The sequence below is a fragment of the Arachis stenosperma genome, chromosome 7 (genome assembly GCF_014773155.1).
Source record: "Arachis stenosperma cultivar V10309 chromosome 7, arast.V10309.gnm1.PFL2, whole genome shotgun sequence".
In the NCBI taxonomy this organism is placed as follows: Eukaryota; Viridiplantae; Streptophyta; class Magnoliopsida; order Fabales; family Fabaceae; genus Arachis; species Arachis stenosperma.
In genome coordinates, this window is record NC_080383.1 from 88793798 (window position 1) to 88865886 (window position 72089).

Sequence of the window (72089 nt, forward strand, 5' to 3'; positions counted from 1 at the left end):
GATATTTTGGGGGGGGGGTTGGAGTATGATGAACAAGAAATGTAAATGTGCAAGAAAGTAAAGATCAAACAAAGAAATCAAATGCTAAAAGGCACTCATGGCAAGGATTAAGAGTCAATGTTTTCTATCTAGATCGTTAACCACAACACGGTAATTACAAAGGGTTAATTCCACTTAGTTATCCTCTAACATCGGAGGGTAAAGTCAAGTGGACATAATTGATCCTAAAACCAACTAGCAACCCTAAATTACCAATCACACTGGACATCAATGACATCAAGGCACCTAAGTCTTCAATCTCAAGCCAAGAGTGCTAAAATCTACTCTAAAACTAAACCAAGTATTTTATCAAACACTTGGGGTGCATAAACATAAAGCATGGTAAAATAACAAGAATAAATAAAATTACAAGATAACAATAACAACAATTAAAGAGAGCAACAATAATGATCATGAAAATATAAATTGCATTAAGGAGAATCAAATTAATAAAAGTTCATAAGCTAAAAGTGACATAAAAGGGAAATCAACAATTTAAACTAAGAGAATCAAGACAATTAAACAAGGAGAAGCAAATAAAACTATATCAAAACAAGAATTAAATGCTAAATCTAAGAGAGCTTAACCTAAATCTACCCAAATTCTACAGAGAAGAGAGAGCTTCTCTCTCTAGAATATAACCTAAATCATGTTGCTAAATTAAACCTAATTGCTCTCTCCTTGTTCCTCCTTGAGAATGGCATGAAATACTTCAGAAATGAGTTGGATTAGGGCTTGAGAGGGTCCAGAAGTTACCAGTCACGTTTTCTTTAACTGAGTCACGTGCCTCGTATCACGGGTACATGCAAGGTCATGCATATGCGCAACATGGCGATATCTCAGGTCACGCGCATGCGCAAGATCATGCATATGCACAATCGAACATATTTTCAAAACTTTATTTTTTCACAAATTCTCCACTTTTACATGCTTTTTCTTAATTTCTTCAATCCAATCTTTGCCTTCTAAGCCTAAAATAACTAAACAAACACATCAAGGCATCAAATAGAATTAAAGTGAATTAAATTTAGCAAATTAAAAACCTAAAAAGCATATTTTCACTCTTAAGCACAAATTATGAAGAATTTACAAAACCATACTATTTTAATGAATAAATATAGGAAAACTTGATAAAATCCACCAAATTCAATACAAGATAAACCATAAAATTGTGGTTTATCAATCTTTCCACACTTAAATATTAGCATGTCCTTATGCTAAACCCAAGAAAGATACAAGAAAGGGGTATTAACATTTATTCAAAGTAAACGACCTATATGCAATGCATGCAACTACTTGGTCAAAATAAATCAACTTCCAAGAATACATATATGAACATAAGGGCTAAAGCAATCACAATCAAATCAAATCGACAATTGAATTGAGTTATTGAAAAGAATTTACAACTTCCAAGATAAAGTATAATCACGGTGGAAACATAGAATTGAGCAATCGAACCCCTCATTGGATGTGTATCCACTCTAGTCGCTCAAGTTTATAGGGTTGATTCACTCAATTCTCCTTTAATCATGCTTTCTAAGATTTGCTTTTCTTCTAACAATCAACAGTTATTCAATGTTTGCATACAAATATCATAAGGACTTTCCACAAGGTTGTAATGGGGCTGGGGTGAAGGTAAGGATGCATATGATCAAGTGAGCTTGTAATTTGAATATTTGACTAACTTAAACTCTCACGTAACACACATAACAACCTATACAATTCAAATGCAAACCTAACTACCCATTATTCACTTTTTCACACACTTATGCATTCTTTTTAATTCGCATCCCATATGCATTATTCTTATTGCTTTACTTTAGGGTTAACATTTGTCCCCTTTTATTGCTTTCTTTTTCTCTCATTTTTTTCTTTTTTCCCTTCTTTTTATTTTTTTCTTTTTCTTTTTCTTTTTTTTTCTTTTTAAAATAAAATATATACAAGAGTATCAATGCATATGGTTTAAACAATTAATGCATGAGTATGTACCCAATTTTCAAGATCTTCAATAAAAATACAAAAATACACTTTACCTCCACCAAAATTCCCAAACTTTCCCACACTTAAATATACATACTCTCACTAGTCTAAGCTAATCAAATATCCAAATTAAGGACATTTAATGTTCTTTGCTTAAGGGTAGTGATGTGCTAAAATTAGAAATAAAAGGGGATTAAAATATGCTCAAAATTGGCTAACAATGGTAGATAAAAGGGTAAGGCCATTTGGGTAAGTGAGCTCAAATGAAATAAAGGCCTTAATTATATAAATACATTCTTACACAAAATAATAGACATAAATAATCAAACAAATTAAAGATTATATCATAGAAAGAGAATAATACACATAAGAATGAAAATAGTGGTTAATATGATGTAACCACACAATTAGGCTCAAAATTCACATGGTTGTGTGTTCTTAGCTCAGAAACCTTATTCCACAATATAGTTCAAGCAAGTTCAGTGAAAAATATTTTAACTCAAATCAATTTTGGAATGCCCTATAGATATATTCCTTGAAAAATTTTATTATTTTGACTAAGCTTATTATATATATGCAAACCAAGAAAATGCAACTAATAATTCTAAAAGACCTAGTAATAGAAGAAAAATAAATGAAATGTGAAAGTTTTTAGATTAGAATTTTTTACCCAAAAATCGGTCAATTCGTCGGACGACCTCCCCACACTTAAAAGTTTGCACCATCCTCGGTGTATTCAAAGATGAACAAGGGGGTAAGACGACTGCACGAATTGCCACCTTCAGCTGGTGGATCAATAGGCTACTGTATGTTCTTTCTTCTACTTTCCTTTCGCTTATGATAAATCATCCTAAAGATAGAAAACATGTTAGTAAGACGAGTAAATGCAAAATCAAGAAAGTATAGATTGTTAGAATGAGGTAAGAATCACTAAAATGAAGTGAGTTGATTAGATTGTGACATTAAGAAAAATAATGTGTGAGTTTTAAGTTGCATGCGGCTTAGAACACACACTCTAGCATTGAAAGCTATGTCACCATTACACACAAGAAGTATGCACTTCACTCATTCTAGTGTGCTTGAGATACCTTAAAGGAAACTTGTAGGTTAAGATAAATAAACAAGTAATAAAGAAGCATGAAAGAACTCAAGCAAAAATAAAGCAATTGTGAAATGGATGATGGATGGAAATTGGTTGATGTGTAAGAGGATTTAATGAACCAAAGAAAATATGGAAGTCACACATCAATCAATGACACACTTGAAATTTTTTTTTGTTCACATTACCTAATTGACATAAAGTGGGGCACATGGGTGCTATGAAACTTAGGAAAAGAGAGATATAAGGTAAAATCAATCACATAGCAAGCATGGTGCATATAGCTTGAGAATTTCAAAATGATGTCCCTAGGTGAGCTTACAATCCAATTTCACAATTCCATAATATCGATGTAAAAACTTGGTGATGTAAATAAAAGTCAACATAAGCAAGCATCACCTAACAACAAATGCTTCAAATAGAAGCAAATTGCCTAATGAGAAATAATAAAATCAAATCACATAGTGGCCAAAACATGCAATTCAAAAATTTAGAATACTTTAAAGGCAATTTCATAAATACTTGGTATGTACAAAATTAAGCATGATGAATTCAATACCAAGCAAAAAGTTATAACCTCAATAAAGAAAACCAACAATGAACATTCACAACAACGATGCTAAAATAGCATCATGTCAGTAATCAACAGCAATATCTCAGCACAATCAACAAATCAAATCAATAATCTAACACTTATCACCAAAATCTAACATATCCTAACTAATTATCCACTAAATTAAACTAACTAACAAATGGAGATGGTGATAGATGGTGAAAGGTAGTGATAGAAGATGGTTGAAGGAGAGAAAGTAGAGATGAGAAGAGAAAAGAAGAAAAGAAATGGAGAGAAGAGAAGAAAAAAAAGAATGTGAAACAGAGGAGTCACGTGTACACGCATACGCGTGAATTAGGAAAATAGGAGGTTGCGTGTACACGGAAGGGCACGTGTACGCGTGACTTGCTAGACACACAGTAGTGGCATGGTACGGGCACAATGAGCCAAACTCTCTATTTAGGTGTCACGTGTATGCGCTTTTTTTTTAAAGCAACCTATAGCTAAAAAGAGTTTTCTAACCTATATTTTGGCATTCTAAAAATAAAATCCAACCCAAAATAAGCAAAATAACTGAGAGTCAAACCTTAATTTCAATTCCTTATTCACCAACTTCTTCTACACATTCCTCATTACTCAAGTCAAGTGTTGGAGGTTGTGCACGGTCCTCCTTATCATCAATTTCACAACACAATGAGGAAGGTTCAATAATCCCAAATAGCACATTGGTTGGTGCGGAATCATCTTCAATGGTGGGGCTTACCGCTTGCTCACCTTCTTCCAATCTTTCATCATTCACAATATGCCTTGGAAGTTGTGCATTATCCTCCTCAACATCAATTTCAAGCTCAATGGAAGAAGGTTCTACAACTTTGGAATCTACCTCACACTCAACCACTTTTTCCTCTTTAATAATTTCGGCTTTCTCCGCTTGTTGCAAGACATACTCTATCTCATTGTTCTCAAGTTGAGATTTTAAAATCTCCTTCATTTTCCGGTCTTCGGTTGATTCTCCACATTCATCCGTGGAAATGCTTTGTTTATGGCATGAATCACATGAGTCTAAGTTGGCTTTAATTTTGGTAACATTAGCCATGATAGCTTCGTGCCTCTTTTGTGCTTCTTTTTGCTCCTTTTGAATTATGATTGCTTTAAGCCGATCCATCGATTCCATGAGATGATCCATTGGCTCTTGTTCTACTTGGCTAACATAATTAGGATCATGTTACTCTTGGATCGATGGATATGGATATTCTTCCATGGAGAGTTGTGGTGGAAAGGAGAATTCATTATGTGGTTGAAAGTTCTCATATATGGGAGGTGGTTCCTCTTGGTAAGAATATGGAAGTGGTGTATATAAAGGTGGTGGTTCTTGGGAGTATTGTTGTTGGAATTGTGGTGGTTCTAAGTATGGTTCATATGGCTTATATGGTTATTGGTATGGTGGATATGGGTTAGGATCATATGGAGTTGTTCGGTGGTATAACGCTTGTGAGTATGGTGGTTGAGGGCTATATTGAGGAGGGGGTTCATAGGCATATGGTGGTGGTGATTGATAACCACAAGGAGACTCACCATATCCATTAGATTGGTATGCATCATGGATTAAATTATGCTCATAGTATGTTGGAGGAGGTTGTTGCCATGAAGATTGTCCATATGCTTGAGGTTCCTCCCACCTTTGATTTCCCAATTCTTGATGCAAACCCTCATTGAAATTCCTATTTTCTATAACATAGTTAGAACCAAACTCATAGCCAAATGGATGAGAATTCATAATAACAAGAGAAAATCAAAACAAAAGCTAATAAGAAACAAAGAAAATAACTCCTACAACTAGCAAAAACTAGCAAAAAACTAAACATCAATATATTAACAATAACCAATAGCAAGCGCATATTATAACACCCTAACTTTTAGCACCTCATGATCGTGCTAAAAGCTCAGGCGTTACATACCTCTAAACCTTTTTATTCTATACTATTTTTATTTAATATTGAGCATTCGCGAACACGAACCGAAACTTTCACCAAGAAAATGGAGATTCGGTACTTTAAATCATTTAATCACAAAATTATATATCTGCGTAGCATTATATACATAGACTTACTCAAAGATCCTCAAATACAATTCCTACCCCTTTAAAAACAAAAATAGTAAATAACGAGGGAAAAATAAAATCTAACAACTCAACTTGTAAATAGAATCTTCTATGTTCTTGTAGTTCCGCACTAAGCCTTCGCACCTTAGCTGAAAGGGGTAGAAATAGGAGGTAAGAACTGTGGAATTCTTAGTATGATCGGGGTAGTTAGTTAAGTTCGTTTTATTATGTTCTTAATAAATAACAACAGTCAACAAAGTACAATCCAACTCAGCAATTACAGAACATAGAATCCAATCACAAGCACACACAATCATAGAAAACACAATCACAAACAAATATGCGCAAACAATGATGATGCATGTCTAGTCCTATCGCAGGCCATGAGCTCATGTGTCGGTTGCCTACCCGCTTTTGAGATTACCCGGGCACGAGTCCCAGATATGGCTTTTCAAATGCATACAGTGTTCATATAAGTCTTACGGCTAGGCTGCATACAGTGTGACTTTTAAATGTATTGTAATATGCTTACATCTGGAAAACAGTTCTCAATGTGTGGGTGTCCTCACTATACATTTGGCGCTAAGGCCCAAACAAGGTCGCATCTGCTCTCATATGACAGACAGTCTTTTAAAACATTTTCTTTATCTTTGTCCTCTGCTCTCCTGTGGTAGAGATCTGCTCTCCTGTGGCAGATATCCCTTTAGTTAATACATTCTTTTCCTTTCTGTGCTCTGCTCTCCTGTGGCAGAGATTTGTTGGGTTCTTTTAATCTTTGTTCTCTGCTCTCCTATGGCAGAGATTCTTTAATATTTTTCTTTCCTTTTCTTTTCTTTCTTCTTCTTTTCTTCCCTACCATTCCATAATATAATTTATCTTCGCATTATTCCCTTGTCTTTCCCTAAGTGTCTTATGAAAAAGAATTATAAAATACTTTAAATGAGTCTGCATTCTCTAAAACTTTTAAGATCACTATTTTCTCTTCTCTGACTTATAATAATATTAATAATATCTTTACTAGATAATATTTTTATTAAAATAATAATATAAATAATATAAATAAGATATTTTAAATTATAAATAAATAATATAAATCTTTTCTTAAACTTATTTTTAAACTTTTATTAATTACTTTCTAAATCACAAATATTTTAATATTCTATTTTTAACCTCAATATTTTATAAAATGATATTTGAAACCTTACTTATTTTTATATTTATAAAAATAACCCTGAGCTTTTATAAAATACCCATTTTACCCTCGTACTTTATTTGTTACCCATACGCGTGACAAAGCGTCACGTGCTGCAGATATCAGAACTCGCTGTGGGCAATTTTTGGGCTGGCTTTGGCCCAGTTCCAAACCCGAAAACACAAATTAGAGGCTGTAGAGTGGGGGAATCAAGGAGAACAATCATTATTCATATAATTTGAGGTTTAGATGTAGTTTTCTAGAGAGAGAGGCTCTCTTATCTTTCTAAGTTTTAGGGTTCATAGGTTTAGTCTTTCTCAATTTCAGATTTCTATTATGCTTCAATTTCGTTTTTCTTCTACTTTTATTTATTCTAGTACTTTAATTCATCTATTCCTTTTATTGATTTCTCTATTTTTCTAATTTAGTTTATAAATTCTCCATGTTAGATTCAATTTCCTTTTTAATGCAATTTGAGGTATTTCATGTTTATTGCTTCTCTCTCCATTTGTTATTATTGATTTCTTACAATTATTGGTCTTAGATTTTACATTTCCTTGTTAGTTTTCCATATTTTTATTTTGTGCCTTCCAAGTGTTTGATAAAATGCTTGGGAGGATTTTAATTTAGATTTTTATGTTCTTAACTTTGATTGATTATTTGAGACTCTTGAGTTATCAAAAGTCTTTTGTTGATTAGTAATTGAGACTTGCTAGTTGGCTTAGGCTTCACTAAATCTAGTCTTTGATTAGGACTTGTGAACCTAAGTTGATTTTGCTCACTTGACTTACTTTCATTGTTAGAGGTTAACTAAGTGAAAGCAAAAGACAATTACCATCACAATTGATAATGATAATTAGGATAGGACTTCTAATTTTCTTTCCTTGCTAAGAGCTTACTTAATTATTAGTTTATTCTTCTTGCAATTTATATTTTCTTGCTCCTTATTTCAAAAACCCAAAAAAATATACTTTGCCGTAACCAATTATAAGTACACTTTCCTGCAATTCCTTGAGAGACGACCCGAGGTTTAATACTTCGGTTAATTTTTATTGGGTTTGCTTAAGTGACAAACTATTTAAATTTGATTGAGGTTTAATTGTCGGTTTAGAATAGGTTGAAAGTGAACGCAGACGTGGCTTTCCACAAGGAAACAGGTACGGCAGCTTTAGCAGCGGTAGTTAGAGACTGGCAAGAAAAAGTCATCACTGGGACTACAGCAACATTCAAGACAACATCAGCATTAACAGCTGAAGCTCAGGCATACAGAGAGGCACTCATACTCATTAAGAATCTACAAATACCCAATTGCATAATTGAAACAGACTGCTTACTTCTGGTTCAGGCAATAAGTCAAAAATGCCTATAACGAAAGCAGATGCAATCTTCCGTGACATTCTCCAATTGCTGGACGAGGCTCCAGATGTAGGAGCTACTTGGACTCAAGGAATGGCAACAAACTAGCTCACCAACTGGCAGCGATGCAGTGGGGAATGATCTAGGGAGACAGTGGACAATGAATTCGCCTACTCAAGTTAGGAATACAATCAGAACAGAAGCAAGTTTCACATCAATTCAGCACATTCAAGGTATACAGAATCAAGGAATACAGATTCAAGTCAACATGGTTTCCGACTCAACAAGCCACTAAGAACTGCGAATGGAGGAGAGATTACCTGGGAGGGCAGAAACGGAAGCCCGAGACAAGCCATCAGCGGAAGACAAAGAGCAAAATCGACCCACAGCAAAGCACCAACCATCCATCGACAGCCATAACGAAGCCATTGACATAGGAGACAAGGACCGAGGAGGAGACGCAGCCGATCGGGCAGTGTCACAGATTGCGTTAGGCCAAGGATGGGGTAGCGATCGTCAAAACAAGAATTCGCCAGAGGATTCACGGCAGATCCGATTGAAGCCCAACGAATGTGAAGCGGCGCACGGAATGGTGTATGGCGGGAGGAAAGGGGATGCAGGTCAGAAAGGGGCATCCGTGGAAGGCACGGCAATGGCCAAATTCAGAAGGAAATCCTCAGGATTAGGGATGGCAATGGCATTGGAAAAGGAGGAGCTTGGAATCAGGAACATGCACCATAGCTGAGGATGAAGAGCACAGCGTTGGAGAACACTGCGTGAAGGAGGAAGAAGATCAAGTTGAGGCATACAGGGTCGGGTTGCTTCCGGATCGGGCTCGGAAATGGGTTGGGGTGGGGGACTAACAGCTTCTGTTGCTTTGGGTTGGGTTGGTTGGCTGGCCCAGAACCAAGTGCAAAAAAAAAAAAACATGGATACAAAAACAAAAAACAAAAACTGATTTGAACCATTGAATATAAATATTTTCTTTTAAGTGAATAAGTAATCCTTTTTGGGGAATGATTGAATGGTCCTTACATCTTTTTGTCACCGAAGTTGATGAAAGATGGCCATTTTTTTATGATATTGGATACTTGGGTCTTGGTTCATTCTTTTTCCAAAAACTATCAGGCCTTATAATATCCCATTTGTTTAAGCCTAATTATTCTGATAATTTTAAAATAGCATAACAATATTTTTTTGGGTCAAAATAAATTAAAATTAACATACTGAATTAGTAACAATATGATGTAAAATCTTTCAACAAAAAAAAATATGATGTAAATTGTTAAAATGAATTACTATATTTGACCCACAAAAAATAAACCAAAATCAAAAGAAATAATATTTGTATTTTTCAAAAATAATTTTAGTTTGACAAAATATACATTTTGGGGATAATAACAAATAATGCATGTATTTAATCTTTTTATTGGGTCATCCAAAAAGTTATTTAGAAAGGATATATAAAAAATAATAATAATAAATTGATTTTTGGACTTTTTATTTCTTTTTAATATTTTGTCAATCATGTAAATATATTAAAAAATTATTTAAAATAAAATTACCAAATTAAAAAGATATTTTTTTTAATCTTTGAATAGACTTGAAAAAAATTATATTGATATTTATAAATTATGAGATATATGACATATTTTAAAATTTGTCAAATTAAAATTATATTTTAAAGATAATTATGAGATACTTGGCATGTTCTAAATTTTGTCAAAAAATTTTCATGATTAAAAATTATAGTGCCCAAATAATTATTGTATAAAGATTTACGATGCTGTAGGATCTTTGTTATTTCTTTGTTTATTACTTTCATTAAACAATAATGTTGTGGTAGAAATATTTGATATCCTCACTATGCTATTATTTTGTCTATGAACAGAATTAATTTTTGACAAAATAATTTTTGAAAAAGGAATGATACTTTATATTTAAGAATATTTTAATTTGAAAAAATATATTAAATATTTAGAGATATATTTTAAAAAGTTAGAAATATCAATATAAATTTTTGCAAATCTGTTTAAAAGGTTAAAAAATATTATCTTTTTAATTTGGTAATTTTATTTTAAATGATTTTTTTCTATATTTATTGTGCAATTGACAAAATATTAAAAGAAATTAAAAATAGTCTAAAGATTAATTTTTCATTGTTATATATATATATATATATATATATATATATATGTTCTAAATAAATTTTTAGATGACCCAGCAAAAAACTGAATTAAATACATGTATTATTTGTCATTTATTTCAAATGTGTATTTTTATCAAACTAAAATTAATTTTAAAAAAAATAATTTTTTTGTTCATTTTTTGGGTCAAAATAATAATTTCATTTTAACAATTTACATTATATTGTCACTAATTCAGTATTTTATTTTTTTACCAAATAAAAAATTATAATGCTATTCTAAAACTATTAGTCTTTTTTATTGAGAAAATTATTAGGCTAATTGGGCTTTAGTAAATGGGCTATTGTAGGGATCTGATTCAGTACTCCTGAAAGGTTTGGAGTATTAAAACTCTTCTTAAAGAGTTAAATAAAAGTTAACGTATTTGGAGTTTTAGTACTCCTTAATTAATAAGAGAGAGAAAAATTATTATTTAATTATTAAGAAAAGAGAAAAGAATTAACATTAAATTCTATTTGGATTAAATTTTTTGTTTTAATTTAAATTTATTTTATTTTAGATTGATATTAAATTATTATAAAATTATGATAAAAATAAAAATTTAAAAGAATTAAAAAGATATAATACTCTTATTATTCTAAAATTTTTTTATTTAAACAAACATATTCATATTATTTTAAAATTAATACGAATAAATTTATTAAAATTTTTAAATTTTAAATAAATATATTCATCTTATTTTAAATAAATGTTCTCGTATTATTTTTTTAAAACGGTTAAACATGATTTTTAAATATCTCAACAAAAGAGATAGATATATATAATCTTTTAAATTAATAATATTAAAGTATATATATAAGTACATAATATCTGAAAAGATTAATAAATCTTACCTAAAAAATTTAGTTAGAGATATTTTTTGCTTAAAATAATAAAAATAATACGAATACGTTTATTTTTATTAAATTAAATTATTAATTTAAATTATATCTATCTAAGTTTTAAATAAAAAATTTTAAAAATTTAAAATTCAAATATGTGAATAAGATTAGATTAATAATAAAAAAAATAAAAATATATGAATACGATTCAAATTGTACAGAAATAGAAATAAGTTTGTCGGTAAACAAATTTATTATTTTCAATGAACAAAAGAAGATAGTATATTAGATAAACTTTATGAAATAAATTATAATTTTAAATAAATAATTAAAATAAATAAAATATAAAATTATTAATTAATTAGATTTTATTAACTAATTAAATAACTTATATATTAATAAAGCATATTAAATTTCTTATAATAATTATAATTATCATTTATTAAAAATATATTTTATAAGTTATAATTAATATGTTTGTAGTTTTTTCAAAAAAAGTATTAATTATTTATTGATTTTATCGGTATGCATTAAATGTTAACTTAAATCAACGTAAAGTAAATTGAATTTTAAATTTTAATAGTATTTTTTTTGTTAAAATTATATGGAGTTTTAAAACTCCAAACATCAAGGGAGTATTGTAACATCCACGCTATTGTAAGGCCCAATAGTTTTTGAAAGAGCAATGAACCCAAGTACTTAGCGATGTAAGAGAATGGCTATCTTTCACCAACGTTGATGAAATAAGATGGCCGACCATTGAATCATTCACCATTTTTGTATATTATTGAATTTAAAGATTCACGAAAGGCTGAAATTTTAAAAAATAAATAATATTTTTCTATACTTTGCTAGTCTAGTAAACTTTTTAGTATTACATTAAATCTTAAGCTTACAAGACTGCTAATTTTCCCACAAGTACATGTGGACCAATCTTCAAGTCATATAATACATAAGGTAGTGTTTTTTTTTTTTTTTGGTGACTAAACATAACACAAAAAAAAAAAGAACTAAGAAAAAGAGTAGCACTCCTCTCTAATAATAATGTCTAAATTATTAGGGGGTAGTAACCACTCTAGATACACCTGCTTGTTTAAAGCAGCAGTCCTAGCCATTAAATCAGCCGCTCTGTTTGCTGTGCGCTGGATGAGAACTAAAGTAGCTGTCCAATTGCGTTGAAGCATCTCTTTGATTTTGTCAAGCAGATCAGAGTCATTCCTAATCATGCTGGTTGTGCCTCGCGAAACAAGTAGAAACGCATCAAGATTATCAGTTTCACATATGACCTCTTTGCACTCGCAATCCCAAGCCATAACAAGCCCTCTCCAAATAGCATGAAGCTCACAACAGAGAACACTAGAAAGAGGTATACTGGAGAACAACCTTTTATCCAAATTCCCATGCTGTCTCTAATAATACATCCAAAGCCAGCTAATTGCTCATTTTCAAAAATGCTTGCATCGCAGTTCACTTTACAAACATTCATTGGAGGTGGTTCCCAGTTATATTTCAAAGAAGAAGGAATAATATGTTTTTGGTTGGTAACAACATTAGAGAAATCTCGAACAGCATGTTTAACCAAGTGAACAATTTTCTCCTTACTCCATGGATCATCTTGATGAAAGATGTCATTGTTCCTATCCCTCCAAATCCACCAAAAGGCCGCTGCAAAGAGAAACTCATTGTTGTTGAGGTTAGAACGAATCCAAGACACAAAATCCAAACTAGAGTCCTCAACGGTCATTCCAAAATTTAAGCTAATCCAAATCTGACGAGTTTTTTGGCAAGTCCTAAAGTAGTGGTTAATATCCCTTGCGCAAGATAACATCTCTGACAAAAATCAGAAGTAGCAAGACCTCTTTGAAATCGGTACCTAGCTGTGGGAACTCCGTTGTTGAGGCAAAGCCAGAGCAGACACTTTATCTTCTCCGGTATTCTCAAGCGCCAAAGCCAAAGCCAATTTTCATTATCATTCCAGCCAAATTTCTTCTTCAATAGCCATTCATACCCGCTTTTAGTCGAGTAGGTGAGAGTATTTGAGTTTGTCCAAAACCAACCTGTTTTATCTCCTGCCTGCTTGATAGGATCAAAGAGCATCAACTCAAGTTTAACTTCTTCCGGAATAATTGTGCAAAGAATATCCCACCGCCAATGCCCATGGTGCCAGACATCTTCTAACTTCAAGTGAGAATCAGAAATGTGCACAAAAGGAACCAAAGGAGCTAGCGTTCCACATGGTCGCCAAGCATGATACCAAAAGGATTGAGACATCCTGCCTGTACACCAATCAAAACCATCACGAAGCTTTTCTATTGTCTTATAAATCGCCCGCCAAGTGCTTGAAACATTATTAGAAAAATTGGGTGAAAAGCATGAACTCCCAGATAAATATTTTGCCAACATAATTCTTACCCAAAGCTTATCTTTATTATGCAGTAATTGCCAAACAAGCTTTCCGAGTAAAGCAAAATTTACACATTGGGTATCTCTAATTCCCAAGCCTCCATATTTTCTTGGAGTGACAACTTTGCTCCACTTGACCAAACTTAAGCAACGCTCCCCCACCTTTTCCTTCCACAAGAATTGTCTAAGTACAGAATCAATCTTTTGACAAATCGAAGTAGGAAAAAGAGTCACTTGCATCTGATAAATAGGAAGAGAAGAAGCAAGAGATTTAATTAAGCAAAGCCTGCCTGCTCTGTTAAGGAGCCGACCTTTCCAACTAGCTAGCCTATTCTTGATCTTCTCTAAAGAGTCCGAAAAATAGATCTAGCAGCTCGAGGATGATTAAGGTTCACCCCCAAGTATTTGCCCAAGTCACTAGTAAAGGGAATATGAGAAACACCAGACAACATTTCCTTCCTTCTATTAGAGATATTTCTAGAACAAATAGTTTTAGATTTTTCAATGTTAACCTTCATACCTGAAGCTTTACAGAACAACTCCAAGGTGTGCATAATATTCTGAACTTGACTTTTCTTTGCTTTACAAAAAAGGAGGAGATCATCTGCAAACATCAAGTGAGAAACTCTAGGTCCCCCTCTAGAAACAGCCACACCATCCCAAATACCCTCGTCAACTTGTTTGGAAATGAAGCACGCCAATCTCTCCATACACAAAACAAATAAATAAGGAGAAATTGAATCTCCTTGCCTGAGCCCTCTGCGAGGTTGGAAGCTGTCCAATCTATTCCCATTCCAAAGGATGGAGAGATTTGAGGCCTGAACACAATTCATTACAAGACGAATAATTTGAGAAGGAAAGCCAAAAGATTCAAGAGTGTGCTCAAGAAAATTCCAATCAACTCTATCATAAGCCTTTTCTAAATCAATCTTAAAAGCCATAGCTCCTTTTCTAGACTTTGTCTGCTTAAGAAAGTGAAGAACTTCTTGGGCGACAATAATATTATCAGGTGCTCCTCTACCATGAATAAACCCTCCCTGAGTTGGGGTAACAATCTCATCCAAAAATGGTCATAATCTATTAACCAGCACTTTAGTCACTAGCTTATAAATTACATTACAAAGGCTTATTGGCCGAAAATCCTTTAATCTAGTAGGAGGGTCGCACTTAGGGATAAGAACAATCAAAGTTTCCAACAAAGAATGGCTTAACGTCTCCCCTAAGAATGCTTTCTGAACAGTACGCCATACCTCATGACCCACCACATCCCAATATTCCTTGAAGAAAAAAACTTGAAAACCATCCGGCCCAGGAGCTTTGAACGAGCTCATATTATCCAGAGCTTCTTTAACCTCCAACATTGTTACTGGTTTAGACAAATTATCACTAGCATCATGGCTAAGAGTTGGCATAGGAATTTCTCCCATGCAATTAACCTCAACAGGCTCAGTAGAACAAAAAATATTTTTGAAGAAATGAACAACCTCCCGTTGTAAAACTTCCGGATCATCAGACCAAGTCTCATCACTGACCAGCAACCCATGAACCTTGTTAGATTTTCTTCTAAGGATGGTTTGCATATGGAAAAAGCTAGTATTTCTATCACCATACCGAACCCATTGATCTCTTGACTTCTGGTACCAAAGCATTTCTTCCTGTGCCAAAACTATATTATACTCAGCTCTCAATTCTTCCTCTTTGTGCTTCAGAATCGGATCATCGTCAGCTTCCATTTTTCGTTGAATACGATTCAAATAACCCTCCAATTCCCTCTATTTAATAAAAATATTGCCGAAAACCGTAGAGTTGAATTCCAACGAAACTTCTTGGACCCCCAGCAATTTCCTATGGATGCCAAAGTCTGTACTATTCCAAGATTTTTGAACAATGGCCTTGTAACCAGGATGTGTTGCCCATGCCGCTTGGAATCTAAAAGGCCGGTTTCCTTTCTTGATAGGAACTCTTTGACATCGGATAAGTAGGGGACAATGATCAGAGTGGGAACGGCTGAGAACTTCAACAAAAGCTTCTGGAAAAAGAAGGCGTCATTCTGTAGTACAGCAAGCTCTATCCAATCTCTTTGCAATTTCTTTGTTTCCTTAAATTTTACGAAACCAAGTAAACCGTCTTCCAGAGGTTGTTAGATCAAAAAGACCACAAGAATCTAGAGTACTTGCAAAGATATTACTGCGATTCGAATATAAATTACCCCCCTTCACCTCATGAACACTCAAAATATCATTAAAATCCCCAACCACCATCCACGGGTCCTGAATGCACAAACCAATATCAAGCAGATGATTCCATAATTCTACTCTATTAGTGGCTTGAGGGCTGCCATAAACCGCACTACAGATCCATCTTCGCCCACCACCATCAATTTCCAAAGGTACACATTGATTCATAGCCCAAAGAATTTTACAAGAAAATTTTAAATTAGCAGAGAGGAACCAAATTCCTCCCTTGTGTCCAACAGCATCTACAATCCCTACAGGATAATAGCCTAATCTCTCCCAAAATTCTTTCATAGTTTCAAACCCAATATGAGTTTCCACTAAAATAAAAAAAAGTTGGTTGAAATTTTTGTACCAACTCCTTACAGTGCACCCGAGACATCTTATTTGACGCCCCCTAACATTCCAACTAATAATATTTAAATGGTCACAATCCATAAAAAATAAATTAAATAATTGGAATGTTTAATCATTCTACCTCACGTTGATGGACCCCTGTCTCCAAGTGTCTTCTCGTGGACTTGTGCCGCAGAACCATCATTCTTCTGTGGAGGTTGGTTTTCCAAGTTTGTTGTTGCACTAACTTTATCAAGCTCTTTTTGTACTCGAGAATCCATTGACAATGCTTCAATAGGTGAGTTTTGAAGCGAAATAGGACGCTGTCTTTTGTGCCCTGCTTTAAAAAAGGGAGTACTCTGATCTTTGAAAGCCACCTGAGTTGTTCCCAAAGAGCCAAGCGTGGATGGAGGATTGGTGCGCGAAATTGTGATCACTACACAACTTTGCACAACTAACCAGCAAGTGCACTGGGTCGTCCAAGTAATAAACCTTACGCGAGTAAGGGTCGATCCCACGGAGATTGTCGGTATGAAGTAAGCTATGGTCACCTTGTAAATCTTAGTCAGGCAGACTCAAATGGGTATAGTGATATACGAATAAAGCATAAAAATAAAGATAGAGGTACTTATGTAATTCATTGGTAGGAACTTCAGATAAGCGTATGAAGATGCCTTCCCTTCCGTCTCTCTGTTTTCCTACTGTCTTCATCCAATCCTTCTTACTCCTTTCCATGGCAAGCTTATGCAAGGGTTTCACCGTTATCAGTGGCTACCTCCCATCCTCTCAGTGAAAATGTTCCTATGCTCTGTCACAGCATATGGCTAATCAGCTGTCGGTTCTCGGTCAGGCCGGAATAGAATCCAGTGATTCTTTTGCGTCTGTCACTAACGCCCCGCCTGCTAGGAGTTTGAAGCACGTCACAGTCATTCAATCATTGAATCCTACTCAGAATACCACAGACAAGGTTAGACCTTCCGGATTCTCTTGAATGCCGCCATCAGTTCTTGCCTATACCACGAAGACTCCGGTTAAAGAATCCAAGAGATAAACATTAGAGCCTTGTTTGCTTGTAGAACAAGAGTGGTTGTCAGTCACTTTGTTCATAAGTGAGAATGATGATGAGCGTCACATAATCATCACATTCATCATGTTCTTGGGTGCAAATGAATATCTTGGACAAAGAACAAGCGGAATTGAATAGAAGAACAATAGTAATTGCATTAATACTCGAGGTACAGCAGAGCTCCACACCTTAATCTATGATGTGTAGAAACTCCACCGTTGAAAATACATAAGAACGAGGTCTAGGCATGGCCGAATGGCCAGCCTCCCAATGATCTAAGAACTAGATGTCCAAAGATGAAAATACAATAGTAAGAGGTCCTATTTATAAGAAACTAGTAGCCTAGGGTGTACAGAGATGAGTAAATGACATAAAAATCCACTTCCGGACCCACTTGGTGTGTGCTTGGGCTGAGCAATGAAGCAATTTCGTGTAGAGACTCTTCTTGGAGTTAAACGCCAGCTTTTATGCCAGTTTGGGCGTTTAACTCCCATTTAGGTGCCAGTTCCGGCGTTTAACGCTGGGATTTCTGAGGGTGACTTTGAACGCCGGTTTGGGCCATCAAATCTTGGGCAAAGTATGGACTATCATATATTGCTGGAAAGCCCAGGATGTCTACTTTCCAACGCCGTTGAGAGCGCGCCAATTGGGCTTCTGTAGCTCCAGAAAATCCACTTCGAGTGCAGGGAGGTCAGAATCCAACAGCATCTGCAGTCCTTTTCAGTCTCTGGATCAGATTTTTGCTCAGGTCCCTCAATTTCAGCCAGAAAATACCTGAAATCACAGAAAAACACACAAACTCATAGTAAAGTCCAGAAAAGTGAATTTTAACTAAAAACTAATAAAAATATACTAAGAACTTAACTAAAACTACTAAAAACATACTAAAAACAATGCCAAAAAGGGTACAAATTATCCGCTCATCAAGGATCCTTCTTTTCCTTGGGCCCCACCTTTGCATTTGATAAGGACTTCACCTTTGTATTTGATGAGGATCCAGCATGCATATTATTAGACCCAAAAGAAAATTTCTTACTCACCAAATTGGAGCATATTGCTACATTGGCTTTTTTTGGCACCACATTGGGGCCTTTACCCACTTTTTCCTTGCCCTTTCTACTAACTGTAATCCATTCACCCTCTTTTGCACGAGTATCCATTTCCATGCGTGAATCTTACAAATTATCATGCACAAGACTTGCTGCACCATGCTTCTCCATAATTGGAATTGATTTGGCATTAATTCCAAATTCAAAAGTTGAATTTTGATTTTTTACTGGGATTTGACTACCTTCTACCGTTTTCTCGTTGTTATCCACAGGAAACAGTGACGACAACTTTTTCTCCTTTACCGTGCTTTCCTTTCCAAAGCCATTGTTGTTCTCTTTCGCACATTCTCTTGTTACATGCCCAAAGCAGCTACATTTTTCACAAATTAAATTCAAGTGCTCATATTCTATGTCATACATATGACCATCAACTTGAATTTTTTTTATAACTGGAAGTCCCAAGTTAATTTGCACACATGCTCTTGCATACTTTCCCCTCTCTGCAGACTTGGTGGCTAAGTCGATGCGGATCGGTTTGCCTACCACTGACGCAATCATTTTCATGGCTCTCTCTTGATAATAGTTAATGTTTAAACCTGTGATTCTTATCCAAACCATGGTAGACCCAAAAGTATTTTCACAAGGTCTGAATGAAGAACTCCAAGGTTTAACCGCAACATAACTACCAGTAATCATCCATGGTCCTCCAAGGAGAACTTTCTCTCTATCCTCTAAGAGATCAAATTTGACTAAGAAATAACCAAAACCGACATCTAGCACCTCATATCCTCCTTTGGTTCTCCAGATGCCTTTAAGCCTGTGCGTAATCACCGTATAGCTAAAATTTTTTCCAAGAACTTTGATCACGATGGCATCCTTGTAAGGCTCTGCCAATATCTCTTTTGTTTCTTCAGTGAACGTCACAATTGGTATCTCCGAATCGCCTTGCTTACCAACTACGGTAGCCAACTTATCCCATCAAGAGAATCAACAACCTCCAAAGCTCTCCTTGTTGAGGCACCAACAACTTTATCTCTGAACGATATCCACTGACTTTGAGTCTTGTTACCGTCTCCTTTAATCCCCTCCTTGCATGCCCCCTCCGCTCTCCCCCTTATTGCTTCCGCCGGCATGGCCAGCTGCCTCGCTATGTGCCACCCTCAAAGACTTTCCCCCGCTCTCTCCACTCTCCATTTCACGTACTCTCATGTACTCTCTCTCTTACTAGGGTTTTTTTTTCTCATAAAAAAAATCAGTTAAAAAAAAATCAGTTAGGTAGTGTTTGTTTTTAAAGACAGAACAAAATATGATACTGAGACAGAAATAATAAAATTGTCCATCTTTTCTATTATTTGAAATGTTTCATTTTTAAGAGTTTGGTCCAATTGAAATCATTAATATTTTTTATTATTTTAAAAAATTATATTTAATTATTTATAAATATATATCTCGTTTACATTGTAAACGAGATGCGTGTAAAATTATCTCGTTTACAGTCGAGAGGAATATTTATTTCGGTAAATAATTTTTAAATTATTTATTTCAGTAATTATTATAATTAATATATTTATTAAAATAAAAAATTCATATTTAAATAACATGTGAAAAAATAGAATTAAAATTAATGCATTTAAAGATATTGAGAATTTTGAATTTATAAAAAAAATGAGAAAAAAACTAGTGAAGGAATTAGTTTGGTGCACGACATTCAATTTTAGAGACTAAAATGAGTCACTTAATGCAAAGTGAGAGACTAATTTGGTGCATCTACACTGATGACATAACGAATGACACGTGGACAAATAATGTTGTGACACGTGACACAAACAGACACGTGGCCAAATAGCATTGTGACACATGGCACAACCATTCACATCAATATGCTACGTGTCATCGATAAACACATCATCATACCATTACACATGACCAAATCATAGAGGACACATATCACTAATATCCCATGTCATCAAACTATGTCATCACGTCGTTAATGAAAAATGACTTAAGGATTAATATGATGTATTTTTACCAATCTCAAAAACATAATTAGTATAATTAAAATTTTAGAGACGATTTTAATATACGACGTTAATCTCAAAGACCACTTTAAATTTAACTCATGTGATAATATATACGGATGAATAATCACATAAAAATATATCATTATAAAAATTAAACAATTTAATATATTTAACATTTTAATTATCATTGAAAATATTTTCATAAGAGTAATCATCGGTTACATTATCGATGCGTTGAGATGATTGATGATGATTGCTTGAGCCTAATTGGGCGATAAATTGAAAGACGACGAAGGGCATTGATGAATTCCAATACGGATTTGGATCCTCTAAAGTTTGAATTTTACTTTAGAGAGTAAAGTATGATCTTCTATCCTTGAATAGTTTCTCTTTCATATTTATTCTTGGTCCCACCTATAAAATCAATGGTAAGAGATCACACTTTACTCTCTAAAGTGAAATTTAAACTTTAGAGGATCCAAATCCTTTCAATACTACGTATAAAAGAAAGGATATATAATTTTTGTTCAATTTAATTTGAGCAATGTAGATCACAACCGACAACATTTATTCCAATACTACAAATAATGCACTCTTAAATCAGCAGGGTTGCCCATTATACACATCGGATTTCATAACCCTTCTCTCTAGCCCCTATTCGTCGTGATATTAGTAATAATGAAATCATGAAAAATCAATGGGATTTAGTTTGGGTTCATGCTCCTTGTTAGTTGATAAAAAAGTTTGATTAGGTTTCTAAAGAGAAATATTTAATTAATCTGTTATTATATATTTAATTATTTTATTATGTTAAATTTAATTATTTGAAAAATTAATTACTTTATTAAAATTCATAAAATAATATGTGCATAAATACACAATCACCAATTTGATAACTGATTTTAACAAAAAAAAATTATGACAATTCACTCAAATAAAATGTTTAAAGATTAATTTTAGTCAAATACAACTTTTTAAATTACAAGATGCAAATGTAACTTTTCACAAATCTATAGAAATCACTATTAATAATAGCGAATTAGAAAAATACGTAAATCGTTACTGACAGCAATAATTTACGTGAAACAGTGTATAAATAAAAATTGCTATAAGTAGTGGCAATTTCTGTACGATTGGGCTTAGTCATAAACCACTATAAACTGTAGTAGTTTATGTGTGGTTATATTCCTGTTTCTTTCATTGCATATGCCTGCTATGTTACTCACCAGATCTTCAACCCAATCATCTTTCTTTATCTAGTGTATAATTTGATCAACGTGAAACTTTACAATGATTGCTAATGGTTGTTTTCAGGGAGACAAAAATTAACATTCCTTCCTCTCAAGAAAAATGTATTATTCGTTTGTTGCTGTACTATTTGTGTCAACTTACTTGTTATTGTTTTTTCATATCCTGTCTTCATATACATGGACATGCGGAATACTCTTTCAATTTCATCCTGGTATTTTTAGTTTTTTTTTTTAACATTCTGGTTATTTTAGTCTAATAACTTTTAAAATAGGAATTTTATGTGAACATTTAGAATATATTTTTTTTGTAAGTTTACTTAACAAGATCGAATTTTGGTTTGACAGGAGAGTAGTTCTAGCTCAAATAATCTTTTACTTCGTTTTGGAGAATTTTGTGTATTCTACTCGGGCATAGGGTATTACATACAAAATGATTGTACAAGCATGTATACAATGTTCATCATGAGTAAATATTCATATGAAAAATGCTATTTGTATAATTCAGTTTTTGATCAGTTTTTAATATTATTTAATTATTTTTTAATTAAAACATATTCCTATTTTTTAGATACACATTAGTACTTAAGACTAATTTAAATTTCAAAAACTGAAATTTTTTTAATTTTCTACCCACTTCATAGTTAGTTATTGTTTCCTTCTTTTACGTTCCTTCTCTATCTGTAACACAGTTTTTTTCTATCTCGTTCTCTTGTACAAGACCGCTTTTTTTACATTCCTTACTTATGTTATATTACTTAGTAGTTGTAAAGGTTAGGTTCATTGGTTCAAATGAATGAGTTTTAGATGTGTGTAGGAATCAATTTAAAAGATGGGATATTATTTTAGATGTGTTGCAAGTCAATCTAGTTAGCATTTGAAAAAAATTTTATCTGCTATAACCAAGTGTAATTTATGCACAATGAATAAACCATTAACAAGTTGGACACACTGTATATAGAATAACCAATTATAATATTACACTTACAAAATTATACGTTTACACAACTCAAATCACAAGCTTGCACACCAAATAACTAATAGTCAACAAAAATCACTAATAAAAATAAATTAATCATCAACACAAGTATGAGAATAGAACAACCAAGCAGCAGTAAAACTCACATAATATTCTCTTGCAGACAACTAAAACTCACGTAAACACATCCAAAATACAGAAATTGCACATGTAAAAATAATTTAACATTCTAATATATATGAGAATATCTTCAGGCCATTTTAATTGATTTTTAATTAAAAAAAGAATATTATACAGAATAATAAGAAAAGCAATGGTGTCAAAGAATGGCAGAAAAAAACTTTATAAATAGAGATCCATCTAAACCTTAGGTATGTTTTCGACGCGGACGAATAGCGACGCTGATGTGGACAAACAGCGGCGTCAGGATGATGAGCGCCGAGGAGGAAGGTGGTGCGGATGAACGGTGGCGGAGGATGACGAACCACAAACAGTGTGCGCCTCTGAGTTTATGATGTGTCGTGAATGTGATTGCTCTGCTTCTTTCAGGGTTTTGTATGGTATTAGTTAATAATTAGATGGTTTAAGGTTTATTTTAGAATTTTAAAATCAAAATTTTGAATTTTAATTAATTTAATTTTTGAATGTGTATTTAAATTGTAATATATTAATAATTAAATATATTAAATCTGAAACAGAAATTTAAAATTTAAATTTTAAATTTTTATTTTATTTAGTTTGTATTTTGGATGTGTATTTAATTTTAAAAAGACACTAAATCTATTCATAATTTTTAAATATATTTGTTTTACTTTTTTCTTTAATTATTGTAATAAAATGCTGAATATTGTACAATTTTTAAAAGATACTTAGTTGAATTGAATTAATATTATGTGTATTCTACTGTATTGACTTATTATTTTTCATTATCTATGAACTATTTTAGCCTATTATTTTTTTTTTGTCGATGAATTGGACAACCCCTAATTCTAGGCATTATCCACTCACACACACCACATTCACACACACAATTCAGGTTCTATCACACCCAGCTACAGCTGGGAATCGAACCTGGGATGTGGCTATATGAGGCCAACAAATAGGCCATTGGTACAAAGCCTCGTCACTTTTAGCCTATTACTTAAACTACCAAGGTGTTTCACTATGTTGTGAACGTATGCTACACCATTTAGACATACTTCTGAATATGCTCATATACTTTTCTTTAGATTTGCTACCATTGTTGGTCTTGTTATCATTGGGCCTCATTTGATAACTCTTTGATTATGGATGGTTCTTAGAATCTTTGGGATAGTTGAGGCATATTGTAGTTACCATTTTTCATGGTGTCCTTTCAATTTCTTGTCATTGTATGGGAAGTGAGTGTCATGTTCCTTCTTCATTTGACATAACCATTTTTTTCATATATTTAGGTAATGTCCTCGTTAAAACCTTGCTTCTTTACAACTATTATTATCGGTTGTTGTACACCAAATTCAGAAACTATTCATCAACATTCACTTATATGGACGGATAAGTTTTCAACTTGTTTTTTAAGGTAGTGTTTGTTTTGAGGTACTGAGACAGAGATTGAGAGACTAAAATTCAATATCATGTTTGTTAGCTCAAAGACTGGTACTAAAATTTCTGTCTCTATTTTTAAATTTTCAGTATTTTAGTACCTCCAAAAAGTAGGGACACAAGGGACTGAAATTTTTAGAGACATAGACTGAAACTTTAATAACATTTTATACTTAAAATACCCTCATTTCAATTAATTATATTAATTTCAATTTTACCCTTTGTACAAATTAAATTAGAGCTTCATTCTTGTTTTAATTTCTATCTTTCAGTTTACACCAAACAGAATATTGAAATTTATTTCAATCTCTATCTCTGAGTCTCTGTCTCTTAGTCTCAGTCTTTCAAACTCTATCTCTCTACTAAACACTAGCTAAATGTATTGATATTGTTGTTTAAAATATAAGATGGCCAGACCAAGACTTGTTAATGCATTGGATATTCCATTTCTTATTGAATGTGACATTTTTTCCACCATAATAAGATATTTGGGACTGATATAGGGTACAGAAAGTTGAAAGCATCTAAGAGTGCAGAAATTGAATTCAACAATAAATAAAAGAAAAATGATGGTAGAAATTAGAATTTTGAATTCTCATTCTAAGGAAAATGGTACAACAACAAGCGAGAGAAAAGGCTGTTAATTTTTGTCTGAATGAAAACAAACATTCGTAATAATTATAAATTTTCACGTTGAACAGACTGTGCACCAAATAAAGGAAGATGACCGAGATAGAGATCTAGTGAGCAACATATCAAACATATGCAATGGAGGAAATAGGAATATGACCACACATAAACTGCTATTGCCTGCAGCAGTTTATGACCAAGTCCAATCGTACAGAAACCGCTGCTACATATAGTGGTTTCTACTTGTACACTACTCCACGTAAACTGTGGCTTACAGTAGCGCTTTACGTATTTCTCTAATCCATTACTAGATTTGTGAAAAGTTACATTTATGGCTTGTGATTTAAAAAGTTGTGTTATGGTAAAACAATCGTGCTACGTTACCAAGATAAAATCTGCCAATATCTGCCAATAATTATTGGGCTGGTTCACAAAGCCCACTTATTCAAAAAACCACATCTTAAATTAACCCAGGTTGATCCCAAAGCCACTTGTTTACTCCTCTTACCCTAATTTACTCCATCTTCACTTGGTGTTACCGTTGAGACACATCCCCATTTCCCAACTCCACTTTCAGCGCCGCGCCAGTCGTTGCCTGTCGCCTTTGTCAATAGAGTCAACGCCGCCGGGAAACAATAAGCCACCACTAACAAGAACGGTCCCACAGCTGTCCAAGTGACCCCGGCGCCGCTACATGTTGATGTCGGATGCACTTTGAAGACGCATCCAGAAGTGACACCTGCAACGCGACGTCCTTTCGTAGCTCCGCCTCGAGACACGCTGCAGCGAGACTCTTCCGGCCTCGTGGAGACAATAGCATCCCCGAAACTCTTTGCCCGCCGCATCGCCAACCCAGCGTCGCTCCCTATCTTGAGTTCGAGCCCACCTCGCAGTGTGTCTTCCCTCTGACACCGGCACAACAAAAGGTAATTGGGTCTTCAACATTTTCACTAATTGCTAGTGCTAGGGTTCATTTGTGAACAATAAATTGGAGTTGAGATTGAGTCAATAATAGTGCTGTGTCTATTGCATGTTTCATTAGAAAAATAGAAATTGTGAAGTAACTGCTTTTGTTGTTGATATGGTTCCAAGTTAACATAATTTACTATGTTGTGATCAACTATATGAAAAAGGAAAAGACACGATATATTAGAAGATTGATTTGTCTTTTTCCAAAATATAAAGTAGCATATTAATATAAACTCCTGTTAATATCAATTTTACTCAAGTGTCGGCAGTGATAATTAGGCTAATTTTTCTAAGTCTAAATAATTTGTAATGAAAATTAGATATATAATTATCATAGTGATGTCACGATTGTATGGAAAAAATGATGCTGTCTTGATCACTGATATGGTTTTTGTTGGACGGATTTTGACTGTCATGTGGAATTTGGAACATATTTGTAGTCCCCCTACTATATAATAGTGTTGCCATTCTCAACTTTTTTGTTGCTTTTCTCCCATATTTTGGTTTTATTATTCTCATGTATAATTTAGTGATATATTTAATTTAGTATTTAACATTGTATTTTGTGAAGCATGTGCCTGTTAAATTATTCAACAGTAAGTATATCACCTCCTCATGACAGTTTCTTTAATATGGTATATTTTTTTTCTTCTATATCTAGCCATATATGTGCTATATTTGATGCATTAGATTGCCACTGTGAGCCTCATCACCTTACTTTATGGTAATTATCTACCTCGGATGTGTCTTCTGATTACTTCTTAAAATTACAACTTAGCTTGAACTGTATCTAGATATAATACATACACATTTGAAGTTTGGAAAAAATGCATAAGTTAATGTATCTTGTGCCCAGTTTTATTATGAAACACACAATAGCAGTAACTAGTATTAATTCTTTTTGCTTTTTCGAGCAGCTTGACGGAATAATCAATTCAGTTGATAAGTTCTTGTATTTTGTTTTGCTTTGTAAAAGTAAGAAGGAAGTATAAAAGTAACCTTGCGGTTAATAAATCCTTTGCGTATCAAGTAATAATTCACTTAATAATTAGTTAAAAAAAGTTAGCTTAAAAAACATATCTGCTTGTTCTTCAATTAGTGCTTGTGATTTCATCGTCAACACATTTGCTCTTTTTTTTTTACTTTGCATACCTTATTGTGTGTCGTGCTAAAGTTTCCTGTGACACACAGAACAGCAAATTCAGTTAAAAATTGGTGTATGTCTTAAGCATAATTAGGCTTGTTGAAATGTGGATAAAAGTTTTTTTCCATGCTCAAATTCGATACGTTGCCATTTAAATAATTGCTGTCCTCATTTTTTGTTCAAAAAAATGCCTTGAGATCTATATAAATTTTTTGTAAATAGTTGGTTTCTTCATGGTTCACCGAGCGACAGGTGCAATGTTGCATATTGATGCTATGGCTGGTGTGTACTGTGATCACATTCAACTTTTATGAAATTTGTCTTGGAGTTTTTTTTTTGCGCAATCAGTTTGAATATGTTACTATACATCTAGGTGTTACACGGTTGGTCTTACAAATTCGATTATCCCAATATGAATTTGTGTGGGTGTTTTCAGTGTCTTTTTCTATCCGTTCCACTTAAAGAGGTACTTATATGTTGACTTTATTTCTTTCTTTTTTTTAATTCTAACTTAGTTGGTTTTGGAGAACACAAAAAAGGTCCTACTTGGGATCAATTTCTGCTCTTTCCCAAGAAACCAGCTTACATAGATGGAAAAGCCGGTAAAACCTCATCCATAAGTTTGTGCTCTTGTTATAGTTCCTTATCTAACGGTCGCGTGGCATGTTTGACAGAAATTACTAGAGACAAGATGCTCACCATGTTACATCGCGGATCTGTTCAAAGATCTAGAAACCAACCAGGCTCAAGCAAAGCTTCTTGCAATGTATTCACTGTTTGGTTACATTGAGATGCATACTGATTCTCATAATACAATCTGTTTTTCCGTGCACTTAGTTTTAACTGTGGTATGTATGCAATAAAATTCATGGAGTTCTAGACCGAAAGCGGAAAACAAAATGACTGGCATTATGTGAGCTTCCAAATTTACATACCTAGTTTAAATATTTTTTGAATACAGACCAATGTTTGTACATACAAGCGGATCTTTAACATTGATTTCTATATGCAGGACATCATGAAGTTATACAGATTGAAAATAATGCTGGACATCATCCTATGTCACAAAAATACATCCATTGAAGATGTCTTGCATGCCGTTGATAGCTGTGGTCGACCTCTTGTGCGCCGCAACCAACTAAGGAACAAACGTATGGAGGTTAGGACACCATTCACAGTACCTGATACAAACAACATTCTACTGCGAGATGGAGGAAAGCCGAAGAAAAGGACAACCAGAAGGAGATAAATATTGGAAGAAAAAGGCTCCATATTACATCTGTGTTTACCTTGAGTGGGAATATCCTCACATCCTATACTATATTTTGTTGGGATTAGATATTTTACTTGTCTTATACAATGTGACTATTTCTTTTGGATTCCTATGCTATTTGCGGGTAGTTACACTTTGAATCTTGATGTACTTAGTTGGTTAATTCAATGATAATGCATGTCCTGTAGATATGAATTCTGTCTTTTGCACTTTGGTTTCACATAATTTTGTGCACAGGCTAAACAACTTCAGCGTTTTGAAGTATTTTTATTGCCAGTGAATAAATCTGTCGACGTTCCTAGATGTTGTCTCTGGATGTTTCTACTTTTTTTAGCCATGCATTGTTAGTCATGTATTCTTTGCAGCTGACTAAAAACGGAACTAGGGTCGGGGTGGAAGTGTCTTCATATGCATGTAACTTCTCCATTATGTGTCTATCTTAGTCGTGTATTGTTGGCAGGTGTCTTTTCTCATATGTCTTCTGGGAGAAGTGTCTTTTACCTATGTCTCGTTTGATCCGTTGTTTAACTTAGGATATGTCTTTCGAGGGAAGTGACTTACTGCTGTGAGTTCTTTGGATATGTCTACATATGGATGTGTCTTCTGCAGGAAGTATCTTCTAGGAGAGGTGTCTTCTGCTGTGACTTTTTGGAGGTGTCTATAAATGGATGTGTCTTCTATTGGAAGTGTCTTCTAGCAGTGACTTTTTAGGAGGTGTCTATAGATAGATGTGTCTTCCATTGAAAGTGTCTTTTGGGAGATGTGTCTTCTGCTGTAACTTTCTGGAGGTGTCCATAGATGGATGTGTTTTGTACTGGAGGTGTCTTTTAGCAGTGACTTTTTAGGAGGCGTCTATATATGAATGCGTCTTCTTCTAGAAGTGTCTTACACGAATGTGTCTCTCATGTTTTCATGTAATCTCAAATGTGTCTTCCAAGGCTCGCGTCAAATTCCGTCATGTCTTCTCTGAAGTTGCCTAATATGGATGTGTCTTATATGTTGTGTTAGTATTTTATGTTATCTTAGATGGAACGATTTAATGAATACTTTATTGATTCAGTACGAGTTCTACAAAATGCAAAACAAAATGAAATGCAGCTTAAATCAAATAAATTTACTGGCATTTGACCTCCACACCAATAGGACATAATAGTCACAACTATTTTGTGAATCAAATTCAAACTTAACAAACTTGCAAGGGTACGAGAATATTAGTGGATACATAAACTCAATAAGTAATGACATATCCTCAGTTTAACAATGTTTATTACATAAAAAATCTGAATACCATGTCAAAGATAAGTAGAAAAAAGTTACTAATAAAGAAAGAAATATCTCGGTTTAAATTTATATCAAAATTCTCCTAAGAATACTAAAATGAGTTTAACAAAGATAAGAAACCACCATGTTCGTGTGCTTCATTTGCCCTCCCAGCAGAACCCCCTACTATATCTGGATTCATTGTTGCATCAAATTCCTAACAATAACAAACACGCATAAACATAAAGTGAATAACAGTTTCAACTTTATTCAACTAGTCATGTTAACAAGTGGTTCAAATCTTACGAAATGATAAACACATACCGACGATAGATTCTTCTTCTTTCTTTGCATGGATTTCTTGATGGAGTTGTCGAGCTCAGACCCAAACTCTTCATTCTTGGCCGACCCTTCGTTGAAACCTTTGAAGGACCTCGAATATCAGATGCACCAAGAGCGGAATCCCGCTATGTCACCATGCTATTTTCTGTAATTGAAACACGTCTGGACCCTAAGTTCGCACGATAATCAACCACTTATCTTTTGACAATACCTATATTAAATAACCAAAACTAAACTGATAGAAAACATCAATATCCATGATCATAAGCATTAAAAAAATAGAAAAAAAATTACTCAAAGCTGCAACCATCATCTTAACATGGTGAACAAAAGAATAATAAAACACATCACAAGTAGTAAAAGTAGCATTATTCTATGACTGTTCTAGAATAATTGAATGAAAGAATATCCACACTAATTCTAATTAAACAAACAAAATCACAACCCTTACAACAAAGTGTATCACTATTAATATATCAACAATAAACACATAAAAAATAAGTTGCAGATAGGCATAACCACATACGCTACTAACACACAAATTACCTTGTCCACATGTGGTGTCTCGTCTTCACTCAGAGATGGAACATTAAGGTCGGTGAAATTAAAATGACCACCCACATCATATGCAGTGTCGTACGATGTTTCATCACAAATTGATGGATCCATGGACAAAATGTAATACAATTGCCGTCAAGGGAATTGCGGTGACCGAAAATGGGCTCTCGAAGAAGGGTCTGTGTCACAAATCGCACGGCGATTTCATATTCAAGTTGACGTAAACGACTTGAGGATGGAGAGATTATTAGGGATGGTTGAGGATAAGAGGGTTCCGCGACACCTTCATGCACTGACATCATGGCTCTCTTCCACGGGACTGTTGGTGTACCCAAGTGGGATCTGGGGGGAGAGACGATCATCGTTGAATGGTCACGGCAGGAAGAAAACACGGTCGACGATGAGAACTAGGATTAGGGTTGCGTGATCGGGTTGGTGTCGCGGGCTACTCTTTCAAAGTTCTACTCACCTCATGCATTGTTACAAGTTCGACGACACTCTTTCTTAATGTTATTCATGGACCCCACTTTAATTTCTAATTAAGCCATTTAAAATTATTTAAAATTATTTTTAATTTGTGTTGGTAATAGTTGGCATTCTCTTCTTGACAACTATATTTTTCTATGGTAAAATTGATCTTTAAACATTTTATTCAAGTGAATTTATTATGTATTTTTTTTATTTAACTAAAAAGTGTATCATTTAAAACAATTTATGTGTTATGTAACTAAAATTTTAATGTTTTATTATAAAAAAATTTGTATTTTTTTATTAAAAATTATACATTTTGAAATATTTTATGTATTATGCAATTAAAATTTATGTACCTTTTAACAAAAATATCTATTTTATATGTTTTCTAAATTCATTCTTTTCCTTTTCTTCTTTTTTATTTTTTATTTTATTTTTTATAATTCTTTTTAATTCATTCTTTTAGAGTAAATAAAAATAAGAAAAAGAATTAGTACAACAACATTAAAAAAAATATATAGCAGCAATAAAAATAATAAAAAAAAGATAAAAATGTGCAAAAAAAATACATAATAACTTATATGTATACATTATGTGAATAATTTTTACTGAATTTAAATTAATTTAATTAGATTTATTTACTATATATTTTTTTTGGTTTCCCACGGTATCCCCCAACCCGGCAGGTCAAGGACTAATCCGTCGCGGTACTGAGCTCTATTTAAGGGTTTGTCGCTGGCCAATGGGTTGCTGCATGCACAAGGCGGGATTCGAACCCCCGATACTTGTTTAAGCGGACTAGTGAACTAACCACTAGACTAACCCAACTTGGTTAGATTTATTTACTATATATATATAGCGTATGATTATCCAAAAAATTTTAGTAAAATAATTTTTTTTGATTAAGTTTAACTAAAATTCTTCTTAATTTTGTCATAATAAAATATCAGTTATTTCAGTTAACAAAGTAAGTCTTTGATCATTTAGACTTTTTTTGTGTGTATGTTTTTAAACTATTTAAAAACAATTTTGTTAATAATAAAATAAAATTTATTAATGTCAAAATAATTTGAATATATTTTTTTATGGTTTATCTTTTATCTAATTAATACATTAAAATTTAAATTCTATTTATTCGTATATAACATAATATATTGTTTTATTTATTAACAAACAATAAATAATAATCAATTTAATCCTTAATCTTTTCAATGTGAATTATATTGGTAATCTTTTTTCTCATTTTCATTTTTATTTTACTATCGTGCGTAATCAATCCCTTTTTCATTCTCATCTTATTTCCTAGTTAAATGCATGCCGAAGTCCACTTATCTAGGCTAATTCTTTTTTATATTGGGTTGTTATTGGTATTTTTCATTAATATTATGATGTTAGTGAAATAGAAATTGTAAAAAGTGACTAACATAGCACGTCTTTGGGAAAAAAACAGAACTAATTCAAAAATAAAATTTCAGAAATTATAATAAATTATTTTTTTTAAAAAGAAAAAAAATTTGTGATGAAAACATCCTTTGCATGACTAACAAGATACAAACACGAATGCAAACAAGACGTTACGTGAGTGCTACACGTAGGGTGTGCACGCGCCTTCATTTCACAAACCCTTCTCCATTCACCACACCCTCTTTCCTTCCCTCATCATCATTATATATTCATATTTTCACCCAAAAATCAATCATTATTAACAACCACCAAACTTGTCACGCACCATTTCCACAATGACCCCTTTGGCCTTCTCTCAATTCTATGAAAAATGGTTTGATCTTCTCCATCACCTTGTCAACCAGCTCTCCGACTTTGCTTCGTCCATCGCCAACGCCAAGGAAGAGTATATTTCTCCCTTGGTAGCGGCGAAGCAGGAAGAGAAGTTGGCGCAACTGATTGGCAAAGTGATGTTGCACCATGAGGAGTACTTCAGGGCAAAGTCACTCATCACGGAGAATGACCCCTTAAGCGTGGTGGCTTCTCCGTGGGCCACCACACTTGAGAGGTCTCTTCATTGGGTCACTGGGTGGAGGCCTACTACGGCTTTCCACCTGGTGTACACGGAATCCTCTGTGTTGTTTGAGTCCCACATCGGAGATATTCTCCGTGGTGTGAATACCGGCGACCTTGGTGACCTTTCTCCAACGCAGTTCCGGCGAGTCAGCGAGTTGCAATGTGACACTGTAAACGTCTCTCGTGCCACCTTTTTCTGCAATTCTTGCATTAACTATTTTTTTTATCAATTATATTTTTTTATCAATTATATTAAGTGCATATCAGCCAATAAAATCAACTATTAATATAAAATATATATTAAAATATAAATATATAAAAAAAGATAAATTAAATCACATATATATAAATATATTAGTACTTGATTTTAATATTTAAATAGTATTAAATATATATTAAAATATAAATATATAAAAAAAGATAAATTAAATCACATATATATAAATATATAGTAGTTGATTTTAATATGCAAATAGTATTTTTTGACTATTTTTATTTTTTATTTTTTATTTTTTAGACTGCATGTTGGTTTTAGATCAATCAAACATATGAAATGTATTTAATTTGATGCATATGTATATTGTTGATGCTCGATCCATAATTTATCTATGCGGTTAATTTTGATTTACTGGAAAATGCAGGCAGTGCTGCTGTGTTCTTATTAGTTATTATTATAGATTTATTATAATTAATTGAAAATTATATGGGTTGTGGATAAGGTAAAAATAGTTTACGTTGATTAACGTAATTAAAATTGTATCTTTTTGTTAAATTTTGAAAGCATGCATGTGAGATATTATAGTTTTCTCAATATCAATAAATATAATGGTTTTCCTTTCCATCATTTGATGTATGTTCACATTTCTCTGTATCTCTCTCTTAACAATTTTTTATTGCATGTAATTATCCCAGAAGTATCATCATGAAAGAAGGGAAAAGGAATAATTATAATTTTTTTTATTTCGGGTGAGAAAATATCGTGCTATGGCTGGGTGTTATGTATACATTTTTATAACAATAATGTGCATAGTTTTCTTTTGAAAAAAAAAAAAAAGTCTTTTATTCGTTTATTTTGATTTATGGTACATGGATTTGTGAAAATTGACTCTCATACAATTAGCTAGGTAGTCATTTCAAAAAGTTATTTATTTCTAATTTTTCATATTATTTCTTTATTAAAATATTAAAAAAATGCCACTTTCAATAATAATGATAATAAAAATTAAGTTCTTGGCATTCTATATTTCTTGAAAACATGTTTTTTTTGGGCCGAAATTTCAACCATTTGAAAACAATTCTCTTTTATTTTATTTATTTTTCTAATTCAAGAATCCTACAAGTCCAAAAAATTTAAATATTATTTATTTTACAACATATTTAGTATTAGTTTTGTTTGTTTTTTTTTGTATATTTACGATATTATCAGAGGAGAAAAAAATTCATTTCTTAGATGTAATTTATTTGGATTGGCCCTCCAGTATATCTCAAAATTTTTTTCCTATTAAATTTTAGTTAGATATTTTGATTAGAAGTTTAATTTTAGAAGGTGGAAAAAGGGTTAAATCACCCAAGTTAGACATCAATGGTGGATTTTATAGTGTTTTTGTTTTTGTTGTGGTGTTTAAATTGTTTAAATTATTTTTTAAATTATAAAAATAAAATATTTAAAATAAAAATAAATTATTTAAAATTTATTAAATATTATTTATTTATCTTTTTAATAATTTAGATATAATGTGATAGACGGTATCATTCACTTTCAGATAATGCTTCCGGGCATTCTCGAGGTTCTGAAACATTGAAATGAGGAATGAAACATTTATTTACGGTTTTTGATTGTATTTCATATTGCACGTTTCATTTTTCTTTCACATTAAGAAATTAATTAAAAAAGAAAGTCTAGAAGCCAAGTCTATATAATTAACAACTATAATTGTTTTCATAATTTATACGGTTGCCAACAAGTAGAACAGTTTGGTTAAAATTATTAATTGAAGAAGTGTTCGAAAATTTAAATTTAATATATTTTTATTACTTATAAAAAAATGCTAATAATAATTTATATTATTTAGCTTTTTATATTTAAAAAAGTTAAATTGATCATTTGAGTGTTGAATTTTAGAATCTGAATAAAATAGTGTGTGATTGGTGCTCGTCATCAGAACTATTTTCTTTTTTCTTTTTTTTTTTTTACTACTTTTTGTGTTAATTTACACAACTAATATATATTTTTTTAAACAAATTTAAAAAATAGGTGAAGGAAGAGAATCAAATAACAGATGAGCTTTCAGATTGGCAAGACACTGCGAGTGACTTGGTGGGACCACGCGCCGAGAGCAAAGAGAGGATCGAACGGCTGATATGCATCATCAAGAAAGCGGATGATCTACGGCTCAGAACGATGCGCAGCGTGGTTAGCTTGCTGTCGCCGCAGCAGGCGATTGAGTTCCTCATAGCGTCTGCAGAGATGCTCGTGGGAATCCGCGGGTGGGGATCGAATCATGACTGTCCACGTGGCAGATAAAAACCCCATTGGATTCTATATCCTAACCTCTAATTTCTGTGTTACCGCTCTCATCAATTAAGTTTCTATTCGAATATGTTAGTACATTAAAAAATTAATCAATATTTCTATTTATATTTAGATATATTAATTTTTTAATATGTTCTTTGTCTAAAGAAATATTTAATTAATATCGGATAAAACATTAATCTAATGAAAAAAATGAATACATGCAAAACATTGTGCCAAACTCAGTATTTTCTAATATATGGCTGAACACTACTACTCGATTTAGGTAGTTCTATAATTTATGAATATAATAATGATTGCACTAATATGTTTATCGTTTACGGAGTTATTTTTATATAAAATTATTAAAATAATAATTTAATAAAATATGTAAATTATTTAAATTTATAAATAAAGATGAATGTACGTGAATTTTTATTTTATTTGTTTAAATCAAAATTTTTGAGTCTCAAAATATCAACTTAATAGAGAGTACTAATTAAGGGTGTTAGAAGTGTAAATATGTCTTAGGAGGGACTATTATATATAATTATAATTATTATAAATTAAATTGTGAAGCAACTGATGAATTTTATAAAAATATATAATTTAATATATTTAATTAAATTATTATTTAATTGTTTTTAATTATTAATTTTAAAAAACAACAGTATTGAGGTAACTTTGCAAGAAAGGAAAAGGAACGTAGTACGTGTCTGTAGTAGAACGTCATGCAGCATGCAGAGTGACACTTTGCGAAATTCCGTCGCCTTTTAATTCAAATCTGTGTGCGCTCTTTATCATGTCCACACAGAAACAATGACCTGTTGAACAGTGTGTTATATTTTTTTATTTTTATAATAGAAAACCTATCTAGATAATTTACATTTTCCTCATTTCTATTGTTATTTAGTGGATCGATGCTGTGCTAAGAGCAGCGTTATCTCGGGGGAGCCACCAACTCAGAGGAATTGAATTTCACACATTAAATAGGATGAGAAAAAATAAATCAAAAAATAAATTTTTTGTTGTTTAGATAAAAAAAGAAAATAGGGTGAAAAGAAAAAAATAATGCGGAATTCATTAAATTATTTTTATATAAGATAAAAATAAGAGAAATGTAACAAGCACTCATAAAATTACATGTTTATTTTTTATTATTAATAAATTATAATTTATTATATAAATAAAAGTATTAATATAAATTTATGTTATTATAATTTATTTATTTTTATTTAAATAAAAAAAATTTATTTTTTTGTTTATTTTTTTGATTCAAATAACATATAGATAATGTTACTTTTTTTTGTTATTTTTTTTATATCCAAACAAAGCCTAATAGTGTTATACAGAAAATAATATATAATGAAATAAAAAAATGATGTAGAACAATTAACTTGTTTAAAAGAAACGGGCAAATTAAAGAAAATATTCATGAGCGTTCTATCGGACTTTTCAGTTCGGCCCGAAAGTTTTCACAAAAAATAATTGCGCTACGTACCCAAAACACTTAAGGGTGAGCATCATCTATTGATGTGTGTACTCTGAAGTCTGAATGGATAAAAATTAAAAATACAAGTTTCTTTAAATACCAACAGGAAAAAATGATTTCTTGATTAGTGATTTTAAGTTGAATCTTGAGTTGTTTCGGGTCGACTCGGTTTCTGGTCCTGTCCATGACAAAAAAAAAAGGTTAATTTTTGATAAAATAATAAAATAAAAAATTAATTACTGTTGAATTTATCATTTTTGCCACATATGAGATTTACTCTTTTAATTTAAGAATAATTATATTTTTATTTTTTATTTTACTAATTTTTTCAATTTTAAAAAATTTGATTATTTAAAAATAATTTTTTTATTTTCTTATAGTATTTCTTAATTTAGTAGATCGAAAATTAATCCATCGCAAATCAGAATTAAGAGTTTGTCATTGATCAATGAATTATGCAGGTACGATTCGAATTTTCGATATTTGTTTAAATTGATAACTAGATTAATTATTTGATGAGTCTAACTTGGTTAAATTATTTTAAAATATTTTTGAATTGGATGGGAGGCTTCTCCCTTGGGCTCCTTAGTCCTTTCTCAAACTTGGTAAATCAGATTTGAAATAACAAAACTCGAATAGTTGCATTTTAATCGTTAAAAAAAAAAGGAAAAAAGAATGATATATGCATTGGATATTTTGATATACGTGCACCACTTACTTATGGTTGATGGTGTGTTGATATGTGCATCACAGAATGACAGAATCATGCATATCCCTGGATTCAACAATCATAATCTAAGATGCCACTGGGGCTAGTGCTTTTTGTTTCTTTGAATTTGTAATAAAATTGTTGCTAATTAATTAGCTAAGAGGTATTTAATGTGCTCACCTTCATTTGTTTTCATGTACGTGTACCTATGGTTGACATACGAAATTGTCTATATGTTCAGTTGTGAATTTACCATAACGGAGTTAGATGAAATATTTAAAAAAAATAAAAAATATTTACACAATAAAATAAAATAAAATAAAAATAAAATTTTGAAAAAATTAAATTAAAATTTATATATAATTTACATATAAAAAATTAAAATTAGGAGAGTATTATTGTCCCCTTTTTATCGCTATGTGGCTTGCCATTGCTAATTTGAGATACAAAAAGTTGGATTTGTTTAAAATAAGCACAATAAATATAGAAAAATATTGGTAAATCATAATAAATATAAAATATATTAGACGTTATTAATATATAAATAAATGAATAATTAAATATCTTTTAATATATAATATTTTAAATAAAAAATATATTTTTTATTTTAAATAATAAAATACAAAATATATAAATATAAAAAATATTTAATTTATTAGAATCAATTATCATGCAATAAAATTTTTATAATATTAAAAAAATATTAAAATAATATTTTAAACTATAACATAAAAATAAATAATTAAATTTTATTTTAATATTATGATAAATAATTAAATTATTATATTAAAATTTTATTAATTGATTGCTTTGTTAAAAATATTATTATATAATACAAATTATTATTAAAATGAATACCCAATAAATTATTATTTTAATACAAATTAAAATACAAATTATTATTTTCAATTTAAAATAACAGAAATCTCACAGCGATTTATATTTTATTTTTTAAAACGAATACCCAAAAATTTTTTATTTAGTTTAAAAAATAAAAAAATCAAGCAACAATTTTTATTTTAACTTAATTTAAAAGAAAAACAAAAACCTCACCCAGTGATTCTTGTTTTATAATTTTTCTCTTATATTTTAATAAATTTAAAAAAATTTAATATTTTTTAATTTACTAAAAAGTCTCCTATTCCTATATATAAAAAAATTGCCATAGAAAAATGTGTACAAATATTATTTTTTAAGTTATTAAAAAAAATAAAAAACAAATACTACTGGTCCCTCCAATATATATTGTAAAAAAATAATAAAACAATAAAATAATATATTAAAAAACAAATGAATAATATTAGCAATATATTAAATAGTAGAAGAGTATTTTATTTTATTTTGTTGGAAAACTAATTTTATTATTAATCAGTAATTATCCAATAAAATAGTGAATCGCTAAAAGAAATTAAGAACTAATATTAATTAGTTATTAATTGAAAAATATTAATTCTCGATTTTTATCTTTTATATTTATTGTGATGTTTATGTATCCGTCAATGAAATTAAGGATTAGCAAATTTTTATACTATACTAACTTAATTAAAAATTTTTAGCTATAAAAATGTAATAAACCATTCAACACGAAATCATTAATTCTGCGGAAAATTGAAAAAGAGAGTTTATAAATATTTTTATTTTGCAATTTAGAGTATTATTTTAATATAATTTTTAATATTACAAAAATTTTATTACATGATAATTAATCCTAATAAATAAAATAGTTTTTGTATTTATATATTTTATATTTATTATTTAAAAATAAAATATTATATTTCTCATTTAAAATGTTATATATAAAAAATATTTAATTATTTATTTATTTATGTATTAATGGCGTCTAGTGTATTTTATATTTATTATAGTCTATAATACTCTTTTTTTTATATTAGCTTTTAATTTACATTTAATAAAATATAATGGTTTATAAAAATACAGTACATCCAATAAACACAAAATTATTGTGTTTATTTTAAACTTATTCCAAAAATTTGTATAATTTTATTGTTGATTATATTCATCATCTTGTCAGCTTTTGTTTATTCGGAACTATTGTCAAAATTTCTGATAATATAAAATTAAATATAACAGTGCATTATAGTAATAAGAAGAGTAACAACGAACTAAAATAGAATAGAATATAAAAAGAAACACTGTAAAATTTTTTTAATTTGAGTTGAAAAAAGACTCTAAAAACAATGTCAAATATCTTAGCATGAATGAATAATAAATTCTCTTATTATAATATATCACTCAGCAATTGTAACTAACCCCCCCCCCCCCCCCCCTTATAATCAGGAGAGGATATCTTCTACTACACACTTTATTTTCTAATTGGTTACAAAATTTTTTATTTAGGTGGCTTTCTTTGATATGGAAAGATTACGACGGTTCAAAAATTTAGTAAAACAATTTTTTTTGTCAGTAACATAATTCAAACCGATAAGTAATCCTTTTAATTAAAGTTTAATTTTTAAATTAAAATTAATTGAGAGTAGTTAAATTTCGAGTCATTTTTCATAAAAACTAGTGATAATAAGTGCACAATTTTAATTGTGAGAAGTAAAAAGGGTTTTTAATGATAGCAATAAGGAGATAAAAGAACGATCAAAATTGCAATTAATAAACTAATAAAGGAATAAAAGAACTATATATGTAATATGAACAAGTAAAGCTTAAAAAGATGAAAATGTGGTTCAAAACATAAATAGAACCTTAACTTGGGATGAGTTATGGAATCCCTTCCTTATCATAACCACAACTATGATAATTATAATGAATTAATCTCACTTAGTTAACCCATAACATCGAAGAGTAGGTCAAGTGAGCATAATTGTTATTAATCCACAAATCGTAACTAACTTACTAATTACCTTAGCAAGAAGCTAGCATTAGTGGAAACAATAACAACTAACAACCCATAAATTATCACTAAATGTCGGACATTATGACTCTAGCATTCCATATACTCAATTCCCCAAGTCAAGGGGTGAAAATCTACCCCATAATCAAAATTGGCATTTCATCAAACACATAGAGGGCACAATCATGAAATATGGCAAAATTGAGAAAATAATAAAAACTATGAACAATCAAATGATCAAAATCAATAAAGGCAACTCAACAAACATAAAATAAACATCAAACATCAAATTCACTAACCATAACTCAAAATTTCAAGAAGCATATATGTATTGATAAAGAAAATTGAAATATAAGAAAGTGTAGAACAAGTAGTGTAATAAAAGAGAAAATTAAGGAAATACTTACAATAGAAATGGCTAGAATCAAAGATCAAAACTTGAACTATAAAATTCTACAAAACCCTAATTTAAAACCCTAAGAGAGAATTTGTATGCTACACTACTCCTATTCCTACTATATGTTTTTCCTAATCTAAAGTGAGCTCCCTTTCATATGTGTTGTTGCCCCTTCATATAACACTTTGATTTCAGCTTCAGCTTTCCAGAACTGGGCCAGAAGACCCCCCAAAATCGCGAGCTACATGCTTCATTAATGAAGTCACGCGCTGGTACCTGTGCGTACGCACACATGGCTGTGTGCTTCTCCTTTGTTTTCTTCACGTTTTCTTCTAATTGCATGCTTCTCTTCCACTCTTATCAAGTCATTCCAACCTCTTACACATGAAATCACTCATCAAAATCATCAAAGCATCGAATGGAATGAAAGTGGAATAAAATTGATTAAAATAAGCACAAAATAGCATGTTTTCATAATTAGGCATAATTTAGAGAGAAAACACAAAAGCATGCTATTTAGGTGAATAAATATGGATTTATGTGATGAAATTCACTTAAATCAATCCAAAATTTATCATCAAATATTGATTCATCATTCTTCTTATTGTGGGTCGGTCTAGTTCCTTCATTCTGAAGTGACCCATTTCCATTATTTGCTTCATTTTCTTCTAGATCAGTGTTTTCTTGTTCAACTATCCAGTATCATTTGGACCCAAGGTTTGAGGGCTATCAACTATTCTTCCCTCCAACACGACCTTGTCCTCAAGGTCTACTTCAGGAAATAACTTCTATAACTCATAGAAGTCTTCCCAAGTAGTTTCATCACGTGTGGCGCCTTTCCAACCTACCAATACTTGCAAGAAATTTTCTTCTAGAGTTTTTGTGATGCGGGGGCCTAGCAGTGCAATAGGACGTGGCTATAAGGATGGTGCCAAGTTGGGCGACGCTGGTGGTTCAACAGGCGGAACGCCGTGGAATGACTTCAAGACCAAAACATGGAACATAAGATGAAGGGCACTTGATGAATACAGCTGCAATCGATAAGCTACCACTCCAAGCTTTTGAATTATTTGGTAAGGCCCACAGAATCGCTTCTAAAATTTGTTGTAACTGTGTTGAGTGAGAGAAGTCTACCAATATGGATTGATTTTAGCAAAATCTAATCACTGACAGCAATTATTTCTCATGGCAGTGTAAATCTTCCTGTTTCTTCATCTTCTCTTGTGCTTGTTGTAATGAATATCAAGGTTTTTGGTGTAGAGCATCCCGAACTCGAAAAAAATTCATCCACTACAATCACTGGTGTGAAGCCCGGAAGGTACCCGAGTAAGGTGCACATAGGGAACCCATATAATGCCTCGTGTGGGGACATAAATAGGGAAGAGTGGTAGGAGCTATTATAACAGAGTTCTGCCCATGCCAAATAAGAGGACCATTGTTGGGGGTATGAGTGGGTAAAGGCCCTTAGGTATTGTTCCAGTGTGCGGTTCACAACTTTAGTTTGTCCATCACTCTGGGGTGATAAGCTATGCTGTAAAGTAGTTTAATGCCACAAAATTCAAATGGGCTCTTTGATGAGCGGATAATTTATACGCTTTTTGGTATTGTTTTTAGGTAGTTTTTAGTAAGTTTTAGTTACTTTTTAGTATATTTTTATTAGCTTTTATGCAAAAATAACATTTCTGGACTTTACTATGAGTTTGTGTATTTTTCTGTAATTTCAGGTATTTTCTGGTTGAAATTGAGGGACCTAAGCAAAAATCTGATTCAGAGGCTGAGAAAGGACTGCAGATGCTGTTGGATTCTGACCTCCCTGCACTCGAAGTGAATTTTCTGGAGCTACAGAAGCCCAATTAGCGCGCTCTTAATTGCGTTGTAAAGTAGACATCTTGGGCTTTCCAGAAATATATAATAGTTCATACTTTGCCCGAGATTTGATGGCTCAAACTGGCGTCTAAACGACCACCAGAGACCCCTTTCTGGCGTAAAACGCCAGAACTGGCACCAGAACTAGAGTTAAACGCCCAAACTGGCACCCAAGCTGGTGTTTAACTCCAAGAATGGCCTATGCACGTGAAAGCTTCAAAGCTCAGTCCAAGCACACACCAAGTTGGTCCCGAAAGTGGATTTCTGCACTATCTGCACTTAGTTACTTAATTTCTGTAAACCCTAATAACTAGTTTAGTATAAATAGCACTTTTTACTATTGTAAAAGGGGGAGGAGTTTTATTTTGATGACTTTTGGGAGGCTGGCCATTTGGCCATGCCTAGACCTTCCTCTCTTATGTATTTTCCAATGGTAGAGTTTCTACACCTCATAGATTAAGGTAAGGAGCTCTGTTGTTCTTCATGAATTAATGCAAGTACTATTGTTTCTCTTTCAATTGAGGCCTACTTCTTCTCCAAGATATACTCTCGTACTTAATTCAGTTAAGTCAGAATGAAGGGATGACCCGTGACAATCACCCACTATCTTCATTACTCGCTTAGCCAAGATCCGCGTGCCTGACAACCACAAGCGGTCTACATGATGTTCAACGTAGTCATTGGACGACAGCTGGAGTATAATCTCTTGGGTCTCTAATCCACGGACTGAGTCCGCGTGGTTAGAACCTTCGTGGTATAGGCTAGAAACAATTGGTAGCATTCCTGAGATCTAGAAAGTCTAAACTTTGTCTGTGGTATTCCGAGTAGGACCTGGGATAGGATGATTGTGACGAGCTTCAAACTCATGACTGTTGGGCGCAGTGACAGTGTGAAAAAGGATAGAGAGATCCTATTCTGACATAAGTGGGAACCGACAGATGATTAGCCATGCGGTAGCTGTGCCTGGTATTTTTCATCCGAGATGAGAAATCTGACAGTTGATTAGCCGTACAGAAACCGTAGCCAGACCATTTTCACTGAGAGGATCATACAGCTTGCCATGGAATTGAGGACGCATGATTGGATGAAGATAATAGGAAAGCAGAGGTTCAGAAATAACAAAGCATCTCCAAACACTTATCGGAAAATTTCACCAATGAATTACATAAGTATCTCTATGTTATTTTCTATTTTATTTACCTTTTAATTATCAATACCTCATAACCATTTGAATTCGCCCGACTGAGATTTACAAGATGACCATAGCTTTCAAGCTGACAATCTCTGTGGGATCGACCCTTACTCGCGTAAGGTTTTATTACTTGGACGACCCAGTGCACTTGCTGGTTAGTTGTGCGGAGTTGCAAAAGTGTGATTGCAATTTCATGCACCAAGTTTTTGGCGCCGTTGCCGGAGATTGTTCGAGTTTGGACAACTGACAGTTCATCTTGTTGCTTAGATTTGGTAATTTTATTTTATGTTTAAGCTTTTTATTTTTATTTTCGAAAAATTCAAAAAAAATTAAAAAAAAATCATAAAAACCAAAAAATATTTTGTGTTTCTTGTTTGAGTCTAGTGTCAAATCCTAAGTTTGGTGTCAATTGCATGTTTTTAATTTTCTTAAGTTTTCGAAAAAATACGCATTGTGTTCTTCTGTGATCTTCAAGTTGTTCTTGATGATTTCCTTTGTTCAATCTCATGATTTTCTTGTTTTGTGTTTTATATTGTTTTTCATATGAATTTTCGAATTCATAGTGTCTAAACATTCAAAATTTCTAAGTTTGGTGTCTTGCATGTCTTTCTTTTCTTAAAAATTTTCAAAAATATGTTCTTCATGTTCATCATGATCTTCAAAGTGTTCTTGGTGTTCATCTTGACATTCAAAGTGTTCTAGCATGCATTATTGGTTTGATCTTAAATTCTTATGTTTTGAGTCATTTTGTGTTTTTCTCTCTCGTTATTAAAAAATTCAAAAAAGTAAAAAATATATATCTTTTCAAGTAAATAATACAGAGAAATGAAGATTCAGAACATAAAGCAGAAGAATCACACAGAAAAAGAGCTCACTGGCAATAAAACGCCAGTAAAGAGGCAATTTGGGCGTTAAATGCCAGAATGGCTATCATTCTGGGCGTTTAACGCCAGTAAAGGTATCATTCTGGGCGTTAAACGCCAGAATGGGCAGCATTCAGGGCGTTTAACGCCAGAAATGGTAGCATTCTAAGTGTTTAGAAAAACGCCCAGTAAAGAAGGATTCCTGGCGTTTAACGCCAGCCAGGGTATCTGGCTGGGCGTTAAACGCCCAAAGAGGCAGCCAAGTGGGTGTTAAACGCCAGAATGGATAGCATTCTGGGCGTTTAACGCCAGGATGACACAAGGGAGGTAATTTCATTTCAAATTCAATTTTTTTTAATTCTCATATTTTAATTAATAATTTTAAAATCTTATCTTTTTCATATCACATTTTCAAAAATCCTTGCTAACAATTAATGTTTTGATTCAAAAAAATTGCAAGTTTGTTACTTTCTTGTTAAGAAAGGATCAATCTTTAAATTCTAGAATCATATCTTTCAGTTTCTTGTTAGTCAAGTCATCAATTTTAAAAAAATCAAATCTTTTCAATTCCTTTTTCAATCATATCTTTTTAAATCATATCTTTTTAAAATCAAATTTTTTTCAATCATATCTTTTTAAAATTTTAAGTTCAAAATCTTTTTCTAACTTCTTATCTTTTCAAAATTATTTTCAAATCTTTTTCAACTAATTACTATTTCTTATCTTTTTTCAAAACCACCTAACCACTTTTTCACTTTTCATTTATGAAAATCACTAACTACTTTTTCAAAAATCTTTTTAATTAACTAATTGTTTTAGTTTTAATTTTCGAATACTCTCTCTCTCATCTCTTTCTATTTATTTGCTAACACTTCTCTTCTACTTATAATTTGAACCCTCTCTCTCCCTCTGTGTTTGAATTCTGCTTATTCTCTCTCTACCTCATTCCTCTATTCTTCTTTTCTTCTGACACATCAAGGAATCTTTATACTGAGACATAGAGGATTCCACTACTCCCTTTGTTCTCTTCTTTTTCATATGAGCAGAAACAAGGATAAAAGCATTCTTGTTGAAGCTAATCCTAAACCTGAAAGGACTCTGAAGAAGAAGCTAAGAGAAGCTAAAGCACAACACTCCGAAGAGGACCTTACAGAAAATTTCAAAAAAGAAGCAGGCATGGCAGCCGAACCCAACAACAATGTCAGAGAAGCAAGGAAGATGCTTGGTGACTATACTGCACCAACTTTCAACTTCTATGGAAGAAGCATCTCAATTCCTGCCATTGGAGCAAACAACTTTGAGCTTAAGCCTCAATTAGTTTCTCTAATGCAGGATAATTGCAAGTTTCATGGACTTCCATCGGAAGATCCTCATCAGTTCTTAGCTGAATTCTCGTAAATCTGTGATACTGTTAAGACCAATAGGGTTGATCCCGAGGTCTACAGACTTATGCTTTTCCCTTTTGCTGTAAGAGACAGAGCTAGGACATGGTTGGACTCACAACCTAGAGAAAGCCTGAACTCTTGGGACAAGTTGGTCAATGCTCTCTCGACCAAATTCTTTCCACCTCAAAAGCTTAGCAAGCTTAGAGTGGACGTCCAAACCTTCAGACAGAAAGAAGGCGAATTCCTCTATGAAGCTTGGAAAAGATACAAGCAATTAATCAAAAGGTGTCCTTCTGACATGCTTCCAGAATGGAGCGTCATATGCATATTCTATGATGGTCTGTCTGAATTGTCCAAGATGTCAGTGGACCATTCTGCTCGTGGATCCATTCATCTGAAAACCCCTGCAGAAGTCCAGGAACTCATTGAGATAGTTGCAAATAACCAGTTCATGTACACTTTTGAAAGAAATCCTGTAAATAATGGGATGACTCAGAAGAAAGGAGTTCTTGAGATTGATACTCTGAATGCCATATTGGCTCAGAACAAAATATTGAATCAGCAAGTGTTCCGAGGGTTACCTGAAATTATAGATCGATCTCGGATGAGATCTTCTATAATGGTCGGAGTTGCTGTGTCCGACTTGTTGGACTTGGTGGCGGTGCTAATTCCTTCGTCCCCGAGGGTGGGGGGTACCTGCAAGGGACTCCGATGCTTAAGTTAGCAAGTGTATTAAACAGGTATTGAGTAGAATCAGAGTATGAGTTATACCTGGGTGCTCCAGTGTATTTATAAAGGTGTAGAGTGACCTTTGCAGATAAGATAAGTTAGTTATCTTATCTTTATCTTTATCTTTAATAGGAACCGCCCTCATCTCTATAGGCTTGGGCTGTCTTTGGATTGGGGTCGTGTTCCTCTTATTTGGGCCCTTTATTGGGTTTTCCTGTGACTTGGCCGAGCCCTTTAAGAAGAGGTCGGGTCATCCTGACCTGAAGAGGTCGGTTGCTTGGTCTGTAGAACATCGTGGGTCGGACAGCTTGACCCAGGGTATGAACAGTGCCCCTGCTCGAGCTCGTCTTCCTTTTTGAGGTTGAGTCTTTAGTTTTAAGACTTTTGATCCTTCTTGGGTGAAGCCGAACTCGAGCATTTTGTCACTTTAGTCTTTGTAGGGTTCCCTTTTTGAATGCAGAATGTTTCGCTTCCTTTGAAAACGTGCGCTTTTGGATTAGTGTCCTAGCCTTGGGAATGTGCGAGGGTTTTTAATGCCCCATTAATTGGTTTTTGATGCTCCATTTCTCTTGGCTTTTATTTTGAAATTTACTCTCAAAAAACGTTTTTCTCCTCTCTTGCTTTTACTGTGACTTCCCTTTTTCTCCTCTCCTTCTGTTTTCTTTTGAAAACTTGCGTTTCTTGGTGTTTCTTCTTGCAACGTTTGTTCGGCGATCGTAAGTGCTTTTGACGGTGATTTCTAGCCTCCTCATCTTCAACCTTCTTCGTATTCTTCTCCTTTCTCAGGTTGGTTTTGCTTTTCCTTCACCGTTTATTTCTGCTGTGTTGTGTTTGATTTTGAAAGTTTTGATTTTGACTGAGTGCATGTTGGAAAGCTTGAATTTTTATCGCGCCTAGTTTGTTACTGTGATGCATGCTTTTTCATTTTGACCTTACGTATGCTTCTGAGTGTATTTTCCTGGTTTGGCTCTTTAGGGCTTTGTATGCTACTGCTGATTTTTGAACTGTTGTAGCCTTTTCTTTTGGTGGCTCGTTTGATCTTCTTCGCGTTTATTTTTTTTGGAATGGGTTTCTGTTGAGACATTAGTCTTGTAGTTTCTGTTGAGACATTAGTCTTATAGATTTTCCTGAATCTTTATTCCCTGATTGCCTCCAAAGGATGCCCCTGGACCTTGGGTTGTGTCCTGGGGTTTTCCTTTTTATCTGTTGTAATGCGTTGGATTGTGCTGTCCGAGTTATTTTGATTTCGTCTGGGATGTCTTTACCTTTTTAGTAATCCAATCTTTTTCTTGTTTGTAGGACTAGTTGGCCATGTCTTCCCGAAAAAATATTGTCGAGGCATCTTCTAAGGTTCCCGAAGGGATGTCCGATTGGCTGGACTCTCTTGTCTTGCTGTGTGTTTCTTTAGCCAATTCTGAATTTTGTGTGACGCTTAGAAGGCATCATCGTGTCTGTAGCAATAAGGACCAGGAGAGCAATTATGAGTTAGTAGCATCCGATTCTGGTGATAGATTTTGCTTCCCAGTCCTGACCCAAGGGGAACGTCCCTTCTTCTATGTTTATGACTTTTTTTTAGCCAAATAAACATCACCTTTCCTTTTACCTCTTTTGAAACTGACCTGTTACGGTCTTGTAACATAGTCCCTTCGCAGCTCCATCCGAATTCATGGGGTTTCATCAAGATTTTTCAGCTTGTTTTTCAAGAATTTGATGTTACACCTTCTTAAACTCTTTTTCTATATCTTTTCATGTTAACCAAGCCTGGGACTACTAAGAAGAAGGCTTCTTGGATTTCTTTTAGGTCTGCCCAGGGGCATAAGGTTTTTTCCATGTATGACGAATCTTTCCGGAATTTTAAGAACTACTTCTTTAAGGTCTGGGCTGTTGAAGGAGCCCGACCTTTCTTTCTGGACGAAAATAACGAACCCTGCTTTCCCTTAGAGTGGCAGAGAAACATAGTGGTATCCCGATATACTTGGGAGATATTGGACGAGGTCGAGCAGGCCTTTGTGAATGTCTTGGAGGATATTTGGGGGGAACCTCCTCATTTAGATACTAAAAAATCTTTGGGAGACTCGTCCCTTATTCGAACTGCTTTGGGTATTGTTTTGATATATTTTATTTCTTGTTTTTCTCCTACTTTCTTCCTAGTATGATAAATTGTTGTTTTCCATTTTTCAGAGATGGCCAAGAATAATGATGCAATGAAGGCCTTCAAGAAGGTGAGAAAAGCTACTGCAGCTCAAAACACCTCGGCCCGTGTAGATGGGGAAGGAGCTTCTCAATTTCCTTTGAAGCCGTCCGTGCCGAGCTTTCCTGGCCCGAGGAGAATGATCCTTACACCTCGGGTCCGTTTAGTGGATCCCCCACAATCTTCTACTGCTGTTGTGGTTTCTTCTTCGGCCGTCCCTCCTTCTAAAAGACCTCGAACTGTTGAACCTTTCAATCTGGACGCCCCAGATTTTGACCCTATTGGTTTTGTGGACCAGCAGATCGCACCTTATGGTGCCCTCTCAATGGATGATGTGTCTCTCCTTCATCACTTAGATTTTATAACTTGGAGTAGTGTTAAGATGGCTCATATAGGAGCTGCTTTGTATCGAACTGCCCAAAATCTGCCTCTGCATGCTACCAAAGCCTTCATAGAGGAAGCTAAGCAAGAGTTTGATCGGATGAAGGGTCTAAAGGAGGAGTTTGAAGCGGAGGTGACTAAACTAAAGAAGGAGCTGGAAGGGGAGAAGGCCAGCTCTCTTGCCCTGGCGGCCTCTATGCGGTTGGCTGAGGATGTGGCATTGAAGCACAAAGAAAGCTATGTCACGACCTACCAAGAAGCGATGCGTCTTTGGGAAGAGCTAGAGTCAGCCCGGGTTGATTATTCCGAGCTCCAAGGTCACCTTGTGGGCAGCGTAACTGCTGCTTATGAGAACCTGAAGGAGCAGGTTCGGGTTATCACCCCGGAAGCTGACCTTGCTTTATTTAGCTTGGATAATGTTGTAAAGGATGGCAAGATCGTTTCCGAGGACCCTGATGATGATGATGTTGAGCCTCCCTCTGAGCCTATCGCCAAAGCTTCTGTCGTGTCGGCTTCTTCAACTCCTGCTAGTTCCATAGCCGATCCTGATTGCCAGATATTGAATCGGGATGACAGGATAGTGGACGCGGTGCCTCTCCAGACTCGCCCTCCTTCACCACGTGCTGATGCTACCGAGAAGCCTTCGGGTGCTTGATTGACTTCTGTAACTACTTTGTGTAGATAGCCCGGTTTGTGGGCGTTTGAACTCTTATTTTGTTGTCTTTTGACACCTTTTTAGTTGCTGGTTTTAGAAACTTTATTTTGGTAAATAAAATATTTTTCCGGCTTTGTGGGCTGCATTTGTCGGCCTCTGACGCTGGCTATTATTATGACTTTCTGTTTTTATATCATATCTATTTGCGCTTGTCTTGGTGTCTTCGTAGTCTTTGAGAGTATTGGGATAATCGGCTTGATTCCTTTGCCTGACGTCGCTTTCAACAGTGTTTTCATTAGGAATTGTAATACTGAATTTGCCGATTTCTTCAACTTGGTTTTTGCCCAAGTTGTTTGTATGTAGCCCTCCCTTTTTGGACTTTACTTAGGTCTTTTCTAGGGGGTAGCTTTATTATGTCGGATCCTGTCGAATTACTTGGTAATCCTCTTTCTTGGACTTTGTTTAGGTCTCTTTCAGCGATTACCTTTTGTAACTTTGTATCTTGGGTCGACTTCGTCATGTCGGGCCCTGTCGAGTTTCTTGGTAATCTTCTTTCTTGGACCTTGTTCAGGTCTCTTTCAGGAATTACCTTTTGTAGCTTTGTATCTTGGGCCGACTTCGTCATGTCGGGCCCTGTCGAGTTACTTGGTAATCCTCTTTCTTGGACCTTGTTCAGATCTCTTTCAGGGATTACCTTTTGTAACTTTTTTATAGGAGTCCGACTTCATCATGTCGGGCTCTTCTAAGTTATAGTAATCATCTTTTATAGGGTTGCCAGACCTCTTTCCAGGGCTTTACTTATAACTTGGGTCGTTGTGACTAGTCTGACTTCTTTATGTCGGCCAGTCTTCAAGTTATTTTATAGCAATCCATTTTATTAGGACCTCGTCAGGTCTTTTCTTTGGATCACTTTCTATAACTTCTTGCATTATTCCACTTTCATTTTTGCCGATTCGTAGAGTTTGGGTTTTAACCCTCGTTTGGTCGACCTTTTAATGAATTTGGTTTTCATTTTTGGTCTTTATCGTGATCGCGCAGTGAATTTGGTTTTCACTTTCTGTCAATCTGTAGCTTTATAATCGGGCGATGAATGTTTCGGAATAATGCGGCTTGAGCGTTTGTAGAAAATCTGAACATATCTTATTAAAAAAGAATGCAAATATATACATGTGGAGGTTAATTTCCTAAGTCGGGTGATTTGTAGGTTTTGGTCTTGGCGCCACATTAAAAAACCTTTTCAGGAAAAAGAGTGCGTCTTGTCCCAAGGTCCTTTATCATCCCTAACTATAGTACCTTCTTAGGTTGCAGGCATGCCATGACCTAGGAAGTTCTCTCCCGTCGAGTTCGAAAAGTCTGTAGTAGCCTTTTCCCAGCACTTCTATGACTCGGTAGGGTCCTTTCCAGTTTGCTGTTACCTTTCTTTCTCCAGGTCGAGTTGTTCCAATGTCGTTTCGGATTAGAATGAGGTCGTCCTTAGCAAAGGCTCGCTGTATTACCTTTTGATTGTATCTGGAAGCACTACTAGAAATAGGGCTTTTTCGGACGAATTTTGAGACGAAATTGAAATAAATTTCGAATAAATTATGGACAAATTTTTTCTTTTAAACAAATTTGGGACGAATTTTTTTTGTCCCAAAAAGCCTTGTTGCTAATTTAAATTTTGTCTGAAATTTCGTCCGAAATTTTTTCAGACGATTTTGTGACAGATTTCGAATAGGCATTTATCTGCTAGATTTCTAACTATTATGATGTATTTTAGACGAATTTCAGACAGATTAGCTAACATAAAAACAACGTATTTCAAACAAATTTCAAACAAAAAATATACTTTATTTCAGACAAATTTCTAACGAATTTAGTCAAATATAACAAATTTTTTTCGAACAAATTTTAGACAAATCAAATATTTTTCTTCAATTAAATTTCAGACAAATTTAATCTAAAAGAATTTACGTATTTGAAACAAATTTCATACAAAACCAAAAATTATTTTCGCACAAATTTTCTACAAATTTAATATAATATTTCAAATAATTTTCATACAAAATAATTTGCTATTTAATAGATAAATATTTTAGAAAATAAATTATATTCGATTTGCTTTCTATATTAAGACCATCATAATCATTTTTTTCATATTACATCATCGAAATTATAAATACATAATAAAATCATGAAAAAGTTAATTACCATAAAAGAGTTAAAAAAATATTTATTATTAAAATACTTTTGTCCATAAATGTAATCAAACTAAAATCAGAAAAAAATACTTAAACTAAAACAAAGAAAGCCTTTAAAAAGGTCAAATATCATGAATAAAATAAAACGTACTAACTAATTCACCTAAAAATTCCTTAATCTAAATCAGAAGAAACATATACTCCAAATATCAATCACTCATGTTATCATCACTAGAGCCTGTCCCAAGCTCATCTTCCGTAGGATCAGACAAGGTTGAAGGAAGTGGGAGATTCAACTTTTTATACAAAGCATGAATTGTCTTTTCAGTAGAACCAATTCTTTTCTGTTGAACTTTTAGTTGACGTCCTTGATCTTTTAACTTGTGCTCAGCATCTTTTAACTTAACCTTTTGCTCTTCATTGATCATTTCTTGCTCCTTTGCTTTTTCTTTCCACATGTGAAGTTCTTGCTCAATATTTAGATTGTCTTTAGATGTCTCTGAACAATTTCTGGAATCCAACTTTGAAGAGAGATCTAAACCAAAAGAACCTAAGCCAAAAGCAGCTTTCTTTTTTCCCTTTGTCACAACTTCATTCCAAACAGTATAATCATCTGGTATATCTAGGCTTTCCTTAGATGCCTCAACATCTTCCTCATTATCCAAGGATAAAGCTACTTGAGAAAGTTTTGTCTTTCGCTTTTTGAATTCACCCTACAAAATCAATTCATGTTAATCGCAACTAAATATGTCATGAACAAATACTAACATATAGTGAAAATTAGCAGTTTAAAAAAACAAAAAGAAGAACAAATTAGCATCACATACAATGACTTTCTCAGATCTTTCATCAATCCAACTTTTGTCTTTTTTGGTGTGGCATTTAGTATAAACCTCCTCTAGAGAAGGTTTTACTCCCGTAGCTTTCTCCTATAATATAACAGTTTTAATCGATAGGAAAGAAAAAAGAATAAGAAAACATTGCAAAAATAATAAGAACAAGACTATAAATAAACTATTTTTCATCTTACCATTCTACGTGCATGTTCACCCATAGATATGGAACCACCAGTATGCATGGAACTTCCAGCATTTGATGCTCGATTCACAGTATTTGCTGCTGACCAGTTCTTAAATTTTGAATTCGTAGCAAAATAATGTAATAGTTGACGCCAAACGGGTTCAGGAATATATTTTGGTACATGGTTAGGGTCTTTTGAATAATTGCATCTCTCCTGATTCATCAATGATCTTAATCAATCACTCCCTTTAATCTCAAAAATTTGACGAATTCTTGCATTGTGTTGAGGTTCCCACATACAATTTTTCTATAAAAGAAAACAAACATATACATTGAATTACCCACTATGTATAATATCAAAATAACAAAAAAAATGATAATAAATACTTACTTTAAATTCAGTAAACCACAAATCTCGCATTTGCTCACTAGCATGTCTCCAAGAAGGGCAGAATTCTGAAAATTTGCTTTTAATGGCATTTGTTACATGATGAACAGCAGTACATGGATTAAACCTATAAGAAGTTCAAATAATGAGTAATTACACATGTATTCACAATAAAAACAATATAGAGAGAATGTTAAAACAGAAAACTGATTGTTGTACTTACTCATTGCCAAAAGGCTCTATTTTCAAGAGCCCTTCTTGAGTGACAAGTTCACCTTCTTGAGCAAGAGATTCATCGTGATGATTTTCATCCGATGAGTGAGCATGATGTAAATTTCGTTCATTATTAGGAGCATTATCAAATGACTGAGGTTGGATAGGTGAACAGTATGGTGATTCAGCTGGTGATGGTGATGGTGATAGTGTATGATCGGCATGGAAAGATAGTAAATTTCTCTTGAATTTTTGTGGTGGCTGGGAAGAAGAGGGTGGTAATGCTGAAGGCTTTTTAGATACATGTGACGGAACTGGAGCTCGTGATTTTGTAGGCTTAGAGTGTGAAAACTTAGTTTTGTGTGCACTAATCACCGTTTTATTACCAGTCTTTTGTACTTTAATTGACAAGTGTTTTTTATTTTTTTTAGAACCTGACATCTAAAACAACAAAGATTTATTTGATTAGTAAGACATTGCAGTTAAATTTTAGTAACATGTACATCATCAAAAGAATTAAAAAAAATAACAATGTAAAATAATACTTAACTGCCAAAATAATCAACTAGGAGGTAAGATAAAGTGCTACTATGCTTTAGTACTAAACTACTAATATATATGTACACATGAGCATTTTAAAAAATTCATAACAAGGATAATACTATATGTGTGAAAGGGGCAGATTATGTGAAAGGTGAAAATAGAAAATACTAGTAATTACATTATAGTTAGTAGTAGATCCTACACAAACCTGAACACGTGCTGGAACATCGCTACTGTTATCCATGGCTACAGTGGATGATTCTATTCAATCTACAAGAAGGAAAATTTATACTTATGGAGAAGCCTTATATAATCTGTTTATAATATCTACTATCTACTGTATAATAATGAGCCATCACCACATGTAATATCTGTAAATTGAATTCTTTAACAATCCTAGGACCATGTGCAACTCATATAACTCATCACCCCAGAAAATAAAAAAGAAGAAATAGCATGGCTTTTGATTAACAGAAAACGTTGAGAATGCTAAAAAAAGGGTCATAAATTGATAATAATTATAAACATTTTGATTGGACTATATACTAAGTATTTCTTAATCAATAATAGCTGAAGGCACGGAACCTATATATATAAAATAAGAGTAATTAATTAGTATATAGAGAATTGGTAGCATCTGCATATTATCAGTGGAATCTAAGCGCCATAATAGTATATGAAAAATATGCATTTTTCCTTTAAGATAATAGCAATCAATAAGAATAAACAAAATTTATGTCGGCATACATATACATATACACATATATTATATGCAGAAAAGGGAGCAGACCAAGCTAAGTTACCAGCAATTCCATATAGTGCCATTTAATTAAAAAGTAGAAAATCAAATATCAGTTGTGTTTGGCGTGCAACAGAGTGAAAGCAAAACAGATTAACTAATGAAGAAAAAGCTTACTCTACAACTCACTGCGTGCAAGGTTCCCCCAAGAAGCATATGGAAGTGGGAGATAATATAAATAGAGATAATATAATAATATAATTGGTAAGTATGAAATTAATAATTTAAATTATCTCTCTTTTTATTTTTCTCTTATCTAATAATTTTTTTTAGTTCTTTCGTATCCTATTAATTCTTTCTTATTCAATTTCTTTCTTTTTATAGGAGCATTTTCTTAATTCAATTTTTTTCTTCATTTAGTAGCATTTTGAATATTATGCTAATAGTACAAAATGTCATCAAATCACATTCATAGCACATCTGAATCTCCGTGGCTTCAAGTTACAATATCAAACTAAATTATATATAAATTAATTATGACCTATTTATAAGTTTTTTAGTTTTCTACCATTATGGATACTAGACTAGTAATTACAACTTGTTTTCAAAATGAAAGAAATTAGACCTCTGGTTCAGCCACCAACCTACTTGACATTCTAAATTCAATGAAGTATTGAGTATTGATTATTGTAACTCAAATTAGGAATACGAAAATGATATACAGTTAGAATGCTAATAATTTAAAATCATTTATCATATCATCATATCTAATTTTAGAGAAATCTGATCACACACAAACACTTCATCATCATTCACACTCTTTCATTTACTTAAACACTACCATTACCACACACAAATACTTCATTGTCATTATGTATCAAAACAATCTACATAAGGTAGGCTAAAAAATATATCCTTATATATCAAAACTATAGTAAATCTCATAAAACATCATGGAAACTATGTTTGAAAACCAGACCACAGACACCACTTCTACAATTTCTATTAATTATTTGTTATGTTTTGCCTATAAACACTTCTACAAGTAAAAAACACACTAAATCATAAAACAACAACAAATTAAAGAATCAGATTCCAAAATGAAAGAACATATAATAATATCTTATTGTTTGAAACAAGATAAATGGTATGAACATGCATATTCTCAAAGCTGTTAAAAACTTCTTTTCTATTTATATGCCTTTTGGCTTACTCAAAATAAAACCACATCCTGGGTACTATCAATTCCACCCCCATGACTGGAAAGGTAAGTTTTTTTTCTATTCTATTCACATACACAAATGTATATCAAGAGCTGATTGATCATGTTCCTCAAGCATAATTTTATAGATTTTAATTTTAGTCCATGTTTTTATATTTGTAGTATTGTTGCATGATTTTGAGAATCAATGTTGACTGCAATGCTTGCTGTCGAAAATTAAGGAGAATTATTCAAAGGATGAAAGGTAAAAGGATTGTACTAATTAAAGGAAAAATTGACATTAACAACAGGAAAAATATGCATAAATAAAGGAAAAAAAACCCAACTCAAGTTGTGGGATGCACAAAAATTAGCAATGAAGAAAGGAAATTAACAATAAACAATGAAGAAAGGAAATTAACAATGAAGAAAGGAAATTTTTGATAAACAAAGCTGAGTAACAATCACTACTCACAAAAATTAGAACCTGGCAGTGGCAGAGCACGCAAAGAGAGAAGAAGAAAACAAGGGCAATCCAGCGAAGCTAGAGGGTGGAGGTCGCCTCAGGTGTGGTGTATGAGGCTGGCGTGGGTTCGGGTTCTGAAACCGGCGGAGGCGCCCACATGCAGGAGGCAGAGCAGTTGTTCGCGATTGAAAGCTGTTACCTGAAGCGCGAGTCACGATGGTGGAGGTGGTCTGAGGTGCGGGATTGGAGGCTGGAATGGTGAATGTCTGAGACCAGAGGTTTGAAGGCTTGAGAGTGTGAGGGTTGTAGCGGCGAGCGCGAAGCACCAGCGGTGACCACAGACGGGAGGCAGAGCACGCAAAAGGTGTGCGAAGCACGAGCGGGGGAGCACGGAGTAGGAGGGAGGAGATCAAGAACGTAACTGACCTTGAAGCAAAAATTGAGAGTTCTGATAAAGAAAGTTGGATTTTTGACAAGGTAACCTAGATGTGATACATGGGAGAAGGCACTCAAAAACTAAAATCCCCTGAAACTAAAAGGCGGTTCTGAGTAAAGTTTTAATTTTTTGGCGCAAAATAAATTAGTGACTTTGAATAACTATATATAACAAATTTTAAAATTAAAATTATATCTAATTTTCACTAACAAATTAAACATGAATAAGATTACGACGAAAATATATTCAATAAGTTATGAAATATTGTTATCTAAAAGATAGATATTTAAAAAAATTATATTTAATATTAATTTTAAAATGTTTAAATTAAATTATATTTTTTAATTTTTGTTATATATAATAATATTTAAAGATAAATATTTAACAAAATCAAATTTTGAAATTAAATATTCTTTTTACAGTAATAGATAAGATAAATAAGATAAGATAACTGTCTCGAATTATATAAAGGAAAGCCAGAGATTCTTGAGTTACGTTCTTCATTCCACACACATATACTTCATAAATCCATTCTTACTTGAGCATCGGAGTGTCCTTGTCAAATACCTACCCCGTCATTTCAGTCAGACAATTCAACACTCATAAGTCCCTAATCCATCTTACAACGCGTACCAGAGACTCTTAAATAAGTAATTTTTCTCTAGTTTCTTTATAGTATTTATATAATTCTTGTATGCATGACACAATTTATTTTTTTATATTTTTTAAAATGTTAACGGATAGAACATTTTTTTAATTTTAATAAAAAAATTGAAAAAAAAAACTTTTAAGTGGTCAACATTTTTTTAATGTTTTAATCTTATATTATTGTCATACAAAAAACTTTACTAAGATATATATTTTGCAAACAAAGGGAACATATATAAAAGTTTTCATAGATCAAAATTATTATATGGTTTGGTTATAAATGCTATAAGAAATCAAAATTCAATTTTTTTTGTGTATATATATACTAGTATTATTTTTATTTTTTATTGAGTTAAAAAAATATTTTTATTTTTATTTTTACGTATTAGTATTTACTTTTGAGTGTATTAATTATGAACTAATATATGATGGTAACTAACTGCGATTGAAGAGAAGATAGAAAGAGAATAAAAAAAGGAGGAAGAAAGGGAATAAAAAATAACTAACTAGTATTATTTTAAAATAATATTTAATTTTTTGTCATTATGTATGAGACATGCAATGGGTTTCGAACCCATGTCTTCTTAATAGGCAAGGATAAGGAATGCCACCATGCTAGTGTATTCATTTGAAAATTTGTGTGCTAATTATTCTATATATTATATACAAACACAACTGAATTATTTTATATTTATTTAATTTAATTTTAGTTTTATACTCAATTTTTTTTTAATTCTTTAGAATTTATAGAATTTTAGTTTTATACTCAATTATTGATTATGAAAATTATTATATACTTTATATGTAGATATGGAAATTCCAGATCATCGAAAGTGGATGTACAATAGAAATTTGCCTAACCGAGGAGGATTACGACAGGAATTTATCAATGGTGTTCGACAATTTATTGATACAGTTACAAAACAACCTCAATTTGTACTTGAAGGCAGTCTACTTAGATGTCCTTGCAACAAACATAAAAATAAAATTTTCTCAACTCCGAATGAAGTTTTACTAGATTTATATAAATATGGTTTCATGCCAAGATACTGGTGTTGGGATTCACATGGAGAGAGTCCATTGCATTTGAATGTAGATCATGATAACCAAGAAGGCACATGTTCTTCTCCGCATGTTAGTGTGCTAATAAGAAATTCATATGAATCTATGGTGGTTGATGCTGCTGGACCAGAATTAATGAGTCAATTTGAAGAACACATGGAGGAGCCTCCGAATGCAGAAGCTAAAAAATTTTATGATTTATTACAGTCTGCTCAGCGCCCATTATTTGAGGGATGTGTTAGTCATTCAGAATTATCAATGGCAGTTAAAATGTTGAGTATAAAAGCTAAAGGGAATGTATCTCAACAAATCTTTGATGATTTCGTGAAAGCTATGAAAGAAGTGATTCCTAAGGATAACTTACTTGTCTCCAATTTTTATGAAGCAAAGAAGCTAGTATCGAAACTTGGCATGGAAAGCAATAAAATTGATTGTTGCATTAATGGTTGTATGCTGTATTACAAGGAGGATGATATACCAAGAAAGGAATGTAAATTTTGTCATTCTCCAAGGTACAAGATAGGTAAAAAGGGTAAACAAGTGCCTTTGAAACGAATGCACTATTTACCGCTTATACCTCGTTTAAGAAGACTTTATGCTTCAATGAACACAGCATCTCACATGCGATGGCATTTTGATCACGAGTTTAAAGGAGTTCTTGAGCATCCATCGGATTCAAAAGCATGGAAGTATTTTGATAGAAAACATCCACAATTTTCTCAAGAACCACGCAATGTCAGACTAGGATTATGTGCTGATGGATTTACCCCTTTTGGTCAATCTGGTAAACAATATTAATGTTGGCCAATAATTGTCACTCCGTATAACCTGCCTCCTTCTATGTGCATGAAAACACCTTACATGTTTTTATCCATGATTATTCCTGGTCCTCGTAATCCTAAAACCAGGATTGATGTATACCTGCAGCCCTTGATTGATGAGCTAAAACTACTATGGGAAGATGGCGTTTTAACTTATGATATTCATTCCAAGTCAAATTTTGTAATGCGAGCTGCATTGTTGTGGACTATTAATGATTTTCCTGCATATGGAATGTTGTCTGGATGGATGACAGCAGGCAGGCTAGCATGTCCATACTGTATGGAACGAACCAAGGCATTCCAATTAAAAAATGGGAGAAAGCCATCATGGTTTGACTGCCACAGACAATTCTTGCCAAATAATCACATGTTTAGAAGAAACAAGGATGCATTCTATAAGAATAGAATTGAGAGATCAGAACCTCCGCCAAGATTGACTGGAGAGCAAATATGGTATATAGTTCAGAATTATGATAAGATAAGTGATGTAGAGCAACTTGAGATAGAAGGATATGGAAGTACGTATAATTGGACCAAAAGAAGCATATTTTGGGATTTGCCTTATTGGCATCATAATTTAATCCGTCATAACCTTGATGTAATGCATATTGAGAAGAATGTATTTGATAATATATTCAATACTGTCATGGACATCAAAGAGAAGACTAAAGATAATGCAAAGGCTAGAATGGATCTGTCATTATACTGCAAGCGAAAAAATTTAGAACTGCCAAAACAAAGTGGAGGTAAAATTATAAAACCCAAAGCAAACTACACCTTTACCCTCCAGCAAAAGAGGGCAATATGTGAATGGGTGAAAGAGTTAAGGATGCCTGATGGGTATGTTTCAAATTTAGGGAGATGTGTTGACATGAAAGAGGGCAAGTTATATGGAATGAAAAGTCATGATTGTCATATATTTATGGAACGTTTACTGCCAATTGCTTTTAGTTCATTGCCAGAGCAGATCTGGAAGCCAATAACAGAGTTAAGTCAATTCTTTCGAGATTTGTGCTCAACATTGTTACGAGAAGATGTTCTAAATAAGCTAGAAGAAAATATTTCAATTGTGCTATGCAAGCTAGAACGTATTTTTCCTCCTGGATTTTTTGACTCAATAGAACATCTACCTATTCATTTTCCATTTGAAGCATTGCTTGGTGGTCCTGTGCAATATAGATGGATGTATCCTTTTGAGAGGTACCTTATTCACACCTCTATATTTACTCTCAAATTTCTTTTTACTATTTTATTAAGTCAACTATTTGTTATTTGATTTTTGTTATAAATTTTTTCATGATAGGTTTCTCCATCATCTTAAAAAAAAAGGTCAAGAACAAAGCACATGTTGAAGGATCTATCGTTGAATCATACCTAATTGAGGAGATTTCTTACTTTTGTGAGTACTATTTTAACCAAACTAGCATCGATGAAAAGCAAAATGATGAAGGTGATGATTCAATTGAGCAAAATTTGTCTATTTTTAATTTGCCTGGTTGTTTGGCTGGTGAATGCAAAACTCGTTATTTAGATGACAAAGAATTCAGTGTAGCCATGAATCATATACTAATAAACTGTGATGAAATTAAGCCATATATTGAGTGAGTATTTATCTTCCTATATATATTCTTACTATTAATAATATTTTCTTATATTAATAATTTTAATTTATTTGAAATTCATGTACTATAGGATCTTTGTGGATTTCATACGCCAAGATCATATTACTTTAAGTGATGAACAAGTTGATCAATTTATTGAAGCGGATTTTGCAGAATGGTTTAAAAATTATGTAAGTCAACATGATATGGTAGTCTTATTGCACACACAATTTTTGGTAGATGACATATTATATTCTAACTTATTGGTTCTTATTTAATATAGGTTCATGATCCTTTAAATAATGTGACAGATTCGAATATTCATTCCTTGGCATGGGGTCCTTTGAGAATTGTTAAATGTTGGCCTATTTACAAAGTCAATGGCTTCAAGTTTCACACAAGATCTCACTCAAGTGGAAAGTCAACTCAAAATTATGGAATATGTGTCAAAGGCACATGTTATGGTGAATATGAAAATGATTTCTATGGCCTGCTTAATGAAATTATCCAAGTTGAGTATACTGGGCTACCACTAAAAAGAGTTGTACTATTTAAATGCGAATGGTTTGATCCCACGATTGGCAAAGGAACAAAGGTAAACAAAGAGTATGGAATCATACAGATTCGAAAGAATCGACGATATAGTAAATATGATCCATTTATCATTGCACATAAAGCAATTCAAGTATATTTTGCACCTCATCCAATGAGCAACACCAAGGAAAAAGCAGAATGGTGGTTTGTATTCAAGACTAAAGCAAGAGGTGAGATTGAGATTGAAACAACGGAGGATTTTGCATATCAAGAAGATGGCACAAATCAATCTAACAATCATATCTCAAATGATATTGATATTGTTGTTGATTTACTGGATACCAATAGTACAAGATATGAAGAAGAAGAAGAAGAAGAAGAAGAAGAAGAAGAAGAAGAAGAAGAAGAAGAAGAAGAAGAGAAGAAGAAGAAGAAGAAGAAGAAGAAGAAGAAGAAGAAGAAGAAGAAGAAGAAGAAGAAGAAGAAGAAGAAGAAGAAGAAGAAGAAGAAGAAGAAGAAGAAGAAGAAGAAGAAGAAGAAGAAGAAGAAGAAGATGATGATGATGATGATGATGATGATGATGATGATGATGATGATGATGATGATGATGATGATGATGATGAGCCACTTGGGGATGAAGACGAAGATATGGATGAGGATGAGAATGAAGACGAGGACGACGACGAGAACAATGAGGATGAAAATCAAAATGAATAGTATGAAAAAACCCACTAAGAAATGTATTTATTTGTATTTTTTTTTAATTTTTAATATACTACAATCTTATGAAAAAGTATATGACTTTTTTATTTTACGTTATTTTTTTATTATATTTTATTTTTACTATTTTTTTAGAAGATTGGATATAATTTATTGAGAAAGTCTAGGAGCCAGCACTTTTATTAAAATTTGGCCAGCATTTAATCATTAAAGGAAAAATGAGTAATTGTCCACCATTAGATGTAATCTCACACCATTAAAAATACTACTGATGGCTAATTGATGACTACAAATCACAAAATCTGCTGACCCCTAGCACTCTTCTAATTTATTTTTAAGATTTTTACATATGTAATTCTTTGATACACTTTATCTTAAATTTGTTAAAAAATTAAAATTTGAATTATTATAACGTAAATAATTAAAAGAATAAATTAAAAAATAATATGAGGTAACTAAAAAAAATCAAAATTAAATATAAGATGGTATATAAAAATTTGTATGAGAAATTTAATATTAAATATAATAAAAATAAAAGAATAAAAAAACGAAGATAGAGTATATAAAAAAAATAAAAAGATAGAGTCTCCCAAGTTTAACTAAAAAAAAGTCAAACACAATATATAATGATAGAAAAAAAACTAATATAGTCAATTTAGTTCTAAAATTTAGGATTAAATAAGTATATTTGTTAAATTTTTTTATTTAATACTAAGTACGTACTACCTGAATTAAAAGAGTTATGGTGAATAATAGATTAATTTACTAGTCTTATATTTTAATGGTTGATCTATAATGATTCAATTAATTATTTTAAGATTGTAATTTATTTCATATTTGATATTATATAAAAATAAATTATTAACTTAATAAAAAAATTAAATGATTTTTTTATTTTTAAAATATTTAAAAATATATTTTAAAAATAACCAACTAAATTTCATGGTAACCCCACCAAAAGTATCCATTTCGTTGGCGCCAGGCACAAAATGGCTTCCCCCACCAGAAGTTCCAATTCGTGTGCGCCTCTCCTGAGATGATGACACTAAATCCATTTTGCGGGTGCTTTGTGAACAATGGCCCTGCGCATTTTTGTAAAGCTTTCTCTTCATGCGTATTATGAGAATTAATTTTTTTATTTACTTATTTATATAAAAAAGCCTGCATAAATAAGCGCTAACGTACCTATTAATCCAATTTTAAAAAATATGTATAATAATGAATAAGATGTTAATTGGTATGATGATTATTTCATATTTTGATCAAGAAGTTTTGGAGTTAAAAGGTGCAAACAAAAACGGTACCTTTTTATAAGTTATATATAATTAAGGTTATTTTAGGAAAAAAAACTTTATTTTAGAATAGTAAAAATATTTGGGACAAATCATAGACTAATTTAAAATATAAATAATATTTTTATACTAAATTTTAAAATTTTTTGATAAATATTTGAAATCTGTTTGAAAATTGATGAATTTTCAAACGGAATTTACAAATGATGCTATTTTGCCTCAAATTTGTGGGAAAAAATTTTGTCTATTTCGAAGGGTTAGTTATAGTAAAAGCATTTAAGACTAATTATAGACAAATTTGGGATAAAATTAACATTTTTCAAAATGTGTCCCAAATCTGTCTGAAGTTATTGCGCATATTCAGATGGAATACGGACGAATTATAGTTTTTGTCCAAAATGTGTTGCTAATCTTTATGAAAATTTTGGCGCCATCTAAAAAAAATTTGGCGCCAAAATTTAGATAAATTTAGGACAGAATATATTATTTCAATATCTCCACTAAAAATTGTTCAACATTTGTCTCAAATTTGTCCGAAATGAAAAAGTCATTCAGACGGAATAAATTTCGTTTGAAATTTTTGTCCGAAAAAGCCCTATTTCTAGTAGTGAAGCCATTCCTCGTTTTAATGCCTCTTCTCTTATCCGAGCTCTTTCTCGGACTTCCGGAAGTATGTCGAGCTCTTCCCTTTAAAGTTGGGAGTTGGCTTCTTCGCTATAGTGGATCACTCTAGGTGACCTTTCTTCAATCTCTACTGGGATCATTGCCTCAATTTCGTACGCTAATCGGAAGGGTGATTCCTTTGTGGTGGAATGTGGCGTTGTTCGATATGCCCATAAAACCTGAGTGAGCTCCTCGGCCCAGGCTCCATTTGCATCCTGTAACCTCCGCTTCATCCCAGCCAGTATGACTTTGTTGGTAGCTTCAGCTTGTCCATTGGCTTGGAGATGTTCGACAGAGGTGAATTGTTGTCTTATATTCAAGTCGGTTGCTAGCTTTCTGAAGCCTCCGTCTGTGAACTGAGTACCATTGTTTGTGGTGATGGAGTATGGGACCCTAAACCTTGTAACGATATTTCTATATAGGAATTTTCGACTTCTTTGAGCAGTGGCGTTAGCTAGGGGTTCTGCCTCAACCCACGTTGTGAAGTAGTCTATTCCCACTATGAGGAATTTGACTTGTCCCGATCCTTGAGGAAAAGGTCCGAGAAGGTCAAGTCCCCATTTTGCGAATGGCCAAGGTGAGGTCACGCTGATGAGTTCCTCTGGTGGGGTGATGTGGAAGTTGGCATGTTTCTGACATGATGAACATGTCCTTACAAATTCTACAGCTTCTTTTTGTAAGGTCGGCCAATAAAATCCTCCCCGAAGTACCTTTTTGGCGAGTGCCTGTGCTCCGAGGTGATTGCCACAAATGCCAATGTGTACTTCTTCTAGGACGTCTTTTGTGTTGGAAGTCGGTACGCATTTTATCAGTGGTATTAAAATCCCTCTTTTGTATAGAGTATTATTTATGATGGTATAGTATTGTGCTTCCCGTTTTAACCTCTTTGCCTCTTTTTCATCTGTGGGGAGAGCTTCTGTTCTGAGGTAGTTAATTATGGGAGTCATCTATCCCTGATCGCGACCTGTTATGGCTAGGATTTTTTCTTTTTCTGAGATTGGTGGATTATGTAGAATTTCTTGGATGAGGCTTCTATTGTTGCCCCCTGGTTTGGTGCTGGCTAGTTTTGAGAGTGCATCGGCCTGGGTATTCTGTTCTCGGGGTATGTGACGAATCTCATATTCTCAAAATTGTCCGAGCTGTTCCTTGGTTTTGTCCAAGTACTTTTTCATAGTGGGATCTTTGGCTTGGTAGCTTCCTGTTATTTGTGAAGTAACTACCTGTGAGTCACTGAAGATGATAAGTTTTTGAGCTCCAACCTCGCTAGCCAGCTTCAGACAAGCTAGTAGTGCTTCATATTCCGCTTGCTTGTTTGAGGAAAGGAACCCGAATTTGAGGGAGAGTTCGATTTGGGTTCCCTGGTCGCTTTCAATTATTACACCCGTGCCACTTCCCGTTTTATTTGAGGAACCATCCACATAGAGATTGCATTATGTGGGGATTTCTGGTGTGTCCGTGAATTCCGCAATGAAGTCGGCCAGATATTGAGATTTGATGGCCGTCCGAGCTTCGTATTGAAGGTCGAATTCAGACAAGCCGACTGCCCATTGCAAGATTCTGCCTGCCAAGTCTGTTTTCTGTAAGATCCCTTTAATGGGCTGGTTGGTCCGAACTTTAATGGTGTGAGCCTGGAAGTATGGGCGAAGTCGTCGTGATGTTAGTATGAGAGCGTAAGCGAACTTTTCTATTTTCTGGTAGTTCAGCTCGGACCCTTGTAATGCTTTGCTGATAAAGTATATGGGCTGTTGCCCGCTGTTGTCTTCTCAGACCAGTGCTGAGGCTATTGCCTGATTTCCTACCGTGAGGTACAATATGAGTGGTTCTCCTTCCCGTGGCCGAGTTAGTATAGGTGGCCGTCCCAGGAATTTTTTGAAGTCTTGAAAGGCTTGCTCGCATTCCGCTGTTCATTCAAACTCCTTTCCCTTCCTTAGAGTGGCGTAGAAGGGGAGAGATCTTATTGCTGATCCGGCCAGGAATCTGGACAAGGCTACCAACCTCCCGTTGAGTTGTTGTACCTCTTTGATACAAGTCAGACTTTTCATGTCGAGTATGGCCCTGCACTTATTCGGGTTTGCCTCAATTCCTCTCTGTGTGATCATAAAACCCAAGAATTTACCAGCTTCTACTGCGAAGGTGCATTTTGCGGGATTGAGTCGCATGCCGTGTCGTCTTATAGTGTTGAATACTTGTGTTAGGTCGGATAATAACATCTCTTCGTTTTGCGTCTTTACTAGCATGTCGTCCACGTAGACTTCTATGACCTTTCCGATGTGATCCGAAAAAACCTTGTTCATTAATCTTTGGTAAGTGACTCCCGCATTTTTAAGACCGAAGGGCATGACAATGTAGCAGTAATTTGCCTTTGGGGTTAAGAATGAGGTTTTTTCTTGGTCGGGTAGTGTTCCGAGGGTTACCTGAAACTATAGATCGATCTCAGATGAGATCTTCTGTAATGGTCGGAGTTGCTGTGTCCGACTTTGTTGGACTTGGTGGCGGTGCTGATTCCTTCATCCCCGGAGGGTGGGGGGTACCTGCAAGGGACTCCGATGCTTAAGTTAGCAAGGGTATTAAGCAGGTATTGAGTAGAATCAGAGTATGAGTTATACCTGGGTGCTCCAGTGTATTTATAATGGTGTGGAGTGACCTTTTTAGATAAGATAAGTTAGTTATCTTATCTTATCTTATCTTTATCTTTGAGTGAGGTCATCTTATCTTCAGGGGAACCGCCTTTATCTTTCTGGGCTTTGGCTGCCTTTAGATTGGGCTGTGTTCCTTCGTTTTGGGCCTGCTTTGGGATCCTTTGGCGAGTTGGCTGAGCTCTTTGAGAAGAGGTCGGGCATTTGGCCGAGCTCTTTGAGAAGAGGTCGGATAGTCTGACCTGAAGAGGTCGATCAGCTTGTCGCTAAACATTCCGGGTTGGACAGCTTGACCCAGGGTATGAACAGTGCCCCTGCTTGAGTTTGATCTTTCTATGACATCGTGCTTTTCAGAGCTTCAAACTTTTTGGAAGTCGTGCTCAAGCATCTGTCTGACTTGTTTACTTCATTGCTTTGCAATCTTTGTAGATTTTCTAGAGGTTTGGTACTTCATAGTCCAACCTCTTTTGAGTGGTAGTGTGGGTTTTCTACCCTTGCCTTCTGGATCACGCCTTGCTTTTAAGTTTATGTTGACAACCCTCTGCTTTGGTGAAGCTATCCTTGCGGCTTGATATCCGGGCTTTTAGTGACTTGTCCAATGACTTTTTAGTGTTCTTTATATAGAACCTTTTTTAGTCTCAGATGACATTCGTAACCTGTTTGAGATTGTGCCTTCTTTGAGTGGAGTTGTATCCCTTTTGGCTAAGCACATTTGAGCTTTAAGTTGTTTCCCAACCCTTTGGCTTGTTCTTTTTTGAAGTCGTGCTTGCGCCTCTGACGTCGACCTGTATGACTTTGCCCCTGCTTGAGTTCAGACTTTTCTGTGAGATCGTGCTTTCAGAGTTTCGATCTCTTTTAGGGAAGTCGTGCTCAAGCATCCTGACTTTGGTCGATCTTGAGTAGTTTCTCCTTGTGCGAGTCTGGTATTGCCCTTTTTAGTTTGTTGAGAGGGCTTTTCAGCCTTTCTTCCGACTTGTTCGTCTTCACTGCTCGGGCTTTTTAGTCATAATCCAACAACCTTTTAGGTAGTGAAGGGAACCTTTTTACAGTTTGTTTGGATGACTTTTTAGCGCCGTTTTGATTTGTGCCTTTGCCTTTTAAGTAGTGTCTCTTTTTCAAGACTTCGTTCCTTTTAGCAAAGCATTCCTGGCCTTTCTCTGGCCGTTTGCAAGATGTCTTTGTCCCTTTTGTGGATCTTTGTAGAGTGTTGGTACTTTGTTGTCCGACCTCTTTTGATCACTTCTGGTTTCATCCACTTTCTGTTTGGTCGAGGTGGTCCTTGGGGCTAACTTGTCCAACGAATTTTTAGTGTTCTCGTAGAACACTTTTTAGTTAGTCTGAACAATTTTGATGGCCTTGTCGTGGAGCCGTGGCTTTTTGGGCGGAGCCATGTCCGTTTAGCGCACATTTTTTGTTGGTTCGACTTCTCTTGTCGATCTTTCTTTAGCTTTGTTGGTCCGACTTCTCCTTGTCGGTCCAAGCTGTAGCTTTCGTTGGTCTGACTTTTTCTTGTCGGTCCAAGCTGTAGCTTTCGTTGGTCCAACTTCTTCTTGTCGGTCCCTTCTAAGTTATTTCTAGTAATCCTCTTTATTGGACCTTTGTCAGGTCTCTTTCAGGGATTTCTTTTTATAACTTTTGTTGCTTTGATTGCCTTGGGCCGACTTCATCATGTTGGTCCTGTCGAGTTACTTGGTAATCCTCTTTTTTGGACCTTTGTTCAGATCTCTTTCAGGGATTACCTTTGTAACTTTATCTTTCTGGGCCGACTTCGTCACGTCGGGCCCTGTCGAGTTACTTGATAATCCTCTCTCTTGGACCTTATTCAGGTCTCTTTCAGGGATTATCTTTGTAACTTTTTTGTAGGAGTCCGACTTCATCATGTCGGGCTCTTCGAAGTTATAGTAATCCTCTTTTATAGGGTTGGTCAGACCTCTTTCTAGGGCTTTACTTATAACTTGGGTTGTTGTGGCTGGTCTGACTTTTTGTGCCGGCCAGTCTTTTAAGTTTTTTTATAGCAATCCATTTTATTAGGACCTCGTTAGGTCCTTTCTATGGATCACTTTCTATAACTTCTTACATTATTCTATTTTCATCTTTGTCGATTTTGTAGAGTTTGGGTTTTAACCCTCGTTTGGCAGACCTTTTGATGAATTTGGTTTTCATCTTTGGTCTTTATCGTGATGGCGTAGTGAATTTGATTTTCACTTTCTGCCGATCTGTAGCTTTATAATCGGACGATGAATGTTTCAGATTAATGCGTCTTGATTGAGCAGTGAATTTACTTTTCACTTTGTCGACCTTTGTCGAAATCAAACGATGAATTCGGTTTTCATCGTGGTCGGGCGGTAAACTTGGTTTTCACCTTGCCGACCTGTTGCTTTGTAATCGGACGATGAATTTGGTTTTCATCTTGCCGACTTTGTTGTGATCGGGCGGTGAATTTGGTTTTCACCTTACCGACCTTTGTCGTGATCGGGCGGTGAATTTGGTTTTCACCTTGCCGACCTGTCGTAATCGGACGTCTTGGTAGGAAACTTTTTAGGAAATCTGTGAACTTTTAAACAATAAAATGAAGATATGAATAAGAGTGTGTACATGTTAGTGCTTACCTTTCTAGGTCGGGCAATCTTTTTGGATCTCGGCCTGGCGCCCTTTTTAGATTGCAGGCATGCCATGACCTGGTAGCTCTTGCCCCTCGAGGTCGGATACTCTGTCGTAGCCTTTCCCCAGTTCCTCTGAACACTTGGTATGGTTCTTTCCAGTTGGCTGCTAGCTTCCCTTTCCCTGACCGACCTTCTGATTGTATCTTGAGGCCATTTGACACTTTAACGCTTCCTCCCTAATCCGAGTAGGTCGAGTTCTTCCCTTTGGTTTTGGGAGTTGACCTCTTTATTGTAGAGGATCAATCTGAGGGATCCTTCTTCGATCTCTGCTGAGATCATTGCCCTCACTCCGCGTGGTGAAGTGTAGAGTTGTTCGATATACCCATAGGACTTGTGGGAGCTCTTCAACCCAAGCTCCCTTTTTATCTGAAGAACTTTGGTTTTTTCTGCAAAAAGTTTGCGTCTTTGATCATTTGTTGTGACTTTTCTTTTGTCGTTCGCCTTTTGAGGAGAATGTGTGCTTTGCTTAGGATTTGGTTGTTGTTCCTGTTTCTTTTCATCGTTGCCTGACTCCTTTTGTACAAAAGTTCTAGCTTTTGTGTTGACCTTTTATTTGAGAGGTGTTCGGACTGTTTGGGTATAGATTGTCGATTTCTCTTCTCTGTTTTCTTGCCCTGTTGTTGCCTCCAAAGGGTGCCCCTGGACTTTCGTGTGAGTCCTGGGGTTTCTCTTTTACTGCTGTATCTGATATCTGATGTTTTTCTGTTACTGTTCGAGTTGTTTTCTTATTTGTCCGAGTTGTTTGGTAATAACCCCATGGTTGACCTATGTCTTCTTGAAAAAATATTGCTGAGATGTCTACTAAGATCCTGGACGGCATGTCTGATTGACTGGATTCCATAGTTGTAATGCGTGTTACTGTGGCTGACCCTGAGTACTGTGTGCGATTTAGGAGGTTTCGTAGAATTTGTAGGGATAGCGATGAGGAGGAGAATTACGAGCTGGTGTTGCCGGACCCTGAGGAGAGGGTTTGTTTTCCTTCTTTGTTGTGGTCTTGTAATGTAGCTTGGATGAGACTTCTGTTCTTGCCCCCTGGTTTGGTGTTGGCTAGTTTTGAAAATGAATCAGCTCAGGCATTCTGCTCCCGAGGTATGTGTCGGACTTCATATTCTCCAAATTGTCTGAGTTGTTGGTGCTGGCTGATTTTGAAAGTGCATTAGCTCGGGCATTCTGCTCCCGAGGTATGTGTAGGACTTCATATTCCCCGAAATGTTCGAGCTATTTTTCGTTTTTGTCCAGGGTCCCCCGAATTGTCCGAGCTGTTCTCTGGTTTTGTCCAGGGTCCCCCAAATTACCCGAGGTATTTTTTCATGGTGGGATCCTCAGCTTGGTCATTTAACCTGATTTGGCTTCCCTGATCGCTTTCTATAATTACACCCGCACCACTCCCGGCTTTGTTTGAAGAGTCGTCCATGTAGAGTTTCCATTTTGTAGGAGTTCCCGGGGTGTCAGTGTACTCTGTAATGAAGTCGGCCAGATACTGTGATTTGATGGCTGTCCGAGCTTCATGTCGAAGATCAAATTCGGATAACTCGATTGCCCAATGTAGGATTCTTCCAGCTAAGTCTGTTTTCTGTAGGATGCCTTTTGTGGGCTGGTTGGTCTGAACTCTAATAGTGTAGCTTGAAAATATGGGCAGAGTTGTCGAGAAGAGAATATGAGGGCGTAGGCGAACTTTTCTATCTTTTGATAGTTTAGTTCGGCCCCTTGTAGGGCCTTGATGATGAAGTAGACGGGTTGTTGCCACTTTTGTCTTCTTTAACTGGTGATGAGGCTATTGCCCGACTTCCTACTACGAGGTATAATATGAGCTTACTTTGCCTTGGTCGGGTAAGAATAGGTGGTTGCCCCAAGAATTTTTGAAATCTCGGAAGGCTTGTTTGCACCTCGTTGTCCTATTTAAACCTCTCTTCCTTCCTTAATATCCCTCTTTGAGGTGTCCTTTGAGAGATGATTTAGAGATCCCTCCTCCTGCGAATCCTCCATGAACATGTCTCTCTGGAGTGTGAGGTGGACGTTCAACTCGTCCGACCTCTTTGGTGTGAGACGTTTCGACTCGTCCGACCTCTTTGGTGTGAGGTGGACCTTCAACTTGTCC

At 33.8% G+C, this 72089-nt stretch overlaps 3 protein-coding genes and 1 pseudogene across 3 annotated transcripts; all 4 read left to right on the top strand.

Annotated features, from left to right (window-relative positions):
* Positions 1-19567: 19567 nt before the first annotated feature.
* Positions 19568-24823, top strand: LOC130940085 (methylsterol monooxygenase 2-1-like; annotated as a pseudogene).
* A 7811-nt stretch (positions 24824-32634) lies between these two features.
* Positions 32635-35496, top strand: LOC130939161 (protein DOG1-like 4). The gene is made up of 2 exons (XM_057867263.1): positions 32635-33100; positions 35185-35496. Exons 1-2 carry the CDS (start codon positions 32651-32653, stop codon positions 35452-35454), a joined length of 720 nt encoding a protein of 239 aa, XP_057723246.1. The 5' UTR covers positions 32635-32650; the 3' UTR covers positions 35455-35496.
* Positions 35497-58809: 23313 nt separating this feature from the next.
* LOC130940086 (uncharacterized) lies at positions 58810-59859 on the top strand. The gene has a single exon (XM_057868135.1). The coding sequence runs from the start codon at positions 58810-58812 to the stop codon at positions 59857-59859; it is 1050 nt and encodes a 349-aa protein (XP_057724118.1).
* A 75-nt stretch (positions 59860-59934) lies between these two features.
* On the top strand, positions 59935-62734 carry LOC130940087 (uncharacterized). Its single transcript, XM_057868136.1, has 5 exons — positions 59935-60970; positions 61186-61483; positions 61575-61674; positions 61767-62364; positions 62658-62734. The coding sequence occupies exons 1-5, from the start codon at positions 59935-59937 to the stop codon at positions 62732-62734; spliced, it is 2109 nt and encodes a 702-aa protein (XP_057724119.1).
* The last annotated feature ends 9355 nt before the right edge of the window (positions 62735-72089 follow it).

Excerpts from the sequence above, each read along its gene's own strand:
- LOC130940087 (XM_057868136.1), top strand. The coding sequence starts at position 59,935 with ATGATTATTCCTGGTCCTCGTAATCCTAAAACCAGGATTGATGTATAC. Across the intron at positions 60,971-61,185 it reads TGTGCTATGCAAGCTAGAAC|GTTTCTCCATCATCTTAAAA; the intron begins GTATTTTTCCTC and ends TTTTCATGATAG. Across the intron at positions 61,675-61,766 it reads CAGAATGGTTTAAAAATTAT|GTTCATGATCCTTTAAATAA; the intron begins GTAAGTCAACAT and ends TATTTAATATAG.
- LOC130939161 (XM_057867263.1), top strand. The coding sequence starts at position 32,651 with ATGACCCCTTTGGCCTTCTCTCAATTCTATGAAAAATGGTTTGATCTT. Across the intron at positions 33,101-35,184 it reads GCGAGTTGCAATGTGACACT|GTGAAGGAAGAGAATCAAAT; the intron begins GTAAACGTCTCT and ends TTTAAAAAATAG.
- LOC130940086 (XM_057868135.1), top strand. The coding sequence starts at position 58,810 with ATGGAAATTCCAGATCATCGAAAGTGGATGTACAATAGAAATTTGCCT.